This window comes from Chenopodium quinoa, unplaced genomic scaffold, assembly GCF_001683475.1.
Source record: "Chenopodium quinoa cultivar QQ74 unplaced genomic scaffold, ASM168347v1, whole genome shotgun sequence".
Classification (NCBI taxonomy): domain Eukaryota; kingdom Viridiplantae; phylum Streptophyta; class Magnoliopsida; order Caryophyllales; family Amaranthaceae; genus Chenopodium; species Chenopodium quinoa.
In genome coordinates, this window is record NW_018744718.1 from 3,015 (window position 1) to 75,103 (window position 72,089).

General features: G+C 36.5%; 4 protein-coding genes, 1 long non-coding RNA gene, 2 other non-coding genes and 2 pseudogenes across 10 annotated transcripts in view; 3 read left to right on the plus strand and 6 right to left on the minus strand.

Moving 5' to 3' along the window:
- The first annotated feature begins 4,905 nt into the window (after positions 1-4,905).
- Positions 4,906-7,864, plus strand: LOC110703176 (annotated as a pseudogene).
- A 728-nt stretch (positions 7,865-8,592) lies between these two features.
- Positions 8,593-11,965, minus strand: LOC110703177 (annotated as a pseudogene).
- On the plus strand, positions 10,880-10,952 carry TRNAE-CUC. Its single transcript has one exon. It is a non-coding gene; the product is annotated as a tRNA-Glu (tRNA).
- Positions 11,966-13,401: 1,436 nt separating the features above from the next.
- Positions 13,402-13,474, plus strand: TRNAE-CUC. The gene has a single exon. It is a non-coding gene; the product is annotated as a tRNA-Glu (tRNA).
- Positions 13,475-19,560: 6,086 nt separating this feature from the next.
- On the minus strand, positions 19,561-30,787 carry LOC110703178 (kinesin-like protein KIN-14E). 2 transcript variants are annotated; one of them, XM_021880917.1, is made up of 24 exons: positions 30,367-30,787; positions 29,266-29,476; positions 28,297-28,369; positions 28,042-28,173; positions 27,731-27,969; positions 27,296-27,623; positions 25,872-25,971; positions 25,605-25,786; positions 25,399-25,514; positions 25,149-25,251; positions 24,455-24,607; positions 24,213-24,359; positions 23,922-24,134; positions 23,363-23,527; positions 23,161-23,265; positions 22,943-23,083; positions 22,593-22,787; positions 22,322-22,448; positions 22,029-22,231; positions 21,629-21,811; positions 21,404-21,499; positions 21,036-21,233; positions 20,593-20,864; positions 19,561-20,325 (listed from the first exon to the last, which is right to left on the minus strand). In XM_021880917.1, exons 2-24 carry the CDS (start codon positions 29,409-29,411, stop codon positions 20,130-20,132), a joined length of 3,813 nt encoding a protein of 1,270 aa, XP_021736609.1. In that variant the 5' UTR covers positions 29,412-29,476; positions 30,367-30,787; the 3' UTR covers positions 19,561-20,129. The 2 variants fall into 2 exon arrangements, with proteins under 2 accessions (XP_021736609.1, XP_021736610.1); XM_021880918.1 differs by having other exon boundaries at positions 30,360-30,787.
- Positions 30,788-40,350: 9,563 nt separating this feature from the next.
- On the minus strand, positions 40,351-41,232 carry LOC110703050. The gene has a single exon (XM_021880809.1). The coding sequence runs from the start codon at positions 41,230-41,232 to the stop codon at positions 40,351-40,353; it is 882 nt and encodes a 293-aa protein (XP_021736501.1).
- A 374-nt stretch (positions 41,233-41,606) lies between these two features.
- On the minus strand, positions 41,607-47,409 carry LOC110703180 (N-acylphosphatidylethanolamine synthase-like). The gene is made up of 5 exons (XM_021880919.1): positions 47,061-47,409; positions 43,893-44,020; positions 42,916-43,001; positions 42,162-42,299; positions 41,607-42,070 (listed from the first exon to the last, which is right to left on the minus strand). The coding sequence occupies exons 1-5, from the start codon at positions 47,273-47,275 to the stop codon at positions 41,777-41,779; spliced, it is 861 nt and encodes a 286-aa protein (XP_021736611.1). The 5' UTR covers positions 47,276-47,409; the 3' UTR covers positions 41,607-41,776.
- A 9,462-nt stretch (positions 47,410-56,871) lies between these two features.
- On the minus strand, positions 56,872-58,220 carry LOC110703145. Its single transcript, XR_002507650.1, has 2 exons — positions 58,108-58,220; positions 56,872-57,365 (listed from the first exon to the last, which is right to left on the minus strand). It is a non-coding gene; the product is annotated as an uncharacterized LOC110703145 (long non-coding RNA).
- A 12,380-nt stretch (positions 58,221-70,600) lies between these two features.
- Positions 70,601-72,089, minus strand: part of LOC110703181 (putative uncharacterized protein DDB_G0286751) — a 2,403-nt gene continuing 914 nt past the window's right edge. Inside the window, exons 2-3 of one of the 3 annotated variants that reach the window (XM_021880922.1) lie at positions 71,356-71,776; positions 70,601-70,896 (exon numbers count right to left, since the gene is read on the minus strand). In XM_021880922.1, coding sequence (XP_021736614.1) covers positions 70,825-70,896; positions 71,356-71,757 — 474 coding nt within the window. In that variant the 5' untranslated portion in view covers positions 71,758-71,776 and the 3' untranslated portion in view covers positions 70,601-70,824. Of the gene's footprint in view, positions 70,897-71,355; positions 71,783-72,089 lie in introns of all 3 variants that reach the window. The other 2 variants (XM_021880923.1, XM_021880920.1) reach the window with 2 other exon arrangements.

Consider the following 72,089-nt stretch of genomic DNA (forward strand, 5'->3'; position numbering starts at 1 on the left):
TTCTCTTCCTCTCTCCTCTTCTCTTTCCCCTTTCTCTTCTCTTTCTGGATCTTACTCACATCCTTATTCTCTCCTTTTCTTTGCCCTCTTTCTTTCCCACACTACTTACAACCACCAAGGCACCACCACAATCGCAACAACCACCACAATCGCAACAACCACCCATCAACGGTCGCTCAACATCAACAACCAGCCGCCAATTCCTCGCACCACCTCAGCCGCCGCGTCACCTCCAGCCACGCGTCACCTTCAACCACAACACCTTAGATCTGGTTTTTATTTGGTCAATTTTTTTGTGTATAACTTATTTTTTGACATGATTGTATATTGAAGGTTTAATATTTGAGTTAATTGTACAATATAATTTTTTTTGTTATATTTCCAATTTGGTGTTATTTTAGATATGTTCATTAATTTAAAATTACTTTTTTTTTTAATATATGTTTTGATTTTTTTTGTGGTGAGGGGATACGTTTTTTTTGTTTAGATATGTTTATTTTTATTTTTTTTGTTTTTGTTTTTTTTTTCTTTTGTGGTGGTGGTGGTGATACGGGTTAGGGGCTAGTGTTTTGGTGATAAGGTTGGGGTTAAGGTGAGGTTTTGGTGGTTAGGTGGGTATGTGGGTTAGGGTTACGATGGTGGGTTAGGGTTAGATGGGTTAGGGTTAGGTGGTTTAAGGTGTGGGTGTGTGGGTTAAGGGGTGGTGGGTGGGTTAGGGGTTAAGATTGTGGGTCTGTTGGGTTAAGGGTTAGGTGGTGGGTTACGGTGTGGGTCTGGCGGGTTTGGGTTAGGTTAGGGGGTGGCTGGTGGATGTAGGCTGGTGGGTGTGGGTGTGGGTGCGGTCTGGGCAGGTGGGTGGGGGGTTGTTTTTTTTTTTTTATTGACTTTTCCGACGGAATTTTCCGTCGGAATATTCTTCTTCCGACGGAAAATTTCGTTGGAATATACATCTTCCGACGGTAAATTCCGTCGGAATACAATCCACCTCCGACGGAAATTTCCGTCGGAAAGTTGCGACGGACTTTCAATTAAAGTCAAAAACGGCGCCGACGGAATTAGATTCGTCGGAAATTCTGTCGGAATCACCTCTTCCGACGGAACTTCTGCCAGAAAAGGTCGAATTTCCGACAAGGGGTGCTGCGACAGAACTATTCCGACGGATTTTGCTATGTTTCCGACGGAAAAATTCCGTCGGAATCCAGCTGTTTTCTTGTAGTGCATCTAAGCATCGCCTGGGCACAAAACTAGATAAAAAGTTTAATTTGAAATTCAATTAATAAATCGGGCATCATCAACAAAAATTAAAATTCCAAATAGGCAATCGTCTTTATAAAAATAAAAAATAAAAAAAATAAAAAAATAAAAAAACCCTAAAAGTCTAGGAGCCGAAAAATTACTTTCGAACCAAGGTTTTGAATAAAGTCTAGGAATACTCAAATTATTAAATGTCAATGGAACCGTAAAATTAAATTACTCATCCGATTATGAACATCTAAAGCAATTAATGTTTCAAACATGCATAGATTTAGACATTAGTGATAACCTTTGAGAAAATAATTATTCCTTATAAGTAATTACTTCCTCCATTTCTATTTAGTTGACGCGTTTAATTTAGACACACATATTAAAAGAGGAAGAGAATGAGAGAGAATAATAAAGCAAGTATACTAATAAATGAAAATAAAATTTACCTAAAAAGGAAACGTGTCAACTAAAAATAAACTTCCTAAAAAGGAATACGTGTCAAAAAAAAAATGAAGTAAGAATTTTATAATTAGCCAATTAATGTAAGGATTTTTAAATCATAAGGATATATATTATGAAGGGAATCCGAGACATCGCCCGAAATAGGTACTAGTTATAATCCTATAAAGCAAAACAATTATACAAGGTCAAGATTATTCACTAATCACTTACTTATTGTCGCACAGCTTTTGAATTATACAAATATTGTCGCACAGCTACACACATAAAGAATAGATAAAGAAAGGATCTATACGTGTAGAGCTTTTACCAATTAGGCAATTACCATAATTGATTTGGATTATAGTCATTATAAGTTGAATTCAGCCACAATTTGTGTCTGTTTCCTCCGATTTTAATTTACAAACCACCACATACCCTAACTCGTGGGATGATTGAGCTACTATAGAAAAATGTATTCGTAGTCAATTTTATTATAGTGGCTTGTTAATAACATACTTTCCGTACAATGTAACAAGTCTAACACCGACCTGCCCACTGACTTAATCAAAGAAAGTAGTACCCTTTCAAAAAACAAAAAATCAAACAAAGTAGTACGAGTAGTTAGAAAAAATCATTTTCAAGCATCTTGTCTCTATATATATCTTTTACTACTACGTATTAGAAATGTGGTCTTGCGGATAAAATAGTTTGAATATGAAGCATGTATGTAAGTACATACAACACCTTTTGTGTGCGCACAGTTGGTTATATCATGTGATTGCTCGTAAAAAAATAAATAAACCCCTATAACACTAATTGAGTAATAATCCATATAACACTGACCGAGTAACCTCTATAACACAGACCGAATATTCCTTGTAACACTAATGAAACCCTCATGACAAGCTGGTCACACGACATATAAGAATTTGTGATGTAAGTTTGTTTACATAAATTAAGGGCTCGTTTCAGTGGCGGATCCAGAAAAAATATTTAACGGGGTCAAAATACTTTTAGTGGGGCCATTTGATAAAAATACAAGTAATTTTTATAGTAAAAAAATAATTTTATAAGAAAAAATTCTTTTTTTTTATGCTCAAGTAGGGTCAAGGGACCCCACTCAAATGGCTTTGCATCCGCCACTAGTTCGTTTGGTTAAATGGAGGAATTGCAACTTCCTTGAATATTTAATTTTCCATGTAATTGATTTTCTAAGAAATTCTAAAAATTATTTGGTTAATCGAAAGAATCGAAGTGGAAATTCCCTTGGGAAGCTCCACTTAATTAAATTCTTTCATTTTGTATTGAAGTAAAAATTCCTAAAATTTTCTACTTTTCACTTCCCATAATTGAATTCGTCAACCAAACACAAAAAGAATTTCAATTCTAGCTCAAACATATTTACTTTCCATGTTTTTTCCGTCAACCAAACGATCAACATCTATATTTAAATAATTTATTGAAATACACTACTTACTCTAATAACTTGATTAGAATTTATATCTACCCACAAGGTAGTAGATTTTATTTTATTTATTTTATTTATTTTTTATTTTTAATTTTTTTTTGTGAAAGACCACAAGGTAGTAGATTACGCATTAGGAACCTCTGGTATAAATTAATGGTATTACTACACCAAATTTTTAATGTTTATTTGTAGTGCGTTATCTATCTTGTAAGTGCTTTTAGCAATGTCTCGAACTTCCTGTTGCAACTTACAACATAGCAGCTGCTTGCCTGCTTCCATGGATCTTTGTTATTTTCTGCCTTTTAATTTTATTTTTTTCATACATCGTTTATTGTTTATTTTATTAAAAATGGATTTATCCTGATAACTTATGAAGTTAGCTTCCACGAAGTTAAGCTGTTAAAAAAGTCCATATTAGCACATCACACCCGAATAACAGCATTTCATCTCGTAACATTCAAACATACGACCAATCCAATCAAATACCAAACTCCCTATTTATTTCTCGTTATTATATTCTCCAATCATCCTCTCCACAAAATTCAATTCAATCGTACCATCACGCATATTTTTTAATTTTTTTTTATATAGATGATGAAGTACCATTACGCATATGTTTTGCCCCTTTATCCCTTTATTTCATCCTCCTATGTTATTATAATTATTTTGTGATTTGTTATTTTATGGTTTCCAATACATATATATATTATGTAGGAAGGACAATTTAAATTCGACTAAACGTGAATTACATGATCAAATAAAAGGTAAAAAAGGAAATATGAGAGTTTGACAAACAAATATAATATACAAAGTGCAAGTATGTTTACACTTACCCTATCAAAGTAATAGAAATCTTCAAATTTCAATTTCATAAAATTAAGTTTAATTTGAATAAGTTTTAAGTCCTATAGAGTTAATAAGGGAGAGGGTCACAATAAATTTCTTACTCCGTATTAATAATCCTGTATTTATTAATTAATGGAAGAAGCTATGTTTATGTTTAATACGAGTGCGTTTAACATAGGCTTGTAACTCCGCTTCTTATTATTAAATCTTTGATAATAAGAAGTACGAGTACAAATTACTCCAAATTAATGTATGTGAAAGTGATACAAAAAAAAAAAAAAAAAAAAAAAAAAAAAAAAAAAAAAAACCACGAAAGTTCAATAGAAGAACCTGCACTTAAAATAATAAGTTATAAAATATTTTCTAAGAACTCAAAATAATCTCATTTCAAATATTTTGGTTCACGTAAATTTGGTCAATGATGATAAGAGGTAGCTTAGAGGCTTAGACCAATTGTAATTTGTAAGAGGAATAATATATTATTTGAAAAACAAAGTCCATTACGACTATTGATTAGAATACAATTTCCTCAACCCTGAAATTTATATAACTTATGTACCAAATTTGTTATTCACCCACCCATAGTACCTCTTGGCCAATTATGTTTGATATAGTTGATGTGTAAGATGTAACACTTAAAGCCGAGTCTTGTTACTGATATCCGGGTAGTGGTCCTCGTTATTAGTCGAAAAGAAAAGGAAAAGGATAACATAGAAAAGGAGAAGAAGATGCTTCTTACACTGCTGGCTGCTGCAAATCAACTTGCTGGAAAATCAAACTCTTTAAACCCCTAAAAAACATAATTTAAACACAAATTCATCACCCTTTTGTCCTCTTTATCCCTCCATTTGCATTAATCTATTTATACCATCACATTCAAATCACCCCATTTCCCCTTATTTTACTATAAACCCACCATCTCAACCCTCTAATCTCCCCCCTTTAGCAACTCCATCCCTCCTCCTAAACCAACCCAACCGAAATGTTTTCACCGGTTGCGCAACCTCCAACCACCATCATCACTTTCTCTGCCCTCGCCTTCCTCCTCCTCCTCCTCTTCTCTCCTGACTCTAGCGCCGCCATCATTTCCTCGCACACGTTCGGGTTTCCCTTTGACCACACCTACTACGACACCTTCCAAGTCCAATCCCCAGCCACTATCAGCAACGGTGCACTCCAAGTCACAACCCGACTCCGCGGGTAACTTCACACTAACTAACCGTGCTGGCCGCATTCTATTCAAACAACCTTTCGTTTTATGGGAGTCGCACGGGTATAACCGTACCCGTGTCGCCTCATTCAACACTTCCTTTCTCATCAATATATTTCGCATCAACAATACCGACGGCACCCCCGTCACTCCTGGCGAGGGTGTCGCCTTTATCATCGCACCTGACCTCGCTGTCCCTCCTGGTAGCTCCGACGAGTTCCTCGGGTTTGACCAACTCCTCCTCCGACGGTAACCCCAACAACAAACTCCTCGCTGTCGAGTTCGATACCGTTATGAACGGGCCTTACGACCCGGATGATAACCATATCGGGGTCGATATCAACTCTATTAGATCTAACCACACGGTTTCTCTATCTGATTTTAATATCACTCTCGCGCCTAATGGGACGGTATTTCATAAGGTCTGGATGTTCTACGATGGCGGTGAGAGTAAATCTCTCACCGTCTATATGGTAGACCTCTACGACCAACAAGCGGAGGCGGTTATGCCGGATACACCGGTAATGAATGTGACCGGCATCGATCTGAGCAAGATTGTTAGCCCGGTTTCGTATTTCGGTTTTCCGCGTCAACCGGAGACGTCATCGCGGAGCTCCATTGTGTTCTAAGCTGGAACATAACAGTGGAAACAATTAAAGAACCTGGTGCTGGAAAAGTTACAATTGTTCTCGCAGTCGTTATTCCTGTGGCGGTAATATTATTAATAAGTATTGGAATAGGATGGTACTTTTGGAATAAGAAAACCCGGGGATCGATGTCAGACCCGAACATACTCGGAGCTTTGAAGAGTTTACCGGGTATGCCGAGGGAGTATGATTTTAAGGAGCTTAAAAAGGCGACAAATAATTTCGACGAGAAAAATAAATTGGGACAAGGAGGTTATGGTACGGTATATAAAGGGTTGTTACCGGTTGAAGCTTTTGAAGAAGTTGCGGTAAAAAAAGTTTTCGAGGGATGAGATAAAAAGTAAGGATGATTTTTTGGCTGAACTTACGATTATTAATAGGTTGCGTCACCGAAATCTCGTCAAATTACTAGGTATGTTTTTGATTGATTTGTTGATTATATTCCTTGGTGTATTAATTGTGTGTGTTGGTTTGTTGTGGTATTTCCTATATTTGTGGGGCTCATTAATTGCTTTACTATTTGTTCTATTCTATTTTTGGGTATGTATGAATTGGATAAACTTATAGATTTTCGATTTTTTTTGATCTGTAAGGAGAATCTGTCATGTAACTTGAGTCGTGATATCGTGGGTTAGTACATGGATTTAGTTTTGCAGATGTGTTGTTTTCGACTAAAAGATTGAAACTTTTGATCTACTTGGGTGAAAAAGACTAATGGAGGCTCTTTTTTTACAAGTACTTTTACTACTAAAATCTTGTGTATTTTGCCAAATTTCAAAACATCAATGTTATTCTTACATTGCGTCCTAAGATGACAGCGGTGAATCTAGTCTAATTTTTAGGTAGTGTGTTTCTATGTACATGTGAGTACTGAATAGGTTGCCATTTTTGTGTTGTCTTGCTCAATGAATTTTATCTGTTGTATCAGGGTGGTGCCATCAAAATGGGACACTGCTACTAGTCTATGAGTACATGCCCAACGGCAGCCTAGACAAGCACATATTCTGTGGGAGGACAAGGTGCCCTTAAGCTGGGAGCTCCGTTTCAAGGCCCTGAAGGGGGTAGCCTCCGCTCTTCACTACCTGCATAATGAGTTTGATGAGAAGGTGATTCACCGGGACTTGAAGGCAAGCAATGTCATGCTCGATACCAACTTCAATGCTCGTCTTGGTGATTTTGGCTTAGCTCGTGCATTAGACCATGAAAAAACCTCATATGCCGAGCTGGAGGAGGGTGTGCACGGCACAATGGGGTACATTGCTCCTGAGTGCTTCCACACAGGCAGGGCTACTAGAGAGTCTGACATTTTCGGCCTTGGAGCAGTCCTTCTTGAGGTGGCTTGTGGGCTTCGACCTTGGACAAAGAAGGGTGGCTATCAATGTACAGTTGACTGGGTGTGGTCAATGCACAGAGATGGAAACATCTTAGGGGCAATCGACGAGAGGCTAGGAAACGAGTATGTGGCCGAGGAGGCAGAACGAGTTTTGCTCCTAGGTTTGGCCTGCTCTCACCCTACAGCAACAGAGAGGCCTAAGACACAAGCAATCAAACAGATACTGTCAGGGTCAGTTCCTATGCCTCATGTACCGCCTTTCAAGCCATCTTTTGTATGGCCAGCAATGGGTCCTATGAACGGCGCCACCTCAGAAATGACAGCCGAGACCACCATCGCATCATCACAGTATGATAACTCTCTTTGGACTCCCCGTTCTGATGTCAGCCCACATAGTGGTAGTGTATACTCCATGGCATGATAGGAACAATATATCATCAGATAACAACATAACAGCAGCAACAATTATGGCATTCCTGCTGTATTTTTTCCCTTTTTCTGGTAACTTTTCTGTCATTTATATGAAAAGTTCTGCTTAATTCATAGTTCAGGGCATAAGCAATTAAGCACTTGAATTTGTGTCCCAATTTTTTTCCCACTTTATTTGTACATGGGGAAGAGGGTGGATTGTCAATGTAAATTATAATTTGATTATTTCATTAGTTGTGGTTGTACTCCTGTGCGTTGGTAAAACCTGCAATGTATAAGCAGTTACTACCATGCTGATAAACCTGCAATGTTTCCGAAGGAAGACAGTGATTATTTCATAGTTCAGTGAGCTTGATCAGTTTTCGATATCTTCTTAGCTTCAGTACTTCTGTATCTTCATTTTATGATGTTCTTCTTATTCAAGAGGATAAACATCAGTGCAAATAAATGACAGATGATAAGTATTTGATACTGAACTTTGACAGGGACAACAAATATATTAATCAAACAGCGCAATAATTTCATTAGACCGGTCAAGTCTTTGTATAATCTTTACTTTATTAAAGGTAGAGTTGTTAATGATCAATGTCAATAATTAGCATCTACGCTAACCATAATCCGATTAATTAAAAGGATCTTATGTATGATTGACTAGTAAATTAGAGTTCTGCGCTAATCATCAATTCTGTTAATTAGATTAATCACATGCATGTTTGACTAATTTTATTAGAATTCTGTGCTGATGAAGACAAATTGATTGCTCAAGCAATCATGTTTAATTGTTATAATTTTTTGTCATAATCATATCTTCCAATTGCTTATATTCCTTCTAAATAAAACCATGCATGAGGCATGGTGTGGAACAAGAGCAAGGAAGCAGAACCCTCAACCCTTGGATCACAACCGTGATTTTAGGAGTCACTATTATAAAATAAAGAATGCCTGATAAGCAACTATGTCCATCATTTTCATGTTTCCATAATAAAATAATTTTCAAATTGATTTCTTCAATAAGTAGATAATCAGTGAAATATCATCTTCAAGTGATATCAGACCCTGTAACAAGACTAACAACTATCACTTGAAAAATACACTCAGAATTAAAAAGCAATGTCCTGTTTTTATTTATCCTATTTTTTGGTGGCAGGAAGATCCTTCTGCTATCCTGGCCAACTTAGCATATTCTGTACGGCCTACTTACCTAGTCGAATTAGGTCTAGGACTTCTCCGGCATGCAGCTTCTTTGAATTGCGAAGCCTCCTTAAACTCTTCATAAGTTATGGGAGCATAGAGGCGAGGGTGTTCAGCATCAACAAACTCTGCAGGAGCTTCAATTATTTTATCTGGTGGTGGTGAAAGAAATGTTGCAATTGACATACGTATCCCTGCACCCTTGCATTGAACCCGATGCTGCACATTGCGAAGAATTCCATTGCTCCATGGCTTTCATAGTTTCAACAATCACTAGTCAGGAATGTCAGTAAAGAAAAAATAAAAGATTCAGGTTACATCTGAGGGATGTTTAGGTTATTGTTATTAGACCAACTTAATTAAGTTATTATCTAAATTTAATCAAATAAACAGTATTATGATGATCAAATGAGAAATTATGAATTGAGGTTGAAGAAATTACTAAAATAGGGGCGAAATTAACTTACCACAGCAACGTCTCCAAGATTGACAACCAGTGTTCCTGGCAAGGGATCAGCAGCAACAAATTCACCTGACTCATTCATTACTTCAAGACCGCCAAGATTTTCATCATCCTGAAGTATAGTAAGAAATCCAGAGTCTGTATGGATCTGTACACCTGAGGAACCTATTACCTCAGGGGTGAAGCTGTATTTGTTTATTCTGAACTGAAGAGGCCAACCTTCGAAACTGTAATCTGTCAAACCCAAGCTCATCGACATCTTGCTTGCAATATCTATTGCAGCCTTGTATGTTGCTCGTGCATAGCTCTCAATTATCTCCCTGTTAAAATTATAGCCTTTGAGTAAATAACCTGATTAATTTCTGAAATCATTTGTAACTTAACACAGACAGAGGCAATTCTCCATATTTTCTAATATGCTTATAAATTTGCACATTCATTTAGCTTCATATTCAGCATACAGCCCATATCCAAAAGAAATTAAGTTTCATAGTTTTCTTTGTACTCTATACAACACATTCATCTCTTCATCAAAAGCATATATTATATAAACATGTTCAAGTTAGTATCATTCCTTAATCTGTTTCAGGCCTCATTATGATCGATGTATAGCATACTTCAAATTTTTCCACATTAAGATAGTAACAGATGATTCAGAAATTAAGTCTTACAAGTCTTTTACCTATCAAGGTGTTCAATATTCTCTTCATGATTGTGTTTACCTATATCATCAAGGTGCGAGAGATACAGATATAGGTAAACTTGTACAGATGTGGGAGTCAAAAACAGGAGCGAAGAGAGGGAAAGTTATATGGTTTTTCCGCCCAATAGATGTATGCAATTTCCTAAGAGAGTATGAGCCATCTTGGAATGAGCTATTTAATTTTGGCTTCTGGTGAGGGCAAAGGTGTTTCCAACATTAGTCCTCTGGTGATTTCTCCTACCTTCTTGTTCACTTTTCTAATGATTTCTAATGCCTTGCAAGCTGATAAATTGCATTTTGGGAATCATTGTGAACGCTTCCCTTATCAAATACTAGTACGAAGTATATGCACTTTATGTGACCAATAAATATATATTGATTGAACAAAATTAGGTAATTTTGTTCTATGTTGCAGTTATTCGTAAGTGAAATTTTCTTTCCCTTGGAAGAGTTTCTGTAGATGTTTTAATAAGGGCACATATGCAAACGAATCAGTAGGCACTATAGCCATACTGGTACTCAGAACTGTTATGGTTGGATGAAGCTATCAATTGTTGTAAGATGTGTATTAATGTATTACGGAGTATTAATCAGCCTTTATGTTTACCGACACTTTGTTAAGAGTAATGTTTATACTGTATTTTCTTTTGTCAAACTGGGTGTAATTTTGTGATGGGTAAAACATACTTCACAGAAAGAGTTAATATGAGATTGAAATATAAGACTATTTTTCCACAATTCTAAGATTTTTACAATATTGGCATTTATCAAACTTAGCTAAGTTTAAGTCTATTTTACTCAAACTTGACTTGGTGTTCTTGTTTAATTTGTTTATATAATTATATTACCTCATATTTTTTACTAGTCCATTATAGCTAACATGCAATTTAATTTTATCAATAATCCGTTGTAGTCTAGTTGGTTAGGATACTCGGCTCTCACCCGAGAGACCCGGGTTCAAGTCCCGGCAACGGAAGTTTTTTTATTTTTTATTTTTTTAATCCCAATCTTAAAAGTAGCTACATATACAAAGATGCGTTATTAATACTTTCTCCGTTTTTTTTTTAATTGCGAAACTTTTTTAAAAAGGCAAGTGGTGCAATATTAAAAAAAATGGAGGAAGTATATTCAATGTCAAAAATCTACTACAGATTTACAGAATTTCTTTTCGTTTGAATAGATAGGACAATTAGCTCACAAGATTCCTATATGGCTATATTATAATGCAATGCCAAAATATTTTACTACTTATTGCTCTTTTAATATTACATGGGAAAACTTATGCTGTCCAAAACATTATTTTAAAACTTAACCATCTCTCTAGTAATTACATAAAAATAGTTTATTATAAATTATAATTAAAACATTGTAATATTTAAAGAACGGATAATACATTCATATTAATTGCAACGATTTGACATAAGATGTGAGTAGAAAATGATGTTGCAAATAATATGAACTGAATGTAATATATAAATGCCGATCATGTCATCCATGACGCAGCAATAAGAAATTAAAACAAGAAAACTTCCTTAAAAAAATGAGTAAAGGGTACCTTTGGTGGGGAGAAGCTTGAAGCTGAGAACAAAAGTTAGAAACAGAAAGAGAAGAAAGCAACATCAAAAAGTCCCAAAGCTTCATAAAGTGGATTCTTTTCGCTTGGTGCCATATACCCACTTCCTGGAATCACATCTACGTTACGCCGTTTGATCTCAATTGGAAGATCAAGCAATTCCTTTGAAACTGATTTCATTTCTGCCATTAATTTTAAGGGTACCCCATGATTTATTACTCTGAAACATCCCCATTTTTCAATGATTTCTCTTAATTTTATGGACTTTTCTTCAATTTGGTGTGCATCTATTACTGGGATTTTTCCTTCCATTTTCTCTCTCCTCTTTTTCTTTGTGTTTTTTTGTGCTTGCTGAGTGTAATAAATTAATACTCACTTGTAATAAGGTTAGTTTGTGACACTTTGATGCTGATGTATTTAAGGTTAATTAGAAGAGTAACACTAGTAGATGCTTTTATTAGCTGTCATTCGGTAAAGCGTTTATTAGTACCTCCGCCTTACAAAGATTGCTTCTTATAACAAAAACGTCACTCATACATTTCATTAAGGATCAATGTTATAAAAAAGTAAGAGCTCAAACAATTAGTTGTAAATGTTATAATTTACTTCGTATTTTTAGCATTCACAATGATTGCATATAAGGGCATGTTTGTAATTTCTAAATAATTAGAGCTACATACTAATCATTGTAGATCTACATATCTCCAAAGTCATTAGCTCAACGACTAATGGAGGAAGTATATTTTACTATCAAGTCCGCACATTAGCGGTACTTTTTTTTTTGGTTTTTCTAAGCTATACCCCTAAGCTAGTCGAGTTTTTAAGGTGTATCCATGTTTTTTCAAGTTTTTAAGCCGTGCCCTTCAAAAACTTATCAATACTAAAATGTACCTTTATTAGTTGTTTAAAAGTTAATTAAGAGTGTGATTTCGTAGCTTCAGTTTTCGTTATTAGGGTTGCGGTGGCTAAGATTTCTTTCTCCTATCATTTCCTTACCTTTTATCATATTTTTATTAAATTTATAGTTAACTTTAGGTGACGTGGAAGTCCCAAGGAGGGTACCATTCATTAATGGTAATGAGTTGAGGGTCACAACTTAGAAATTTGAAAAAGGATGGGTACACCTTACAAACACGACCACCTTAGGGCATAGCTTAGAAAAACCCTTTTTTTTAATAGGACATTTGTGGTACTTTGTCCGCTTTAAGCTTGCACTTTTTTTTTTTTTTTTTTTTTTACCATCTTTCCACTATGCCGAATGAGCTTAAGAAATATTTAATTTATAATAACATTTCCATTCAAAAAAAAAATATAATAATATTTTTTCTTCCTACTTTACCAGTATATAATTCCATATATTTATATTAAAAATACTCCCTTCGCGTTTTAATAAGTGTTACATTTACCAAATACGGTCGTGTTTTAATAAGTGTTACGCTTTCTTTTTTGGCAAAAAAACTACATTCATTATTTTTCAATAAATTATTAACTTCACTATCTTTCTTTAACAATTTTTTAATACTCCAACTACCCTACTTACCTCTTATCTTATCTAAGTCAGTTAAATTGCCCAAAACTATATGCCGGTCAAAGTGTAACACTTATGAAAAACACGAACGGAGTAATAATAATTTCAACGTAATGATATCTTTTTCTCCCAAAATCAATGTATGAAGTAATTATTTTGCAACTACATAAAAAAAAATGAAGTAGATTGTAGATATTCTTCATAAAATTTGATAAAATCGTATATTGCACAGGATTTAAAGTTTAAACTAGTACTTGATACACCAAATTAGGGGAAAAAAATCTTCATAAAATTAATATGCAGTAGTTCCATTTTTATCATTCTTCCGTTGTATTCTAGTTGGTCAGGATACTCGGCTCTCACCCGAGAGACCCGGATTCAAGTCCCGGCAATGGAATTTTTTATTTTTATTTCTACAAATGGCTCTGGTCCTGTGGACTGTAGCCAAGATAAATTGTACAATAACATCTCCAAAGCAACTTCAACTAAACACATTTCATAATTACCTGATATTAAAAACAAATTGTCTCCCTCCTTGCATAAGTCACGCTATTAAATACAGTATAGTTTAAACTATTTCACCATTGAATATAGTTTAAACCATTAACGTAGTTACGTAGTGAATGTGTATCAGTGCATGTCATATAATAGTGGCGTCCATGTAAATTTTTTTTACTGTCCAAATGAGTCACAAAAACAATACAAATTACCAATGACCACGTACCTTTGTGCAAGGAATCAGCCTAAAACCAATATTCGTTTCACTTATGCAAGAAGGCCCAAGAAGAATTAGCTAGAAGAATGCTGAGTTGGAAGGTAGTTAGTATCAGTTTTGGGGTAGAGGGTAAAATAGTAATCTATAGAAAAGTTTGTTATGAGTTTGTTATTCTGGCTGCCATGTGTTTAAGTTTGTTTTATGGGTTAATTTTGGGGTATTCATAGGTGATTGGTTGAGGGGGAAGGCATCAAGAAATTAATTAAGGAGTTTGTATTGGGAGAGCTCCTTCCTCACGAAAGAAGGCATGTATTGTTAAACACTTTGTTTGATAATACTACTATCATTCCCTGGGTTTCCATTGTTCTAGCTCGCTTACTTTCTGCTTTCATATTAATCTCTAGCAAATTTGGTATCAGAGCAGTGACGATCCAAGCCGGGAAAAGAGATGGCTCGCCTGAATCACGGTCAGCGTTTAGATTTGTTGGAGCAGGAGATAGCTGGGCTTCCGTCACGAGTGGCTCAGGAGATCACCACTGTGATGACAGCTTTCAAAATAGACCTCAATTCCCATATCGTTGTTGGCCAGGAGAAAATCCGATCAGAATTTCACTCTTCCCTGGTGAATGGACCACAAAACCAGTGGGATAATCCATTCTCTTCACGATCTCACTTGGATTATGGAGACAGTGGCTATCATGGTGGGCAATCGAACTGGAAATTGAGGAAACTCGATTTACCTCTGTTTGATGGAACAAACCCAGATGATTGGATCCTTAGAGTTGAACGATTCTTCCATTTTTACCTGTTAAGTGAAGAGGATCAGCTCGAGGCGGCCATTGTCGCGCCTGACGGAGACGCCTTGATTTGGTATCAATAGGAGCATCGGCACCATCCATTGTTATCGTGGAAAGCGCTGAAGAAGTTGCTTCTCTGGCGTTTCAGAACCACCGCCACTGGCACGCTACACGATCAGTGGCTCGCTCACCAGCAAACCGGCACAGTGGCTGATTATCGGCGACGCTTCATCGAACTTCTCGCTCCGATTGATGGTGTACCAGAGGAGATCGCAAAGGGTCAGTATATTAATGGGTTAAAGGAGGAAATTCGGGTTGAGGTCCGGATCTTAGACCCGATAACCTTAGATCACGCCATGGATCTGTCCATGCAAATTGAGGAAAAATTGAGGATCGGCCCACGGCCCAAACTTGCTGGAAACACGCCCACTTGGCGTACCCCCTTCCCAAACCCTCGATCCAACCCAAACACACCAAACCCAAACACCACAACCCTAAACACAAACCCGAACCACCAGACTTCCACCTACCAACCTTTTCCGAACCGAAACACCTTCAACAACCACAAAAACACCGGCAAAATAAGGCGGTAAACCGAAAAGGAACTTCAACAAAAGCAGGAGCAGGGTTTGTGCTTCCGTTGTGATGAAAAGTGGACGATGAACCACCGCTGTCAACGCAGCGACTTGAGCGTGTTGCTCATGGTGGATGATGATGACGAGGATGACTTAGAGAAGGCAGTGGAAGCAGATCAGACATTCCTACAGCCTTCATACCACTGGTACAGGAATTTCAGCATGTATTTCACATGCCTAATGGGTTACCCCCACAGAGACAGATTGAGCATGCCATTGTGTTGCGTAGTGGTGCTAATCCAATTAGAGTCAGACCATATAGATATCCGCAAACTCGGAAGGATGAAATTGAGAGGCTGGTTTCGGATATGCTCAGTGCAGAGATAATTCAGACTTCGACAAGTGCTTGCTCTAGTCCGGTTTTGTTGGTGAAGAAAAAAGACGGGTCATGGCGTTTTTTGCGTTGATTACAGGGCCCTAAACAAGGAAACAGTCACTGATAAATTCCCAATCCTTATCATTGATGAATTACTTAACGAATTGGGTGGCTCGGCGATTTTCACAAAACTTGACTTATAATCTGGTTACCACCAGATTCAGGTAAAGCCCGAGGACGTTCATAAGATAGCTTTTCGAACCCATGAGGGTCATTACGAGTTCCTCGTAATGCCCTTTGGGCTAACCAATGCCCCTGCCACGTTTCAGTCACTTATGAACGACGTTTTCAGGCCCTTCCTGCGTAAGTTCGTCTTGGTGTTCTTCGACGACATATTGTTGTATAGTCCTTGTATTGAAACTCATAAGGAACACTTGCAGCAAGTTTTGCAGTTTCTAGCCGACCACCAGTTGTTTGCCAATTTTAAGAAGCGTGAAGTCGGGAAGGAAAGGGTGGCTTATCTAGGTCACGTCATCTCAGCAACCGGGGTGGAAGTTGACTCTTCCGAGGTCCAGGCCATGTTAGATTGGCCTCCCCCTACGAACTTGAAGCAGCTCAGGGGGTTCCTTGGCCTTACAGGTTACTATCGCAAGTTTATTAAAGGTTATGCACAAATTACTCTTCCCTTGACTGATCAATTGCGCAAGGAGAATTTTGGGTGGACTGAGGCTGCCACTTCAGCCTTCAATACACTAAAGGCTACCATGGTGAATGCTCCTATCTTGGCAGCACCTGATTTCTCTCTGCCTTTTGTGGTTGAAACGGATGCTTCAGGGCATGGCTTAGGGGTTGTCCTGCTACAGGCAGAGCACCCAATTGCGTATTATAGCAAAATCTTGGGCATTAGAAATAGGGGTAAACCCATCTACGAGAAGGAGTTGATGGCAATTGTGTTTACGCTAGAGAAATGGAGGCATTATTTGCTGGGCCGTCATTTCATTGTTCGAACCAATCAAAGAAGCCTTAAGTATCTCTTGGAAGAAAGGGAGGTGGGACAAGCATACCAAAAGTGGATTAGCAAGCTGATTGGGTACACTTTTGATATTCATTACAAGCCGGGTCCTACCAATAAAGTGGCAGACGCGTTATCCCGCCAACATAGCCCTGAGTTTGAATGTGGTACTATGGTGACTTCATGTGGTCTTCGTTGGGATTATGTACAAGCTTTTATAGATAAGGATGCAGCTCTACAACGTTTGATTTTGCAACTACAAAAAGGGGAAGCAGCACCAAAGTGGTTTACATTGGAAAATGGTGTTTTGAAATACAGGGGGAGGATAGTGGTCCCGAAGTAATGTGAGCTGACCTCCAAGCTGCTCAAAGAGTATCATGACTCTTTGGTGGGTGGGCACGATGGTGACCTCAAGACTTACCACCGTTTTTTGGCAGGGGAATGGTTCTGGTTTGGGATGAGAAAGGATGTGGCAAAATATGTCCAGCACAGTCACGTTTGTCAGCAGAACAAGCCTTCAACCTTGAACAAGCCTTTAACCTTGTCTCCCTTGGGTCTTCTCTAACCTTTACCAATTCCAGAAAGGGTTTGGGAGGACATATCTATGGATTTTGTAGAAGGATTGTCAAAGTCCTTAGGCTGGGATACCATATTCGTGCTAGTGGATAGATTAACCAAGTATGGGCATTTCATCCCGCTCAAACACCCTTTTACTGCTCAGAGTGTGGCGCAAAGTTTCATGTCTGAGGTAGTGAAGTTACATGGAATACCAAGCTCCATTGTGTCAGATCGAGACAAGGTCTTCCTTAGCATTTTTTGGATGGAATTGTTCAAGCTTCAAGGTACTCAGCTCATGCGCAGCACGGCATACCACCCCCAAACAGACGGCCAAACTGAGGTTGTCAACAAGGGAGTGGAATCTTATTTGAGATGTGTTGTGAACGGCAAACCACATACTTGGGCTCATTGGTTACCGTAGGCAGAATATTGGTACAATACCTCTTTCCACACCGCCACCAACTACACTCCTTTCAAGGCTCTTTATGGTAGGGACCCCCCTCATTTGATCAGGTTCTTCGCTGGCAGCACAGATGTGTCTTCCGTAGAAGCACAATTGCAGGAATGCGATGCTATACTTGATGACTTGAAGTTCCATTTAGTGCAGGCTCAGGTATACATGCAACACTATGAAAAACAAGGGAAGGCGTGAGGGAGTTTTTCAGGTGGGTGATTTGGTTTACCTGAAATTACAGCCATATAGGCAAAGGTCCTTGGTGAGACAATCCAATGATAAGCTATCTCCTCGCTTTTATGACCCTTACCAGGTGACTCAACAAATTGGCAAAGTTTCCTATAAGTTGCAACTTCCCCCAGGGTCGAAAATTCACCCAGTTTTTCACATATCTCAGTTGAAGAAGGCCTTAGGGGCAGGGCATCGACCAACCAGCCTTCCTGCACAATTGCCTGCTGATTTGGTGTTGGAGGTTGAGCCGTGGGCAATGCTTGGTGTGAGAAATTCTCAAGCTACTATGGAAGTTTTGATACATTGGAAGGGTTTGCAGGACTTTGAAGCTACTTGGGAATACTTTGAAGAAGTTAATCTCAGGTTCCCTAGTTTCCACCTTGAGGACAAGGTGAAACTTTGGATGCGGGGTATTACAAGGAATCAGCCTAAAACTGATATCCGTTTCACTTATGTTAGAAGGCCCAAGAAGAATTAGCTAGAAGAATGCTGAGTTGGAAGGTTGTTAGTATCAGTTTTGGGGTAGAGGGTAAAATAGTAATCTATAGTTGTTATGAGTTTGTTATTATGGCTGTCATGCTTTAGCTGTGTTTAAGTTTGTTTTATGGGTTAGTTTTGGGGTATTAATAGGTGATTGGTTGAGGGGGAAGGCATCAAGAAATTAATCAAGGAGTTTGTATTGGGAGAGCTCATTCCTCTCGAAAGAAGGTCTGTATTGTTAAACACTCTGTTTGATAATACTACTATCATTCCCTGGGCTGCCATTGTTCTTCCTCTTCTAGCTTGCTTACTTGCTACTTTCATATTAATCTCTAGCACTTTGTTGGGGAGAAACTTGGAGCTGAGATCAAAAAGAAGAGACAGAGGCCTGATGAAGCAACGTCGAAAAGTCCCCAGGATTCATATAGGTATAACGTCCACATTCCGTTGTTTGATTTCAAGTGGAAGATCAAGCAATTGTCCTAAAACTGATTTCATATCTATCATTAATTTAAGGGGTTCCTCATGATTTACCACTCTTAAACAACCCCATTTTTCCTAGCTTCCCTTTTTTTTTTGGCTTCCTTTCAATTTCGAGTACATCTACTACTGGAATTGAACCTTCTATTTTAGGCACGTTGTAAATAACTTCGTAATAGATTGTGAGATTTTTTTTAAGATATAAAGACTCAAGTTTAATGTACAATAACAATTTTGTGAGGCTAGAATTGGATATTCCAATACATTTTTTTTCTTTTTTTCTTTTTTTTTGTATCTTCTGCCTTCTCTATACACACGTGAGCTAATACACATTTAGGTCATTCTGTGGCTTGTTAGAGTCATTGGCGTGTCGGTAACTTGTTAGGATGGCCTGGTCACTTCGACCCCCTTTGTGAGGGGGCACCCCTTCTCCCGAAGTTACGGGGCTATTTTGCCGAGTTCCTTAGAGAGAGTTGTCTCGCGCCCCTAGGTATTCTCTACCTACCTACTAGTGTCGGTTTCGGGTACAGGTACCCTTTTGTTGAAGGTCGTTCGACCTTTTCCTGGGAGTATGATACATTTGGGTGCATAGTAAACATTTTGCTTGCTAATAGTTCAATACTCCATACATAATTCGTCATTGTAATTTAAAGGCCATGTATGGCACCCTCTATACCAAAATCAATTTTCCTAACACTTGTCATGAGTCGTGACTTAATCAAACTACAGCAATCAACTATCAGATTAACATAAAAATAAAGTACAAATCTTTCATAAATATTGAAAACGAAAGCAAAGATGAAAATGATACTGGCCAAGTATATGTACAAAACATTCATACATCTTGATTGAACATTCAACGCAAATGTCATATCATTCATCAGTACACGATTATCCCTTAATAAAGGGAAATGAAAATTCCCCAAGATCTAAAAATAGACAAACAAGGACAACCTTGGTTTGCCAGGAAATATAGGTATAAACTACCTCCTAATCTTCCTAACTGTAAAATTTCCGAATAAAATCAAGACCGAAAACAAAGGCTTCCCTACTGTTACAAAGACCTAACCATTACAATAAAGGTGAGAATAAAAAAAAAAAAATGTTAATGTAAGAAGAGTAACAAAAAATATACACAAATTTCATATTTCTGCCTATACAGTTTGATGATCATCACATAACCACCAAAGCCCTGAGTGGAAGAGACTGACATACATGAAACCTAGAGCAAGATGGTTCAATGGCATCATGGATCTACAACTACTCTGTCAGACCGCCACAATAGAGGAACCCAAGGCACTCCTAAAGCACAATGAAGGTATCCCCACCTCAGGAAAATTGACTCGTCATCTTCAAGGTAACAAGATATACAACTTACATGGAATGACGGCCATCAGATTTATCTCTTGGTGTAGGCCTTTCATCTTGTATCTCCTCAAGATCTTCGTCATCCCCTCTTCTACCTGCTTGCTCCTTCCAATAAGCAACGAGCTTCTTCAACCTAGCAACTTCTTTTGATGAAACATTTTTGTTCGGATCATTTACAATGGATCGAACTCTTGACGCATACCTGGAATTGAAGCACAGGGTGAAAATTAAACATATGAAAATCAAATGACACGTCAATTTAGCTATAGCATGTCAGGGACAAGTCTGAAGTCTCCTTTATCTTTAGTAGTACAGCTTCTACATAATTGGTTGATGCTGAAGTTTACACAACAATCACACCAAGGATCTCTTTTTTATTTTTTTATTTTCTATTTTTAATTATGTGATTCAGAAGACATATATGATCAGAAGGAGCAAAAACATATTATGTAAAGAAGGTGGAACATACGTTAAGGAGTTGTAGGTCTCATCTAAATTTGATTCAGCGGGAGACACATTAACAAACATCAGTGTCTTCGCATTGCCACCAAGAGAATCACTCATCAACATTGTTAATTTGTGATTTCTGTATGGTATATGCTGCCCGCCGGTGGATAATGCGCTAATAACATCGCCAAGAGCCGAAAGTGACTTGTTGATGCTTTGAGCTTCTTTCAATTGACTACCTGCAGACCCTGACTTCTTCACTCGTTCAGATCCAGCAAGATCAACAAAACTTAACTGCAAGGGTCGAGCTAAACATTAACAAATTATATACGAAATATATAACTAGAAACATCAATACAGTCGAAGTTAGCTGGAGAAAAATCCCCTGCAATTTCCACCACTAATACGCTATAAAACTCACACATGTAAAATAAATACTTGTATGTTCTTAGGTGATGTCATTACCTTTCCTCTAGATACAGATTGCGTTTGAAGATTAGTACTTTCAATGATAATTGAAAGTATAAGATGAGATCTTGAACTTTGCTCATTCATATGGGTTCCTGATATATGCCTTTGCTCGGATCCTTTCTGAATAACACTTCTCAAATCCTCATACGTAGAGACATGTACAACTGTCACATTTTCAACATTGACCATCCCCTACACCAATGTAAAAACTATCAGTACAAAAACAGTTTTAATGCATTAAGTTACAAAAACTTTAAAGTCAAGGAACAATAGAACCATACATGACATACAACAATAGTAACAAGAAGAAATAAGCAAAACAAGGGAATGTGCGCTAGTGCAGTATTATCTAAACATAATACCTTCGAATCTTTCTTGATGTCTAGTTTCAATCGCTTTGCATTTTTTGGTACTAGAAGATCCATTAATGTATCTTGATACAGCTCCAACATATAAGCCTACACAATATTTATTATTAACCTTAATATTGGCTGAAAAAATTTCAAATAGATTGAAGATATTTTCAGACAACATTAACTAATACTTTTAAAATAGTAATGACAAATATAGCATAGCAAGATGGCTACCTTCAATGAAAATGAAAACTTCTTGTTGTCTCTTTTCAAGATTTTGAAAAGTTCCGACGTGGCACGTGGGGTAAGTCCAGGTTCACTTTCTGTTCCATATATGGTATATGTCTTTCCAGAACCAGTTTGACCATAGGCAAATATGCAAACATTAAATCCATCCACAGCAGATTGCACTAGATACTGCATAAAATTAGAAATTCATTTAGTCAACACTTGATAGCATATTGTGTTACTTTAAGACACTGCTAAATCACCAGAAGACTAAAGAAATATGATATTACATAAACTCACTCTTTCTTAAATCAAATGAAAACATGTAACCAAGGAAAACAATATACACCATAAAAAAATGAAAAGACACTTAACATGGAAGCTACATTTACTAATCACTACTTACCCTGGTATCCTCAAAAACATCGTCTTGGGTTGCACTTCCATCAAAAACATGATCATAAATATGTTGCTTAGCCTTTTCATCTTTCCATGGATGTTCAATTGTAAATTCATCTGAACTTATGACAATGCTCTTTTCATTATCAGTTTTTTCTTTACCACTTAGTGGCCTTACACGACAATAGACTCTAATCTTGCCTTTCATGTCTGTACAAAGTAAAATGACAAGTCAATACATATCAATATTAAATCTTGTCAACAAAGTGTAATTGGTGTCAATTAACATTAAATAACAACCTTCAATCATGTTAAAATATCTCTTCCTCGCTGCTTGTTCTTCCTTATACAGCACTTCCAACTCGGACAATTGTGCAGCTTGCATTTTCAGGATAGCCGCAGTTTGCTCATTTTTCCTATCAATATCCTACAAGAAAGCAATAACATACAACTTCAAGTCGTCATTACGCATCTCACAACTGAACAAAATTATGCAACGAGGAAGGAGACCTTAGAAGTTAGAACATGTAGAGGTAACTTATTAATATTTCAACAGATTAAGATACATTACCGCTTTCATTTCCCTGAGTTCCTCTAGTTCTCTCAGATTATTTTGTAAGACAGACAGATCTGACTCTTTGGCTTCAAGTTTTGATTCGGCAATCTCTAAATCATTTTTCATCCCCTCCAACCTCTTCTCAAGTTCAGAGATTTGAAGCTTCAAGGTTTGACGTTCTTTCTCAAAATCTTTCCCAACATTCTCATTCTGAAATCAAGCAGCAATATGACTTAATATCTAATATCCAACAAGAACAAATGAAGAACCAAAACCAGAGGTATAGTGTTACTTCCTCTGTATTACTAAATATCTAATGTCCAACAGCAAGAAAAGAAGAACCAAACCCAAAGGAATAGTGTTACCTCCTCTGTATGTTTCCTTTCAAGCCTTCGAATATTTTGTTCCATTGATAACTTCTCCTCTACAAGTCTTTTCACTGTTTGTTCAGCACGATGCAATTCTTCACTTCGCACTCTCAACTCATCATGTATTTTACTCAAATCCTGCTTAAACATGATCGTTATTGATATGCACGACAGCAAAAAGCTACAAATAAGTGCAATTAAAGTGTCCTATTTACCTGATTATTTGCTCCTGGCAAGTCCTGCTGCGCATTTTGCTCAGATAATGTATCATTGAGCTTTGCTAATTTCATTTCCAAGCTATTTTTTTCCATCACTGCTGACTGGACGGTACAAATTATATCATAAAAATGAGACAGGTAAAGTACATCATAGTTGCAGCCTGCAGGTAATTAGACAGAAAGGAAGCATACTGCATACCTGAAATTCAGCTTCCTTTTCATCGTATAAGGAGCTCAATCTGTCACGTTCGGCTGTTATCTTTCCCACATTTCGCCTCTCAATCTTTAAGGATTCTTTCAAGGCACTCAACTCTTCTTGCAAATTCTCCTCTACCTTATGTTTTTCTTTTAACTCTCCTAATAACTGAAATAAACAAGCACATTGATTAGTGTCAACCATATCCTTCAACTTTAAGTTAGTGATTCCTTGTCACACTTTAAAAAAAAAATATTAATAAACCATATTATCTAATGTACAGCAACATTTCTACCAAAATACATAAATTTATTTCTATATTTCAGTAACTTCAAGTTCAGAGACTTTTCTACAGCTTTTAGAGCTTAAAGCTTCCATCCTGATTTTCTAGCAAACAAAGCCTTCAAATGCATAAACGAAAGCACTTCTTCATCCTTTCACTATCCCCATATATTTTATTCACAACTACATGTAATAGATGGTACCTATTAAATCTATCAAAATATCTCAAACTTTGAAGCAGAACATATACAACAAAGAAGAAGTGGGTGGAATTTCATACTTGATCGATATGCTTTTGAGATTCTTCAATAGAGTTATACAAATCTTGAAGTTGCTTCTCATAAGCTTCAGCAGTAGGAGTAGCAGCAGGAGGCTTAGAACTGTTGGGAGCTTCTCCATTTGTTGCATTGTTGGCAACAGTTCTTGCTTTAGAATAGCGTCGCAACATTACATCATTTATGTGCGTCTGAAGAGCAACACATATTTCTTCACCCTGAATTACGTGTAAATCTTAGAGCACAGTAAACATGCAAATCAACTATCAACCACCAAATAAGACAAGATGTGTAACCTGCTTAGTCTCAAACTGGAAGATGTGGAGAACACCAGCAACCCTCATTTTGAAGAACACAGCAGTATTGCTGCTACCAAACTGCATAATATCTCTTAGCTCGGCTGAATGCAAATACTCTTTAGGAACTGGCCGGAAAAAATGAACCTGTAGGAGTAACATGAATTGATATGTTGGTTGTTAGGACATCAAAAAATGGCCAAGACCATATAAAGTTAATTCTTTTAGAACATACGACATACCCCACGCTTGTTGATTCCTAGGATAACCTTCCCGGGTAAAAGGCCAATGGGATCGTCAATCTTGCGGACACTAAAAAATACAGAATTGCCATAGGGAAGCAGTCTCAAGATCCTTAAAAACTGTTGCCTGGCATCTTCCTTGGACAATTTATCCTGTAAAAAACACAGCACTTGAATTTTAATTGCATCTAACATGGAATTTACTCTTGCGATCCTTTATCAAAAAATCAATTGCACCCTACAGTAGAATCAAATCATGTTTTCAAACAACATCAAAAGAATGTAAGTGTGCAGCACCAAATAACAAATAACATTGACATTCTAAGTTTTATGTAATATGAAAGATAACTAAATTCTACCATAGTGAACAAAGACTTGCAAACTTTCAACATTAAATAAGTATAAATATTCTTCTTCGGTGCAACCATTAATAAATGTGTATGTGTATGTGTATGTGTATGAATGTGTGGTTGTCTTTGAGTATGTGAGTTAAGAGAAACAGAGTCCAAACCAAACGTAAGAGGATTTTAGCTTTTAAAGTCAATGATATTTTGAAATCACAGCGGCTAAAACTACAGTATTATTTTCCCCTTTTTGGAACCATGAAAATAGGGTTTATTTCTTGAAAAAAATATTAAAAAAAAAATTAAAAAAAAAAAAAGAAAAAGTGTGATTTCAAAGTCTTGACTCTTACCATCAAGTGATATCGAGAAATAATATCCACCTCCCAGTCCTGCTTTGCACGGGTTATTGCAATTTGTCTTGGTAAAAATCTCTCTAAAAGTGAAGTCCAATCACTGCATATACACCCACCAAACTGTCAATGCTTTGCTAAATACATATAACATTCTCATCCTAAGAGAAAGAATTAATAAGCACTTCAAGTGTATCTGGGAATTAGGGCTGGGTAGCAAGTTCACAACCATCAAACATGATTTACTTACGTGCACAACTCTGGGTGACTAACAAATCCAATCTCAACCAAGATCTGCAGAGCAGACAACTGCGCAGCATCATCTCTTCCGACAGGGTAGTTACCCAGTATATAATCATGTTGCAACTGCAGCACAAAAAATCGATAGACTGCATCAGAAGCTTAATAACCATTTATCAGAAGCTTGAACATTTATGATAGAAGCAAGTCACATACTTGAACATACGACAACTGCATAAACATTGGGTCAGTCACAGCTTCATCAGACTCCCGAAACAGCTTTTTTTTTAAAACCAATTTGCAATGCAAGATTTCCCCTCTACTGCGCTCTTTTGCTGCTTTGAAATCCGCAAGGAGATCGCCAATGTATTTGTTTTCATCTAACCCAATATACTCCTCTGTGACAATGCAAAGGGAATGCAAGTTCAGCATCTAGGAAGAGAATAAATTATTTAAGGCTATCACTAGGATCAAAATATATACCAGTTCCAGTATCACTTGATTTAGAACCTGGAACAACTTTGCGAAACTCAAACAAACTGAAGCTAGAGTATGTAGACAGTTTGATGATTCCTGCAAGTTCCTGAATATGGCAAGGATAATGTTAGTGGCAGCAACATTTATAAGAACTAAAAATTTGGAATCCACAAATTCTAATGAATAGAATTTAGAATTAAGCAATTCTTCATTCTTCACCAAGAATAATGGAACGTGCAAAAGAACTAATTCCGACAATGAAACAGACTTAACGAATGTAATCAAATTGTGAATATGGTAAGGATAATGTTAGTCGCAGCAACATTCATAAGAACTAAAAATTTGGACTCTGCATATTCTAAAAAATAAAAATTAGAATTAAGCAATTCCTCAGTCTTCGCCAAGAACAACAAAACACGCGAGCAAACTAGACCCGAAAATGGAGCAGACTTAACAAATATCATCAAAGTTTTTTACTGGAGGGGGGATTGGACTCTGTCAGGTCAGGAAAAGGTTTCATTACATATCTTTCCAGTGATTACATGTGCAATACAGAAAAAATACCCATGATCACTAGTACTCGATACTGCCTGAAGAGCATGAGCAGTATGCCGAACACAAACTCTACAAGCAAGTAAGCAATGTATGGAATGGAAAGATTTGCTACAACCTTCATTGCTGCTAAATTTCTGATCTCAAACTAAGCAGCCTTGCATTCATAATGTGCTATGAAAATAAGTCATACAAACGAATAAAGTCATGGAGGTAGGTCAATTTTTTTTAGCCACCTTTTTGTCTTGACGAAAAAAAAGGAGCAAATAAGCAAACGATTTTATACTGTATAATTGAAAAACAAATATAAGGTGAAGTTGGGAAAACAAAGCACGAGGAAGATGGCCAGGTGAAGAAATTGCCGGATAATTTCATTCAGGGAACAAAGCAATATGAAGCATTTGCAAATGACCTTAAGGGTGTTTACAAAAATTGCATTCTAAATCCATCCTGTATCATTACTCTTTCTGAATCCTAAGAAATTTAAAATAACTTATAAATAACAAGTCCAACAATCAAACTGAGATTCCATCGAAAAAAAAAAGTAAGAGGGAAGAGGGTGGGGGGGGGGGCAAGTAACCCTAAAACTTGTGAACAGGACAGAACGACCTCAGGTTTTACCACCATACTAGCAAAGAACCAATTAACAAATTCTTAGCAATCCGTAGCAACCAGCATTGAAGTATTTTATATAGGCAGCTTGTGAACAAGACAGAAGCAGTCTAGAGCCCAGGGAACATTGCTAATACCCTACGAGATACAAGAATGCACAGCGTTCATGAAGGCTGGTGTAGATTTCCTCCCAAATATGTAATTTCACATTATTGCATGGATAAATTTAAATACATTAACACAATGCAATGGCTATTAAGGTGTACCTCAACTGCATCTGCTACAGTTGTTGACATGTCATAGGTGATTTCTTCAAAGGTTTCATCCAAGAAGAACACAATTGTTGTAAGCTTTTTACCAGTTAAAAGAGCTTCTATCTCTTCTCGTCCAGGAATTATTTGCCTAGGTCCAGCCTTAATAGAACGTTTTAAAGCATTCAAAGTGTTTTGAGCAAGCAACTGAATGTCAGGGTCTACATTTGCACCATATGCAACATTGTGGAAGTATTCGGAGAGATATGCACCAATTTCCTTGCTTGGAGGCATCGACGATGCACATAAGTACATGAGCTCCCATGCTTTGATCAAAAACTGCCTGTCATCAAAGAAAAATTCAAGACAAGAAAAGAACAGCAAAAAAATACCATAAATAATTAAATATAGTGTCCATGAGAAGTAGCATTTTGTAGGAAATTTTAGCACCTGTCTGGATTGTTCCTGGTTTGCTTTGAGATTTGTACAAAAAGCTCATCCCGAAGCTCTGAACGCTTCAAGGTATGCTTAAACAGTTTTCCAACCAGTTCAATTCTTTCATCTAAACTTGTTGGAGTAACTCTATCTGAAGAATCAACTCCCATGTACTTCAAAATTGTTTGAAACAGCTTTGTAGCACGAGTCACCAAATCACTACTGATTTTAAGCAAGGAAGTTGGAATCGGATCCTGTCAAATATTGTTTGAACTGAGTACAGAAGTAACAGGGAGAGTAAAAATATAGTAAGGCTGATAAATTACCTTCTGGAAGCAAAGCATATCCTCAAAAGAGAACTTCTCCCTGTTCTGAGGACCAGAGGATTTCTTGGAGAAAAAGCCACGTCTTCCAGAGGACTGAATCTGTTTCTGCATTGCTCTTAAAAAACCCTCCACCTAAAAAAACCATGCTTCACGATATGAAGGTACAAGAAATATAAACAGAACTAGATTTAATTTCATGTATAATTATTGTGAAGTATGAATACGTTGCACTTCACTTTGAAGATAATTTCTCACCTGAAATTTATTGATTAAGGGAATTGCCCCTGCAAGTTCAGCTGGAATGGACATCGACAGTGTCATTGGTGTACTGTCAATATATTCAAAACCAAAACCCAGGAGTCACTGATAATTCACTCATAAAGATTTACAGAAACTCTCAAGAGTCCACATGAATATAGAACACTTATAAGGAATGTTACTCCGACGAGAAATATCAAAGCATTGATGGAGAGAAAACCTATCATTCTAAAGATTTTATTGACTTCCAAATTATTTGTTTGCATTCAAATAGTGTCACAGACAACTACACTAATACTTGTAAGTTCTCTATCAGAAAAAGTTGCAATTATGTTTCATCAATATTAACATACAAAATCAAGATTTCATGAACATGAAGCAAATAAGCCCAAAAAGTGATTCATTAGGACTCTATGCAATGTTAGATATCATGCTCCTCATGTTAACACAATCAGGGTATAAAAAATTGATTTAGAGAGCAAATAATTAGAGAGGGACAAACAGCGAGGCCCTAGGGAGAGTAATTTCTTAAAAATGAGTCTGGAGAAGATTAACAGGGATGATTGAAGCTCAATCAATTAGGCAAATAGTAAAACCACAATCATAATTTAGATTGATACCTATACCTTCACTGAAGCATACAATTAACGTATGGTAACAGAGAGTGGCTTAGCATGAAAAATGGTGCCAACTTCCACGGGATCTAGTCTGAAACTTAGTTAAAAGAGATATAACATTTCAATTCTTTACTTTGATGCAAGGAAGTGTGCAGTCTCCCCAAATGTGAGTTGAGCACACAAGCTCAAACAGCGTAATCCTACATGATTGACTTTTCACATTCAAGACTTCAGCTAATAAAGACTATCCACTAACCAGTGTAAAGCCCAATATAATGCAAAACTATGTCATTATAATATACAATATACATTACAATTATAAAAAGTCGCAAAGTAAATAGAAACTTACGGCGGAGCAAAGTTCGTTGTACCATCACTGTCATAGTCATCTCCATTGGAAAAGGCACTCGAGTGGGAAGGAGATCCATTCCCATTAGCACTAATGGAAGAGAATCTCGAACTGTGAGACGTATTGGGTGTTCGATCCATTGTCATTTCACTATCAAATTCCAAACATTCGAGGGCTCCACAAGCCTCACTTCACCCAAACCCTTGCCAGACTGCAATTTACACACACCCCGAATTCATTAACACCAACATCTCAAAATGACAGAAAAACTAATGCAAGCTGAGCAAAATCAATATTGATTAACATTCATATTAATGGGGCACACTCTCATTAAAAGGATCACAATCACAGAGAATATCATAATTCTGGGGCGCACAAAGTCAACTCTATCAGTAAGAAATACAATTACACCCTACAACAAGTTGGACCCAAATAAACCTCACAGAATTGGACCTTCCATATAAAAGGGCTATGTGGAATGATACATTCTGTACATCATATCATATGTTAAGGCATAAAATCAAACTCACATAAACAAATAAGCAATTAGTTCAAGTTCAATTGTCCATTGCATGGACCACAAAACCCCAATTAACATGTACAATAGCCCAGAATAAGACATGATAAATTGACAAAAGAACCTTCATGAATCAACAACAATCAACGTGGAAAAATTATTAAAAATTAACGGTAGCAAAGACAACATAATAGCTGGGTTTAATTGCCGAACAAGAAATTCAGCTGGGTTTAAAATCAAACCCATTAATCAGAAGGAGGAAAAAACCCAACAAAAAATTAAAATTTATTTATCTTTGGGGAAAAAAGAAAAAAAAAAAAAAAAAAAAAGTAAAACAAACCCAGAAAATGTGGCAATAGATTATGCAGAAATCTTCAACCAGAACCCAGAAAAATACAGCAAATCTCAAACAAAAATGGGCGAAAGAACAGATCTTTTTGCAAAAAAAATAAAATAAATGATAGATATATGAAAACTATGTAAAATTTTATTTTATTTTTTGAATGGAAGAAAACTATGTAATTGAATTAAGCAAATGTACATAAAAATAAAAAATGGAAGATCAAATTAAAAGTACCAATTACCCAAAAAGGATTGCAGAAGCTAGAAATTGAAGAAAAGCGTCGACCTTTGATGAAATGAGAGAGAAAATGAGGGATCTTTGAACGCCGGAGGAGAGAGAAAATGAAAATAAATTAAAGGGGAAAAAATGAAGGTAAAGAAAGGAGGGAAAAGAAGTGAGAGTCACGAGAGTTAAATTATGTGAATAAATTTAGTAAGGAAATAAGGAAGGATATGTTTGCTGGGCACAGAAGTTCGTCTACTACTACTACAGCTTGTTGGGAGCAGACGGCAGAGGAGAGAGAAAAGGGTGTTTTGGGGGACACCAACTATGTATGGAATCTGCAGGATTTTTGTTCAAATTTTTAAATTTGAGGTAGTAACACTTGACGTCGTTTTCCCATGACTTTTAATTTCACCCTTTTTTTTTCCATGTATAACCGGGTTATATCACAGAGTCCACGATATATACTCTGTAATTCTGTAAATCATACAATATCCGTATTAAGTACTATGTATAAAGTATTTTGTTACTTTGTTTGTCATGATTATTCAAAATAAGTAAATGAATCGCAAAATCGTATTCAACACTTGCAATATTATTGGTTGTACCACAAATATGTACAATTAAATTTCACATTTTCACCTATCAACTTTTAATTTGACCTAATTTTTGCTTGTTAAGAAGAAAGTAGGAGTAAACGATGAATGTGATGGTTTTTAAATATAGATAATGCTATGGAAAAAACTAATTTCATATGATTTTTTCAACATGTTTACAATGTACCATGAGTATACCCACCCACCCCTCATCCGATCTAACGTGTCTCTCATAAATCTACGTTTTTTTGGGTTGGTAAGGAGAAGAGCCCTATCAGGCCGAAACCTCTTACAGGTCCTCCCCGCCAAGTAAGCAGGCTAAGTACTTTGAGAGTGGGGGGAAGAGTAAGGGAATCCCCACTCCAAAGTGCCTCTAGTGGGGTTTGATCCCACAACCTCATAGTTGTGAGATACAAATTTTAGCACTAGACCAGCTATGTTTGGTACCATTGAGTGATTAGATGGTATCATGGTATATTAAATGATTTTGTAAGTAGTAGTTAGTCCATCAAAAGTACTGAAGCTTCAAAGAGTGCCCAATTCATCACTTCTGATAAAAATCATGTCTAACATAAGTCTCTAGTCTACCACCGTTGGTACCACCCGCCGCTAACCATTACTTCACCATGTATTGTTGACGCTACACCGCTCTTGTGAGTTTTGTCGACTGTCAACTATTCTCAACACACATACGTACACTCTGACTTTTGCATTAATCATGTACAAGTACATTAAGTTTGACTATGTTTTTATATATGGTGTATAAAATCATATGTTACTCCTATAATGTAAAATATTGGTGAATTATACTCAATATACATTTTTAAACTAGCAATTTTTATACAACTTCCATCAATTAATGATTATTAAAAAAAATGTATTAATTTATAGTCAAAGTTGTATGATCAACTTAAAAAAAAAAATCTTTATACTCCATATAAGGGATGGAAGCTTGAGGTTATGTGACACTTAAACCTCAATCAACCATGCATTAACCAAATTAATTACTTTCCTTAATATGACCAAAATAGCAATATGACTTTTTTCCTTTCTATATGTGATTGATTGGATTCTCCTGTTTGCATTATTTGTATCTCAGTGCAATTATGATTGTTATTAATCATAATTTACTCGTGCCAGAAATTGACTCTGTTGTACATGCCATAAATTGAAATTGAAAGGAAATAAATTAACTGAGAAACAAAAATAAATACATTTGAAAGTATGTTTGGGCTGTTAGGTTGAATTCAAGAACATTAGCTGGGTAAATGGCCCTATAAATGTCACTATTAAGCATTAGCAGTTCATCCCACATCTACATTTATATTAAGGTGATAATGAAACTAAATAGTGACATATATCATCCCTCACGTGCCACTGTTATGTCACACTTATTTGGCAATTGACGAGGCATCGTATCATTAGTATCATACAATTATTGCTTACTACTTGTCGCAGTTGACATTACCCATAATCTTGTGTTCGTTGGATTGGAAATAAAGTGATTTTTTATGCATTCTTAAATTAACACTAATTTTAAAAAGTCAACACCAAAAAAATATAAAATGAAAATGAACCAAACACTAATTCAATATAGTTATATGGTGAGTTCTCTACCGTATCCACAAACGAGCTTTAACTAATAACTATGATCTCTTTAACTGGCAATCTTGTCAAAGTACACAATACAGTAAAATATACCCTGTATTTTCTTCTTATACTCATATTTTTTTAATAGAGTTATAAGAAGAGAAATGATAATAAGATGATCATAAAACTAAACTTTTTAGATCAGATCTTCTGTACAACATAGAGTAGTACATTTGCACATTCCCAATAAAACAACAATAATAATTTTTAAAAAAAAACAATTGCTAAACGACCAAATGATTATAATCGGGGCCCTATTAGAGATGCAATAATATTCATTCATTTATAAAACTTTGGAAATTTTTGAAAGGAATTGGCAATTTGGCATATGGCCCTTTTGTCCTCCATTACCGCCCCGGTGTTCGGAATTTCGAATGGGATTTTATTAACCTGTAAAAAATATACTACATACAAATGATACAATAAAACAACTACATACAAGTATATGTTACAAAAAAAAAAAAAAAAAAAAAAAAAAAAAAAAAAAAAGTTTTTGATTTATATATAATAGTATTAGATTCTTTTATCCAATTAGTACCTTAAATTTAAAAGTTTATTAAAAACAATAGCTATCAATTTTTCGGCTATACAGTCAAAACTCCGAGAGTTGACTCCAATTCCACTTTTTTTTTTTCCTTTTCCTGGTTGTAATAGACAAATGTAAGTCACGTTCATGAAAAACAAAATTTTTAAAGTTTTTGTTTTAAAAGAAAACTTCATAACTAAAGAGCAAATTACAACCTAAGCTAATAATAATTGAAAGAAACTAAAATACAAGACACACACAAACTAAAATTTTCAATGTTAATTGCTCAATTTTTCTAATATATTTGATCTTTTCATCTCCCCAATATATCATGTACTTCTCATGTACAAGTAGTACTGATTTTCAATTAAGTAGATGCTAACAATTAAAAATTACGACGGCATAGTGGATTTTCATAGTTCCTTTCTTTTGTAACCGCTAAATAATTAAGCAGAATATTACACCTAAAACTAGAAAAAGAATCTATTACCAGTACATTCTAGCAATTAGGCAAAACATCCCAAAATTTGTTGAATATGAACTTCTGTTTGGGTTACTGACTATCTATATCTTAGTTGGTCTATCCTTAGGAGTCCACACTTGCATTGGAAGCATATGGTAAGGGCTTAATAATTATTTCAATAAAACGAGCATCGTCGCTAATCCATAATTCCATATGACTAAGGGTTTGTTCCGATTTAATGAAAATAACTAAACTGAACTAAACTGATTGAAACTAAACTGATTGGAGCTGAACTGAACTGAACTAAAATATATGACTATGAATTAATGATTTTTAACAATGGATTAGTAATGATATTAATCCACTAATAATTATGAAAAATAAAATGAAGTTCAAAATTAATCCACTAATATTTTTTTTTTGTTTAAATTTTTTATTTTCACGTTAATTAATGCCTGTGAAATTAATCTACTGTAATAGTTTGGTTGTTAAAAAATGAAACAAAAACAAACCAAAAAAAATGTGTTCAAAAATTATAACCATTTGAACAATGAATATTATTATTATTATTATTATTATTTTATTATTTTTTTTTTTTTATTATTATTATTATTATTATTAAATAAAAAAAACCTACAAAGTCAAAAGATTTACAAGAAATTAGTGGGAAGCCGAGATACAATCTGGGCCCCCACCCCTCTAGCTATAGCGAACCCAATCATGTTAAAGATGTGAGCAGCCGCACGAGCTCCAATATCCTGAGTCCTAGCGAACGCCTGAACCCGCTTCAGCAACGCAACGACATCCTTCTCTAATTCCCCCAATGAAGAAAAGGAGAAAGGAAGAAAACCATAGCCAATAGCCCTGCAACGCGCCCCATACTTGTCTCGCTTCCGCTGAGCCGCAGCCAACATAACACGACCAGGAACGAAGTCAGACAACCCAGATTGAGTCAATGGAGAAGACCCCGTCAAGTCAACACATACATCTAGGCCTCTATCCCAGGAGTTAAGCAACACATCTGCTGGCCGAAGAGCCCCGTCGTTCCCTCCAGTTAACCCAACGTTGACCTCCTTCCTTGCAGAAATCCCAGAGCGGAAACAAATATCAACAAGGGTATCACGAACAACGTTATGCCGATGTTTAATACCCACCATCCCAGCACAAGACACTGCATGATCCCCATCAAAAACTCTTGAGCAAGCAGAACAAGGTGCCGATACGGAGAACAAGGGAACACCCAACCGGTAGCAAAGAACACAACGGTAAGTCTTACCATTCATAGTCTGACCCAGACCTGATATCGGGACCGCTCGCAACCAGGCAGAAGAGTAATCCCCCTGTTGGGACTTCCATAAGGCAACCTGACGCGGAGACAAGGAGAAAGTGGATTCTGCAGATGCAGTGACCTTCGTGAAATATATATCTGCCAATTTCTTCATGAGTTTGGGGGCAGCGATCTCACCAGGGTAACGCAAAAGGTCAGTCTCCACAGTCCTATTAAAAAGACTAAGAGCGTCGTCGAAGGCCGGACCTGGACCAACAATACCAGAATTGCGAAGAAGCGAAGCCTGTAGACCAGAAGACTGCAAACGCGACACAATTATTATTATTATTATTATCTCAAAAACAGACAAAGTCATACAACCTACAATAAATTAGTGGGAAGCCGAGAAACAATCTGGGCCCCTACTCCTCTAGCTATAGCAAAGCCTACCCTAGTGAAGATATGAGCTGCAGCACGAGCCACAATGTCTTGTGTCGTTGAGAACCTCTGAACTCGCTTCAGCAACGCAACAACCTCCTTTTCTAATTCCCCAAGTGAAGAAAAGGAGAAGGGAATGAAACCATATCCAATCAGCCGACAACTAGCTTCATATTTCACCCGCTTCCGACGAGCTGCATCAGCCACAACCCGTCCAGGAACAAAGTCAAATAGCCCTGTTTGTGTCAGAGGAGAATTATTATTATTATTATTATTATTATTATTATTATTATTATTATTATTATTATTATTATTGTCGTCGTTGTTGTAATATATACTAAAAAGTATGAAATTTGGCTTTAATTATCATTAGCAACATCATTAGACATAAGAGATGAACTTAAAAAGATCGGCCCAAAGGCATGCCTAAACTAAATTGTCATTAACAATATCATTAGCTAAATCATATGAAACAAATAAATTAGCAAAAGAACTGAACTGAACTGATTGGAGCTGAACTGAACTGAACTAATTGGAGCTGCACTGAACTGAACTAAAATTAAGCTCAACAGAATAGGGCCTAAATATAGGCTTGATCAAGCCCACTAGCTATGTGTTGTATCGAAATTTTAAAAGGTAGTTTATACACTTGTCAAGCCACGTGCCTATTGTCGTGCTGAAGTCAAATTTTACTTATATTAGTTTACTTTATTGTCATATTAGGCCATTATTATGTGTCGTGCCTTATTGTGTTTCTCCATAAAATGATGCATTTTGCTCGTGTTGTGCTTTTTTCATATTGGACCAAGCCATATTTATGTATGATCAATGACTGAATGTTATATTGTTCTATTGTATACAGAAAATAAAAATAAATAAAAATGATGAAGTACGTAAAATCTATCGAGTTAAGTACAAATACATTATAATTAATTTCCTTAGGAAAAATTGGCCGTAACGGCACCAACTATGACAAAGGTGCGTGCAGCAGTACAACCTTTTGATGGTGCACTTCACATCGCAAACTATGCACTTGGGTGCAAATAACAACATAAATGTCACCAACTAAACTCAAATTTCATCGAAAAGTGGACTTTTCGTTCAATATTTTTAATGCTTTTTATACATAATTTAATATTTTTATTTAATTTCATCCTACTTGATTTTCCACACTTGACTATGTAGTCTTGTCTTCCATTATTGATTGTTTTCCTTTAAACATCACTTTTCAACCTCCATCATTAAAGGGATTATTTCAAAAAGTTTTCGCCATTATTCTCCTTCGTTTGCTTCTTCGGTTACTTTTTTTAACATTTCACGTGATTGTCTTAGTTTCCTCTTCCTGTATTTTATTTTTTCCCTTTAAATTACTATCGTTCTCAACCTCCACCATTAAAGTGTTGTACATTGAAAACCAAAAAAACCAATTTGACCTATCCTAAAATCTTATTCTGAAATTGTTTTTGAAGAATTAAGTATTTTGAAGCATTTTGTGGGCTTGCATGGTATTAGAAATAGACTTTTTATCCTAAAATTTAGAGGAACGAAATGGTTTTCGGATGATTTTCTTTTATTTATCAACTTATAATTAGTATTTGACTAATGGAGGGGGAGAGGTAAATAAATCAATCACATGAGATCGATATATTAAAAAAAAAAAAAAGTAATTGATGAAGCGAACTTTAATGGTGGAGGTTAAGAAGTGTTTAAATGAAAATATTTAATAGAAGTAAACACTAACTTAGTCATGGGTAATGGAAAAACATGTAAGTTTAAAAAATATTTAAACAATAATAAAATAATGAAGATTCCATTTTTTAGTTCATTGGAATCTCAATTCATTGGTGTCATTCATGTTATTATGTGCACCCAAGTACATAGTTTGTGATGTAGACAACATCTTTTAGGCTGCATCCTTAAAAGGTTTGTGCTGCTACACGCACCTTTGTAATAGTAAGTGTTGTTGCGCCAATTTTTCCTTTTCCTTATCATAATTTTGACGAAGGAAAAGAAAAATGTGATCGAATAAATAGATGAATAGGGGTTAAATTGGCCTCAACATATATAATGGAGTTCCATTCAACGCAGCTTAATTGGCAGACGTGCAGGCAAGTAAATGATATTCATAACCTTAGACGTGGTCTTCGTCCAGATAATAACTACTGTAAGTATATTTATGCAAGAAAAGATGAATTTTTTTGGCTGTAATTGGATTCACGAGATTTTTCACTGATCATAACTTTAGATTTATGGAAATATTAATTCATTTTTTTTTTATTATTTTTTTTTTTCAACTCATAAATCATCAAAATAGTGACACAAATGCAAACAAACTTTCACAACTTTATCTCTCTTTCGACATTTATTTTTATGGTACTGTAGAATTATTGAAAAGCGTAGTAGATCATACGTACGTATAATAGGAGCACCAAAGAGGTCAAGTGTTTCCAAAAGCTAGGAGTCAAAAAGTTTTGGGCAATTAAAAAAGCATGTGAAAGCAGGCATCCCATTAATTCTATTTAATTGTTTTTGCACCATGATTGAAGATTTAAGGTTAGGATAGAGTTAATAAACCGGGTACATAGGTTGATATGTCATTTTTTTTTCCTGTTGAATTAAACGATGGTCTCTTTTATGCAGTGACGAAGCCCCGTACAACAAATTAAGGTCACTTGATCCCAAGTCGCCTTAAATAAAAAATTCAATAGTGGACTTCGATCTATTCAATATCACTTTTGAATCTGCAATCACCTGAAATACAGTAGTGGACTTTGATCTACCCAATATCATTTTTAAATCTGCGATCACCTGAAATAAAAAATACAGTTACTCAATATCATTTTTGAATCTGCCACTGCTAGTCCTATGTCACTAATTAACTTTAAGATTGAGTTGCTTCCAAAAATTACAAGAAATTCACTATCTTTTATTCTCTACCTCTTAATCTCAAGATCAACAATTTGTATAAAATCATAGCATGTGTTATTTATTCTAAATAAATTATTTTTAAAAGCAAAATACACTGTTGTGGTTTGTGTGTGATTAGTGTGGCTCTAGCTTGGAGTTAGTGTCTCTAATTTCAGAATTATTTTGCCATCTCCAAATAGAAGCTTATCATTTCTTAGTCACTTCTTAATTTTTTTTTTCCTTCTCCTCAAGAGTCAAGTGCTCAAGTCAGTCAACTAAGAGAGTTCCTTTAATCCTTTATTGATGCTCTAAACATTACCTAATTCTTTGTATTAACTTTATTGGCACTACGGACGTTTGGCATCTAGTTTCCCCCATTTCCTTTAAATTGCAAGGTCATGTTCTATAACATTAGATTTCAATTTTTGTATTTTTTTTTTTTACATTGTAAAGGTTAAATAATATTAATTATTGTATTTTGAACTTAAAATTAGTAAAATGATGACGAACAAGTCCAAACACAATTTTTGGCTCATGAATATATTAATTGTGATATAATTTGTTAATTTGATACGAGTAGTTATAGAATAAGATTTCTATAAGATACATGTTAAATTGTTGATGTCATCTTATTCCAAAAGTATAGCAAGATTAGGAATTCTATATCTCTTTGTCCATGTACAATTTGGCCATCAAAAAAAAAAAAGGGAGTACAAAAAAAAAAAGAGTACCAGTAATTTACCACCTTTGTTGTTTGTTTCGTTAAAACGAGTCTTTTACAAACTTTTACTTGCAAAAATACACTAGTCAAACTTCAACATAATTGCACCCAAAAAAATAAAAATAAAAAATAAAATAATAATCAACATAATTGGCCATTAATTTACAAAACGTTTAATGTAGGCAATCGGTAAACAACTAAACACCCTTAAATATGGCGTACTTTGTTGTCCTTTTCTTTGTCAGATCATTTATATGAGACGAGGACTTCTTACACCAGAATAATGTGATCTTTCAAATCTTTCATTTTCTTCTTCATTCAGGTAGTTAGATGTTTATTTGATTCAAAGAAAAAGAAACTGATATTGCAACTGATATTTCCCTTGACATACTCTTGACTCTTTAGTCAATAATCAATACTCTCTCCGTCCCTTTTTGTTTGTCACTTTTACTATTTTGGATGCCCCTATATATTTGTCACTTTTCATATTTTCATAATTATTAAGATATATAAAAAGACTTTTATACTCTCATTTTTTTGTCCTTATTAAGTCCTCTTTCTATTTTACCCTAAAATTTGCCATAAAAACTGCGCTAACTTTTGACTAATTTAATGTTTTTACACTTTTGAATCTCTCAATTTCTTTTTTTCATATACTTTAATTACTTTTTTAATTGAAAAATGTCTCTTTCCCATGCACTTTTATTACTTTATTGGTTGAGAATTTCACTTTCCCATATACTTTTATTACTTCACATCCTGCACCTTAATTCCCGTGATTTTCCTTTAAAAGTGACAAACAAAAGGGGACGGAGGGAGTATTGAAAAAAAATCTAATCTAGTTGATCCAATCCGAATATTTGTCTTTCCGATCAATATATATGATAATTGAATTCACTATTGACACAAACTTCGTCAATACACAACTTCAAAAAATAAGACCTTTTAGCCTTTTTATACTCCCTCCGTTTTTTTTATAAGTTAGAGATGAGATTGCTCGGAGTTTTAGGTGGTTTAATAAAATAAGATGTTAGTGAGATAGATAAGGTTATTATTTTATTGAAAAGTAAAGTGGTGTAAGAGGGAGTGAGGACCATTGGAGGATTGAGAAATGATAAAGTAAGTAAGAATGGGGACATTAGTGGGTAAAGATATATTATTAAGTTGTAAGAGATTTTTAAAAATAGAACTCTAGCTTATACAAAAACGGACGAAAATAGTAACTCTAACTTCTAAAAAAAAGAGGGAGTACATAAGATCTACTCGTGCCATTTGTAGGCCAATGATTATAACATACCACCTAACAAAATCTCTTGAGAACTAAACAAAATCCTCAAAAACATAAACTTTACAACATTTTCTTGTCCACCTAAAACCTAAAGAATACTGTATAACACAAACAAACAAACAATAAAATTACAGTACAAAACAAAAATCAAAAGAAATCAGAATTTCCCCAAATATGATCCAAAGCCTGAACAACTCCCTCAAAGCTACTAAAATTAGAACTGACAACATCAATTCTAACCCCTAACCTCTCAGCCCCAGAAGCCGTAACAGGCCCATGGGCCGCAACAACAAGCCCAGGCCACCTCTTCCTCACTCCCTCCCAGTCCAGCCCATATTCACTCAAACTCTTCAACAAACCCTCAACCTCCGCCGTACTAGTAAACACAAGCCCATCTAACTCATCCACTTCAACCAACTTCTCCACACATTTGGGCCCAGCCCATCTCGTCTCATACGCGTTAACACGAGAAGGAACCCAGCCCATTAGGCCCAAATCTCGTAAAAAATCTGGAACAACGGTGGGTTCCTCAAGGCCCAAAACGAGCGGAACGGGGCAGAGAACTTTCCGGCCCAGCCCAGGTCCGAGTGAGTCAACGAGTCCACTGGGGGTGGGGTTGGAAGGAAGGATGAGTCTGACTTTTTCTGAGTTAGGGGATAAGTAGGAGATGAAGTCAGGAGTGAGGAGTTCGGCGTCTTTTCCGAGGGCGGAGATGATGAAGTCTTTTCCGGCGGGGAGCGGAGGTGGTGGGGATTGAGAGAGAGCGGTGAAGAAGGCGGTGATGCCGGCGCGAGAGGTGAAGGCGACGGCGGAGAAGTGGTGGAGGAGGGAGATGTGGTGGCGGAGAGAGGTGGTGGTAGCGGTGGTTGGGCCGACGATGACGGTGGGGCAGGAGAGTGGGGTGAAGTTGTGGCGGTGGAGGAGGAGAGCGAGTCGGGAGGCGTAGTTGTTTTCTGGGGTGGTGAAGGCGACGGTGCGGGTGGCCGGGGTGGGTGTAAGTTGGGAGTTAATGGTACTTACTATCAGCATTGTATTTTATTTTCTGTTTATTGAAAAGAAAATAGAGATTGTTGGTTGGAAGTGGAATGAGGATATGAGGTTGAGTTTGTTGGTTAAGTTCATAGTGGTGGTATGGCCTGTGTGGCCGCATGGGCAATCATTTTGTCACTCAGGGTTTCCTACACGTCTACCACAAATTCGTGCGGGAGTAAAACGGATACCCTTTAAAGGTTGTACAATAATAGTCTAAAAAATCTACTTATTATTAGCAAGTGACTCAAACATTGTTTTTAATTACTGTAATACTCATACTTCTTATGTAATTTTATTCAAAAAGCAGAGGTTAAACAAAAATAAAAAATCTTGATGCAAAAAATAATTGTATACCATGCACTACTTTTTTGTAACTTGATCTTTGTCCCTGGTAAAACATTAGATTATAACGGCTATAAGCCAAGAATTTACCATGGAGAAATAGCCAGCAAAATTGGTTCAGTTTAATATTGGGTAAGAAAATTGTTGAAAATAATTTAAGATCTTCAATGTGTACATAACTTCCAGGGATTTCAAATTTTTAATCTCTTTGTTTTGAGATTGAATTCCCATATTGCCGCAGACTCTCCAAGACGGTTTGTATCTTCTCTGATATGTTGGAGTAGAGATATCTCTGAGCTACTTCATCTAAACCATGACGCGCAATGCGAGGCCATCCAAGCCTTGGTTCAGATTCATTATGAGATTCTAATAATGCTATCTTCCTCAATCCAGGAAGGTCAAATTCTATTGGCTCACCAACAATAATCTTAATGTGCTTGTTGATGAGTGGAAATGGTGGTCTTCTACCAAATAAGAAGTCTTCTGGCATGACCTGAATAAAAAAAGATTGGATAATGCTACATACATTAAAAGAAACCGGGAATGATCTTTTTTCAGGAGTTTGTAGGTCACCTCTCTTTTACCTGATGGAAACCATGGTGGAAAATTGGTAAAACTATTGGTGTCACTGGGGCACGGGTGATAAGACTAGCAGTTCCCCATTTTAATCTTCTTATCGGACCATCTTCTTGAGACACTTTCCCTTCAGGAAAGGTATGCAGCTAAAAAATCAAGATAATCATTACACAAAAGGCAAAATTCCATTAATTCTAAACTATGGGACTTAAAACTCTTAAGACCACTCCATGATTTTTTTTTTTTTTGACGTAACTTCTCCATGAGTTCATATCTACACAAATAGCTTGGAATACATTCCTCTATCTCAAAATTCATTCAACATTATGCACAATTTCAGTAACATATCATACTGCATGACAGCATCAAATACATGTGGATGCAACTAAACCCTGTACCAGCCATTTTTGTCATATAAGCAAGTGATCAGTACTTAATAGGAGAAGCCCAATATCACTATAAACATGTTGATTCAGAATCATGGATTCATACAAGCATTACCTCCGAAACAGAATAATACTAGAAATACTCAAGCAAAAACAGCATTGTCTTAACAATTGTAAACAAAAATCATGTAAGCCTTCATATGCACTTCCATATTGAAAAATAAATAAATAAATAAATCCTCTAGGCAACCATGTTTCAGTTAGGAAATGAAGTTCACTAAATCATAACATTATATACATGGGAAACATTCCTATATATACTGGTCAGGCAATATGTAATTCTATGCAAGAAAATTGCAAGTTAACAAGACCATACCCATTCTCCATCACTTAAACGCTCAAGTGCTTCATTCATGTGTTCCTGATAAATTCCACCAACTCTTGTTACAGGTATGCATTTTCCTGTGCAATATACTCATTCAGAAGAGAGCACAACTCAAGCGGACTTCATGCATGCAAATCTGCTAAGGCTAAAGAAAAGTTTCACAGTCAAGACCATGTACAATTGTAAGTTGTAACAATGATGTATTGCAATATGATGTAAATGGTATATCATTGCATATAAATGGAAGCAATAAATGCAACAAGTAGAGCCAAAGGAAAGTTTAGTATGTGATACTAATGTAGCATCTTCCAGAAATAAGAACAGGATTAGCCAAGAACCCAAGACAACAAAACATAATCTCACTGTGGCGTAAAGCCTAACACAAATCTTCTTTGACAACATGAGGAAGCGTGCAATTCATCAGACTGACATTAGTAGAATTATAAAGGTTCAAAGATAGGTCATTATCGCCTAAGTCTATAAGATGTTCAGACTCGTGGGTAAATAAAATAATACTTTGTAAAAGCCAAAAATGTAAAAATCAAGAATAAGATACGGAAGAACCTACTTTTGTTTCAAAAAAGGAGGATATGACTTGACCATCTACTGAGACTATGTTTCTTCATTAAGTTACAAGTCATCATTTCACAAGAAGTTCTTTGCTTCTGAAAACCTCTCCCAGATAGAAACACAGTATTCATTTATTCCTATAGAAACAATTCTTTTTATAGGCTCCTAACATCTAACATCAACAAGGTCTGTGACAATATAAGTAAATCATCATCCATTACTTTAACAACAGTGAAGTTTCATACTAAATTCACTCCATCAGGCTAACTTGAAGCAATTAGGTCAGAAGCTTGAAAAAATAATGAAATAGATGCCATACGGTTATAAAAAAAGGACAGAATATGCATTCATCAAATGCATAAATGACAAGACAGATGGGAACCATAGCCAGTTAATACCAAGTCGAAAAAAATAAGACAGCACTGTATTTTTAAAGCATATATCTTCAGCAGCAAGTACCCATCTCGCCAATTTGGGATCTGTTATAGGAAAGTCCTTGAATCCCCACATGAGTGGATCATCCAACCTGTCAGAATTTACAGTTCCATCAGTCTAAGAGAAAACAGTCTCTACTAATTTACAAGAACAAGTTGAACTCCAACTACAATTACTGGGCAGTAATAACAAAAATACTGGTTTCCCTCTATTTTTCTTGTTTAGTTATTTTCCACAGCCAAGACTTTAGTTATAGTCTTATAGACCCTGTTTTGACTAGCTGTTAGCCATAGCTATTTGCATTCGCTGTTTTGATTAGTTGATTGTAATTTGTTGTTTATATAAAAGTGTTTGGTAAATAGCCGTTAGCTATTAGCTGTATCAATGTAAAAATAACCAAAAAGCTAAAAGCTCTTTTAGAAAACTCTTCATAAGAGCTTTTTGGACCCAAAAAAGCTCTTTCAAACAGCACTTTGGCCTTGTTTGGTAAAGAGCTTTTAGCTTATTTTGCCCAATTAGATGTTTGACCAATTAAAAAAGCTAATTTGGGTGTTTGGTAAAAATATTATAAAAAGAGCTTTTTAGGCTCAAAAAGCTCTTTTAAAAAAAGCTCATTATAAGAGCTTTTTAAAATTAGCTTATTGAATAATTAGCTTTTTGGCTCTTAAATACACTAAAATTGCTAACAATTAACAACTATTTACCAAACACTTTTACACAATCAGCTAATTATAACCGGCTAGTCAACCAGCTAGTCAAATCAACTAATACAATCAGCTACCAACTAATTACCAAACGGCCTTTACCAAATACCCCAAAGAGCTTTTTGAAATAGTCAAACAACACTTTTTACTCCAAAAAGTCTTTAACCAAACACCCCCTTAAACTAAACAGATCATTTGTAGGAGGCAAATTTAATTTATGTTGGAACAATAAGAGAACAGCGGCAACTGAAGATGAAGGAGAGGAATAATGAAAATCAAGGGTTGTGTAATATAAAGAGCAAGTGAAATTTCAATTGTTGAAGCAAGGGACTTGCTTCCAATATTGACCATTGGAGTTGAAATGAGGAATCAGTTTGACAAAAATTTGAAAAAGTTGACAAATGGCCAAAGTGGGACCAATCCAAATAGCAAATTAGTTGCTAAGCATCAGGGTACAAACTACTTAGAAAGGAAAGTAGTTTGAAATTTTATGTGGCAGCCATTGGAGTTGCCCTAAGTTGCCTTCTTTGAAAAACTAAACTTTGGAACTCCCTCTAGTTTCTGCCAAATATAAATGATATGACATGGTCAGATTAGCTTGTCATATTACATAGGATTTCAATCTATTTTCTTCTCTAGAAAGTTTGTATATTAATAATAAACTAATAGCTTGCTATTTAAATGAAATCTATTTGCCAATAAGTGGATGACTTCCATTCTTCTTCCTTTTGCAAACTTTATGTAAAGCAAATTAGTAGCCAAGCTAATTTCCCATTTCAACTCCAATGGTCAAGCTACTAAAAATTTTAGGCAATTCCTAGCTACTACCATTGTAGATGCTGTTGGAGCAACTCTAATAAACTTCTAGCTTATATTGCCATAGCATTTTCTCATGCTAAAAAAGCTGGAGCCTAAACTAGAGGATAGGATCACATGTCCTATTAGGCTATAATGTCTTGTGTCCTCCTCCCTCCTAATTTTGCCAAAGTCAAACCTAAACTTGATCAACAATGTATACCTAAGTCTGTGACAAGACAATGTGAAGTTTGTTCTCTGCACCACAAAGATCCCTATAACTAAACTAAAGAGGTACCGGGGTCAATCACCCATTCACCCGGCAAATGCCGACAAGACTCTAGGTCATTATTAAATTATCTAGCATCATTCAACATTCAAGTACATAAATGCCTTCTCCAGCTCTCTAACCCCCTTCCACCTAATAAAAATCAGTCTGCTGCCGCTTCAATCGTTCACTATGCTGGTTTACAATTGTTGCACTTCTCCAGCTCTCTAACCCCCTTCCACCTAATAATAAACAGTCAGCTGCCGCTTCAATCGTTCACTATGCTGGTTTACAATTGTTGCACTTCTCCAGCTCTCTAACCCCCTTCCACCTAATAATAAACAGTCTGCTGCCGCTTCAATCGTTCACTATGCTGTTTTACAATTGTTGCACTTCTCCAGCTCTCTAACCCCCTTCCACCTAATAATAAACAGTCTGCTGCCGCTTCAATCGTTCACTATGCTGGTTTACAATTGTTGCACTTCTCCAGCTCTCTAACCCCCTTCCACCTAATAATAAACAGTCAGCTGCCGCTTCAATCGTTCACTATGCTGGTTTACAATTGTTGCACTTCTCCAGCTCTCTAACCCCCTTCCACCTAATAATAAACAGTCTGCTGCCGCTTCAATCGTTCACTATGCTGGTTTACAATTGTTGCACTTCTCCAGCTCTCTAACCCCCTTCCACCTAATAATAAACAGTCAGCTGCCGCTTCAATCGTTCACTATGCTGGTTTACAATTGTTGCACTTCTCCAGCTCTCTAACCCCCTTCCACCTAATAATAAACAGTCAGCTGCCGCTTCAATCGTTCACTATGCTGGTTTACAATTGTTGCACTTCTCCAGCTCTCTAACCCCCTTCCACCTAATAATAAACAGTCAGCTGCCGCTTCAATCGTTCACTATGCTGTTTTACAATTGTTGCACTTCTCCAGCTCTCTAACCCCCTTCCACCTAATAAAAAACAGTCTACTGCCGCTTCAATCATTCGCTATGCTGGTTTACAATTGTTGCAAAAAAGGGAATTAAACCGATCAAGTTGAGACAAAACGGCTAATATAAGCAATATTAAGAGCTAAAACACCAGAAAAGCCTTAAAGCCAGTCTTCCTTAACCCCAAATTTCAACATTCTACCAGAAATTGCTAACATTTCCACATAAAAATTCCTGCACCTTTTCCCTCCAAAATCAAACAAAACTAAACAATCAAACTATTCTAAGGATCAAACTCCAGTATAAGAACCAATATACTAATCATAACAACCAGAATTAGTTATTTATTTATTTTTTTTAGCTAAGCGTTAAATTGCAAGAAATTCAACAACATCAATTGAAATTGAAAATGTAAAGAGAGAGAGACAGACGTGGACATATGGTTGCTGACAGTGAGAAGAGGAACACCAGGAGGACGAGATCGAACGAGATGAAGAAGATTATCGCCATTGTGAACAGTGGTGGTGTTGAAAAGCGTCACCACCGCCTTGGCAAAAGCGCCGACAGAAGTGATGATTAACCTCCGGGGAATTCCGTACAAGTGTGACGCACGCGCCGCCCATTCCAGCGTTCTTCCCTTTCCCATTATCTCTCTCCTCGCCAAGGAGGCGGTAGGCGGGGCTACAACGGCAGCGGAGGAGGAGGGAGTGAGTGACAGCCTACACCCGTCTAGAGTAGACGGGGACTTGGCAGTTATTATTGATTTAGGGGGTTAAGGGATGGGCCATGGGCCATTGGAGAAGACTTGAGCCATACCAAAATTATTAATGGTGCATTGAATTGACCCATACCATACTTCATACAACCATTGTATGTTGTCCCTACATACAACACTATTAGAAATTTGACACACCCATTATTCTAGCCAATAAAAACATGACAAATTAAAGTTGTATATAGGGACCACATACAACAATTGTATGTGTAGCTTTTACTCGGAGTAAGACTAATTAATAATTAAGAAAATGAGTGATATGAGTAAATGAGTAGAAAACGGATCAGATTTTATTGCATATTGGCTTTGTTTTTAGGGTAATTTATCGACAATTTATGAGTCAATTAGTGTAATAAATGTTTAACTATTATCTATTCTTTTTACTTTTAGCTTCTTATATGCAACCCTTATATCTTTTTTCTTGTTTTTAATATATGGATCTAGATTCAGACTTGTATTTATGGATTAGAAAATTTTAGATTCATTTGGGTTTTGATATCAAATTTACGGAAAAAAAAGGAATTTAATTGTAAAATAGTAAGAGTAAATTTTATTTGACTTAGCTTACGAACTTATACCGTTAACAAACTGATAGAAGTCACATGAATTTGAAATTTAATGGAACGCCTTAAGTTATAAACCTTGTGAAAAACATTAGTACACAAAGTTATTTTTTTTGTTATTAGGAGAGTCAAATTAAATATAGATATTACATTAATTTTATACTTCGTATATTTTATCCGATCTTAGCATAAATGCCATAAATTACATCATTCACAGAAACCCGCAAGTCGAATCTACATCAAATTTGGTTATCACTATCGGATCCATATTTGATTTGGTAGATTATCACTATAGGATCCATATTTGATTTGGTAGACCATGTTCGAAATTTGAAGATCCAATACACAAGCTTCGGATTTGGCTCAGGATTCACAACTATCTTCAACTACGAAAGTTTGGAAGTAGACAACTTGAAAATGAATGGACTGAAGCTGCCTGAACAAACAATATGTTTGCACTTATATTTATTTGGACACATAGATAGCGGTGGAAGTGGCAATAAAACAGGAATTGTACTAATATTTTCTCTGAAAATAAATACTTCTACTTGCATTGCTTACTTAATGACATTATATTTATTCAAATCAAGATCTATGAAGTCATATTAAAGTGATAAACTTGTATTTCCTTTCGTACATAGTAATATCGCACTGATAATTTTATTCAAACTAGTAAGAGTTGTAAAGACTTGTAACAGCATAACATGACAACAAAATATCTCGACCAAGGTAATACAAAACAAAAGTTATTAAAGAACAAGCATGATCTTTTTATCCTTAATATTGGTTGTAGCAGAGCATTATTATTGAAAGGTTTAAGGATGAGAGTTGTGAACTTGACCAATCTTCCCAGATTTGACTGCTGGTGTTGGAGGATCTATTTTCACTTCTCTTACTGTGCTCTCTGTGTACACTGAACCCTGCCAATTGAAATATGAAAGCAATGCAACTTAGCTTAAACCATGAAATTTTGGTAGGAAAAAAACAATAAAATTTTGTAATGGAGGTAATCTAGATAGCAATTTTAATACATCGAAATCAAAATATATAACACGTAACATGTTCTTCCTCGACTTGTGAACTTTACTCAAAAGGAAACAATCACCACAATGTATACCTAGCAAGCCGCAGCTAATTAGTCGCGGGGATACTATAATAGTGACTAATAAGAATCGAACCCTTAATAGTTGACTCTCAAAGGAAGCCTAAGAGAAAGAGATAAAATGTGTAAGAAATTAAACTTACAGTAGTGATGGCAAATTCCTGTTTTGTAAGTGAAAAAGAAGAGACATTATTGGAGGTGGACATATTTGTTTGAGAGTGCTCAGCCTTCTTATTATTACCACTATTCATTTTCACCTTTCTTCCTTTTTCCTTAACAATAATGGTGGATATGTGACACACTTATATATATATATATATATATATATATATATATATTACTAATCCAGTGCAGTTATAATCATATTATAAAATCCCACACCAATTGGTTGTTGGTGTAGTGGTGAGTGGGGCTACACTTGGTAGGGAGGATCGCGTGTTCGTTCCCAAACAACAACAATTGAGAGGAGACTGGAATCTAACCACCCAGAACTGATCCTCAAATTTGGATTAACCCAAAGGGTAAACCGGGTGGAACACCAAATAAAGAAAATATTATAAAATCCTATTAGATATTTTATTAAAATAGAAATGATGTAATATTTGTAAATTTTTTTTAAAAGACAAGTGGTGCAATATTAAAAGAACAGAAAAAAGTATATCGTCTTAGTGCTGAATATAAGCATTAAATACATTTTTCTTAAATCTTTTAAGATTGAAAGTCTATCATATTTCAAAGTTATGTATGGATTAGTGTTATTAATTCTGAATACAGGTTAATTCTTGATTTTTGCTTTTTAATCTTGAACGTCATTTTCCTATTAATTGGTTGCAGTTTGACCAAGTATATGATCCGTTGATTATACCAATAATTGACCTAAAAGAAATTATGTTTATAATTGCATGCATTTAATGCGTTTAATATTTTATCACAAGCACATGCTTACTAAGCATGACTTTTGTTTAAAAAAAACTTCAATGAAACAATGATTACGCAAGAAACTAATGAAGAGATAACTACAGAGTCGTACAAAAGTTTCTTGTCATGTGAAAGTATCTTCGACAATCTTAACAAAACCGTAACAAGTTAGGTCTACAATTGTTGGCAAAACAATACGTGTATTATTGATTTTTTTAATGTATAATTATAATATTAAATATGTTAATTAATGAACAAACCCAGATTTAGAGAGAGAAAGAAGAGAGAGAAAGAGAGACAAAGAAGCAATTAAGAGGAAGAAATATTTGTGGAGAATGAAAATCTGTTTCATTAATCTTAGTATGAGAGTATATATACATGTATAATACAAAAGTGGGTATGAAACCCATAACAAACTTTCTAGTAAACCGAGAAAGCACTAACAAACCACTAATCTGATGTAATAACCTTATGTGAACTTTACACTCCCCCTCAAAGTGGAACTGTCTGTGAAGAACAGGGCTGTCTTGCGCCCCAAGAATTTCTCTTTTCACAAATAAAAAGAATTTCTCTTTTCTCAAAGTTGAGTTTGATAGAAAGTCGATACCCTCCACAAAAATGACGAATTTTTTTTTACTTTTCTGCATTTTCGAGTTGCACGAGCACACTCACAACACAATCACCACATCGAGTTGATTATACACATTGAGTCAGATCACATCGAGTTGAGTCATGCACATTGGGTTGTCATCACGTCGAGTTGAGTTTGCACGCATCATAACCCATTGAGTATATTGAGTCACACAATGAGTCAAGAACACCAAGCCTTGAGTCAACCTTAAGCCAATCAACCACAATGAGTTGAGTACACCAAGCCTTGGGTCAACCTCAAGAAAGCTATAAATATGAGCAAAGTCCTATAGTCCAAAATATAGATGCAGGTACACTAAGTTCCTGACGGACGAGTAACCTTTACAAGAGATTTGAGGCGATTTGATTGAGCAAAAAGGCACAAGCAACAACAACGAAGCCGAACGGGCAGAATGAGTCTGACCTTGATTCCAGCGCAGCACGACAGAAACAACGCGGCGCGACAGCAGTCGCCGCGCGATGAAACTTGACATGGCGCGTCGGACTTGAATTCCTACAGATCGATTTGCTGGACGACAATTATCTACTTAAACCTCGTGATGAGCAATCGATTCTTTCCAAAGCAGATTATGCATTTGAGCCTCTTGATGAGCATTTGAGCCTTTTGAGCATCGTGATGAGTGATAAATGATTTGATTTGATTAGTAGTCAGCCCGATTACAACTTGATTGATGATCGGCCTGATGACGATCATCTTATTGATTGATTGAGTACGCCTAAGCATTGGCTGAATACATTTGAGTATAGATTGAGAACGCCTAAGCATTGGCAAAGCATATTTGAGAACGCCTAAGCATTGACTAAGCACATTTGAGTAACACCTAAGCATTTGTTGAGCACATTTTCAGTACACCTAAGCATTGGTTGAGTCCGCTTAAGCATTGTGGAGTACATTGATTGAGTACTGATTGAGCATAATCACAAAGAATTCCTAAGATGGAAGATTTCTACGGAAATCAATTTGAAGCTTGGTGGGACCTTGAGAGATGAGGTTTTTACGGTATATTTTCTAAAGATGGAGGAGATACCACTTCCAGGAGTGAAGGCGAGAAGATTTGAAGATGGCAAAGCATGCAATCTTCGACAACATTCCCTAAGATGTGGAGGTTGTCATTATTTGACTTGAAGATGGCTGAGCATTGCGATCTTCGACAACATTCCCTAAGATGTGGCGGTTGTCTTTCTTTGACTTGAAGATGGCTAAGCACTGCGATCTTCGACAAGATTTCCTAAGATGTGGAGGTTGTCCCCCTTTGATCTGAAGATGGCTAAGCACTGCGATCTTCAAAACATTCCCTAAGATGTGGAGGTTGTCACTTTGATTTGAAGATGGTTAAGCACTACGATCTTCGACGACATTCCCTAACATGCGGAGGTTGTCACACAATTTTTGAAGGCGGCTCGTGATGAGGTGGTCTTCGACAGCGTTCCCTAAGATTGCGGAGGTTGTCACCTGATTTTTGAAGACTACTCATGATGTGGTGGTCTTCGACAACGTTCCCTAAGATTGCGGAGGTTATCACCCGATTTTTGAAGTCGACTCGTGATGAGGTGGTCTTCGACAGCATTTCCTAAGATTGCGGAGGTTGTCGCCTGATTTTTGAAGATGACTCGAGATGAGGTGGTCTTCGATAGCATTCCCTAAGATTGAGAAGCTTGTCACCTGATTTGAGAAGACGACACGAGATGTGGCGGTTTTCGACAGCGCTCCTTAAGATTGAGTAGGTTGTCACTTGATTTGAGAAGACGACTCGAGATGAGGTGGTCTTCGACATCTTTACCTAAGATTGTGGAGGTTGTCAAACAAAAAAAATTTGATCCGACGAGATGTCACCTGGAGGCGTGTACCCGACGGTGCAAGATATGCGTTTCTTTCCCTTAACTCATTTATTTTTGGAACTAACGCCCTCTGCAGGTCGCAGAACGTTCTGAATCATTCTCCGTTCCTATCGATCTACTTTGACTTTTGTTTTCGAAACTTACGTTTCTCCAAACTCAGTTAAAGTGGAGGCTTCTGTAGACACTTGATTGTGTCTTCCCAAAAACAAAACCCAGTGATGAGTATATTTTACATCTTTGATTATCAAGTTAGTTGAAGAGTCTTGTGAATTTCTCTTTAGCCTTAACCATTTATAACCTTTCCTTAAATGCTTTAAACCCAAAATCATTCATTTTGTGTTCTCTTTATAAAAATGTCCAAACCAGTCTATTTTTGGTCCATAATCCTGATCCAATTATTTTGTAGTTAGATGGGGCTTGAAAAGAGATTTCCAACGATATATTATAAACCCAAATCCGACTTATAACGAAGAAGTTATGGCCAAAATACTAAACCGAGCCCAAATCGGATCTAGGTCCACCTTACCTACGACCCAATGATCATGTGGGGGGTCCAATACCTTAATCCCAATACTAAACCAATTAGGATTAACTAGGAGCTTTTAGAATCCTCTAGAAGGTTCTAATCTATCCTTTCCCTGAAAGATAAAGATTTAAGAATTTGATATTGAATAAAACATCTCTTTTTGATAAAACCTAATCCCGGTCAAAACTGAATTTTGTGCCTCGTAATTTTTATCAAAATCTTAGATTGTTGGATAGCCCTTAAATTTCCAATGATATATCATAATCCCAATTCTGATTAGAAACGAAAAAGATATGAATGAATTGAAATACCAAACTCTATCCAAAACTGACACTGTTCTACTATTTCGATCATATCTTTTATTCTACAAAAGATATCAATTTGATTCTAATTGGGTTAGAAAGTAGACTATGATGTCTAAAGCAACTATGATCAGGTTCAACTTTGATCTCTTAATTAAAGTTGTATAATAAGATTAGAGTTAAGGTTTGTCAATATTAGTATAAGCACCCCGTCTTAAACAAAATACATTTAACACTTTTTTTTAAAACCTGTGTATTTTATAAACATTATTGTGCTATAATTTAGGCCGAGGTATATTAATTCCATCATCACAGCCAGTCACATACTCACAACAGCTATAGCTACAAGAACCATCAAACGGCAGAAAACACACACACACACGCACACACAACCCAAAAAAAGGAAAGAAATCAAAACAAAATAACTCATTAGCTCTATTTATAAATCACTAATTACATTATCACATTCCATCCACTCTGACCACTTTCTATAAATGTCCATTCTAAAGATTTATAGCTACAAGATCAATAACCAAAAGATTTTTAGCTATATGGAATAATATTTAGTTCAATTTTATAAGTAGACAACTTAAAATAAACGCATCAATAAAAAAATGTTCACATATTAGGCTATACATTGGTGATCTGACTCTTTAGAAGACTCTTTGGGATTAAAATACTGCCATTGTTAAGGCTACTAACTTTAATCTTTATTTGACACACTCATCTATTTTTGTTGATTGACTTTCATATTCAAAATAAATCATGATTAGTTATAGTGAAACAATTTTAGTTTGAATTTCAGTCTTATAAAGGTGTGAGTAAGCTACTTTATATCTCATCTTGTTTTTTACACTAACATCAATCATTGAGATGAAAAAAAAATATTATTTCTAAAAATTTAAAGAGTCTTTAAAATCACTTTTCTTATTAAAATAGACTATGACTTATTCTTTTAAGCTTTAAAAACTTTCAGGAACTTATATTAAGTTCAGATAATTTGAAGTTGCAATCAATGATATTGTTCCCTGCACATTACTCCCCTCCATTCCCTTTCCTGCACACTATTCCTCTCCCATCCCCCTTACCTACACCACTGCACCCCCTCCATGGCCCCTTCCTTGGACAGTACAGTTTAAATTTGGAATTTCATATTACAATTACAAAGCACAACCAAGTAATCGACCAACAATCAAAGTTAAAGAGCTTCATTTCAATAGAGCATTCGAATTATATCTCAAGTCCAACAATAAGTGGAATGCGACAATAAGATGATCATCCTTAAGCACGATGTTTAGTGAGTTTGTGACGCATGTTCTTTCACAGCAAAAATCATCAGTATCAAAACTATAATTTCATATTAGAATTCCCAATTGCAATCAAATTAAACCATCACTTTATATAACAATTTCACACTGAAATTTCAGATTACAAATTCAAAAAGAGCAATCAAATTCATGAACGGAAACTATATAAAATAGGGCAATAGGGCAATCGTAATTTCACATATTTAAATCTCAAATTGTAAAACAAAAGAGTAGTCATTGGGTTTTTCTTTCACAAATTTAAACAATCGCAATTTCATAATAAAATTTCTATCAAGTTTTATTAAGAAATCGGGCAAGATATAATAACTATCAAACGATTCGCAAAGAACAATCAAATTCGTAAAAACAAACTGAATTAAAATCAACTTATCGATGATGGAGTAAAAAATTTTCAGGCGATCGACAAAAGCGTAGTTGAAAGTGTCACTTGAGATATTAGATTGTGTAGTTGCGAGAATGAATTGGGAAAAATTAGAAATTAAAATTTTGAAAAACTGACGAAGTCACGAAGAGCCATTGCTTGTTGGTAACTGTGGAGTTGAGCCGCCATGTAGGATTATAAAATGTATTTATAGCTAATTAGAGATTTGTAAATTCTTTTAGAATTAAGTAATTCAAATGCCACCTAAGCAAAATTGGCGAATGAGATTTTAAAGTTTAAATTAATTAACAATAAAATATTATCTTTTGAGATTAGAAATTTAATCTAAATATATAACGAATGAGAGAAAATTCACAATTTATTTTAAAATAAAAATATTAAATGATGATATATTGCATACAACGAATAAAATAACAAATTTTCACATATACAAAAAAATATTTGTTTTAAACAATACAAATAGACCGTACATCGCACGAGATTCATCTAGTGTGTATACTCCAATAATTAAGCATTTTTTTAATTTAATCTTTGTTTTTTTTTGTAAAAAAAAAAAAAAAATTCTAAAATAAAACCTATCCGATTTTTATCGGATCTCACGCCTAGGTTTAAGATTTTAGTCTTTCCCAATTCATTATACGGTCGTACCTCCTAAAACTTAGCGGGAAAATGGATTTAGCGGGAATTCCTTTTCGAAACTGCACTAAATTATACCTCATGAAATACTCCGTATATTTTTAAATTCAATCGGTTTGAAGAATTACCTATCTAGATAGAGACTTTGTTTTTTTTGTGATTATATTCTAATCTAATAAATTTTGGGATTCGTGAATTTTAATTTATTTATTTTGGGATTGTGCTAATATTTTGGTGTTTAATTATACCTAAACATAATTTTAATGTGGCACAAGTGTTTGAATACAACAGGGGATAAAATACCTGTGGCACAAGTGTTTGTTTGTCACAAAATAGAATTACCCGTGGCACAAGTGACAATTTGCCACAAGAACAAGTTACTCAAGGCAATGTTTATTAGCCATGGGAAAATTGTTTAGCCGTGGTACAAGTTTAAATTAGCCACATATTTTTATTTTCCGTGGCGTAATATTTTGTTGTCATTTAAGTTTATTGGTTGAATTTATTTTCCCGTGGCAAGATCAAATTATGCCACGAATTTTGAATTTCCGTGGCATATTTTGTGGCACAAGTGGTGAAATGTTGAAGTGTACATTCTTAGGCGACAATTGTATTGTCGTTATCTTTTCCAGCAATATTTTCTAAACATGTTGCCTTAGGCAAAGGAAAAGCAACATTTTAGGTGATTGTTGTCTTTAATGGTGTATAGCAACACTTTTTTAATTGTTGCACATGGATCTAGTAGTATTATTTTGGTTCATGGTAACATTTAATATTTGTTGCCTTAGGTGATCAAGGGTAATAGTTTTTTTAGTGTTGCAATTTTAGGTGTTGCCTATTCTCATTATTTTTGTAGTGATATGTATATAATTTTGAAGTAAGTTTGTAGTAGTTAACTAATAGTACAACTATAAACACAAGTACAAAACAGAGTACTTTGTACTCCCTCTGTCCCTATTTTATTGCCCCATTTGACTATACACGGTCTCCAAGACGCGTCTTAAAACGTATATATCTTTATGACCATACACGTGAAAATTATAAAAACGTGATATTAATAAAATATACAACGAGACGAATCTAACAAGACCACTCATGACTATATTATCGTTTATAGATTATCGGTAATTTATGGTCAAAGTTTTTAAAGTATGACCCTAAAAATGGCAATGGGGCAAAAATAAAGGGATGGAGGGAGTACATACGAAGTACTTTGTATGTAATAACAAGAGCTTCAATAGACAGATGATGTACTCACATATATAGATAATCACATAACACTCCCATCAAATGTAATATGTTACGTAACTATTTTACAATCACATCATATCAGTTCAAATTTATTCTCGATCTCCATCTCTCCACACTGAAATCAAGATCTATTATGGAGTACATGTTAAACGAACATATCATGCACTTAATAATTACTTGTATTAACTACTTATCAAGAATACTAATCAAAAACAAAATATAAATTGTTACATAATACGGAGTATATTACAAAGTTGATCAAAATAATATTTTTAGTTGGAATTTTCATAATATCAATGACACTTAAATTATTGCATGCAAGTATGCAACAGAAGTTTGTCAAGTTTCGTCAAGCTTGCGAGCTGTGAAGTTGGCCATTTCTTCCAGCTTTGATAGTTGGTGTTGGAGGTTTGGCTTTTAATTCTCGCGTTGTGCTCTCAGTGTATACTTCAACACGTCCTACCTATAAATTAAGACAACTAGTTAAATCAATTAAACATAAAAATTGTCTGTACTTAATATTATTACTAATGGATGTTTTTACAGCGGTATTTTGAAATATGACTATCATATTATTTTAATGATAAACAATATAATTAGTTATTTTTTCACATTATAATATAGATATTAGATACAATTAGTATTCTAACATACACAATGCAAATATAATTTTTGAAAATTTGAATCCAACGTATAATAAATATTTTTCGAGAAACTATAAATTAATAATAAAAATTACATAATATAAATAAAACTAAAACTTTGATATATATGGTTTAAAAAAAATTGATAAATAAAAAAAATGTTGATGATACTATTTTATACCATAAATAAAGTAATATAATTTATTACTTGGAGAAAATTTGTCAATTATGAACTATATAGTCATTAAAATATTATGGTAGTTATATTTCAAACGACCACTATAAAATTTTCACTAATCAAGACTTTTCTATGTATGTTAAAGTAATTATAAACGATTTTACGCGTAAAAAAAAATAAAAATTAAATTTTTGTATTAGATAAAAAAAGGTACATAGAACTACCTCTATTACCTATTATATATACAATTTTTGAATTTTTTATATCTCACAAATAATATCTCAAAGTTGCACATAATATGTAACGGATAATATTATTATTATTTTTTGACAGCAGTATTAATTTTACATACACAACATACACGTATAGTGTGGAGAACTTACGGTGGAGATGACAAGTTCATGCTTTGTAAGAGACACATTGGAGCCGGGTTTTTTTGATTGAAGGTGCTCCATTTGACTATTCATTTCTCCCCTTACTAATATTTTTTCTCCCTTATAAATCTCTTAGGATGAATGATGAGCTTTACGAATATACGATATATATATTGATAAGAAATGATCAATAATACAACACAAATATGTAATTATTACTCGCGTTTTAAAAACTAAAATGATTGTGTTAGGTTAGTTGAGTGTTTGACTAATAATGTACACGCAACGCAACTTCAATTCAGACAGGGGTTCATTAGTTTATTAACAGCAGCACATGCATGCAAATCACGATTGTTTATTTTTTTAAAAAAAGATTTAAAAAATGTAACTGATTAAGGAAGAAATTGGAAAATAATACATGTATACATCAAATTAAATTATATTTTGTCTAAGTGCTGATAATTGAATAATGGAAGACAGCAAGAAGGGCAAGAGTCGATGGAACTTGCTTGATTTAAATTGTAGACTCGATAAGAAGATTTGAACTCAACCTATAATGGACAACACCTTTGTTACAATTAACCTACTCCAGAGTTCCCGCTTAACTCAATATGCTTAATAAACAAAATTAAGATTCTACAAAGTACAAACCAAGTAAAAAGGTCTCTAATTTACCCAAAGAGCCTTTTGTTAATTACAAAGAGAATCGAATTGTTGACTTCACTCAAAGTCTTTTCTCTTGACACACTTACAGTTTGAGAGAAATAGAAATAGAAATGGAAAGAGAGAGAATGGTGAGGTGGCTGAATAACACAACGAAAGACTTTGAGTGAAGATGGCAGTCTGAAGGCAAAAGAAACAGGTATATTCCAAGTTTCCAACCGCCTGAATAATACAAAGTTTAAACCGAAAAACCACCTCACCACCCATTTCTTCACACTCAGTCTTAATTGCTAGCATTCACACATACAAATTGAAATAGGCTCTAGCTCCTCCATTGATCACAACTCGATGAAAAGATTTTTTTTAACGCAAAAAGGAAACTGAGATTATATTATAGCAAGGAAACAATAGAATCCTTGTTCATTCAAAATACAGATCATGCACAAATAAGCCAACTCGATCTTGAGGAGTTTTTGTTTACCTAGAATATCTAATAAGAGTATGTCCTTATTTCTCTACGAATCTAAATTACTTTTGGTGTTTAGAGAGTTACAAGGGTGGGGGTGAGAATCAATCCCAGGATCTCCTGGAATTGAAGAGGAAGCTCTGACTACTTGAGTTATCCCTCACTCTCTCTACAAGTCTAAATTATTCGTGTGCATTTAGAATTAGAATAATTTATACTTGTATTTTGTATTGAAACCCACATTACTCCGCTAGTCCGCTGCTACTTGCAGACATGACATGCTTGGTTAGATTATATTACTTCGTATTAGAAGTCAGCGGCCATAAAGAAGTCAATAGAAAATTCAAAGCCAACAAAGTTTCTTGTTATATCTGATCTTTTGTATTTCTTGCAAAACAATGTCTCAACTTTATTTGTCTATATTATTCTTACATTAACATAGTCCTAATTATGATACTGTACATAATCAGGTATATGTATCATATATCCGGGGTTCAGTTTGAAACCCTTCAACAACCCTCCGAACACAGATACACATATTATTAACGTCTGGGTGGCCAAATCAAAAAGGACAATAAAGATGTTGTCTAATCAAAATCTTGAGCCAAAAAACTAGGAGTAGCTGTTATGTACAAATGTAAATCATAGTGATTATACAGTGTCTAATTAATTATGCGAGCCAGGTTTCCCCGGGTTAGTTTTTGGCTTTGGTGGTTTCCTTATATTGAGCTTCCGCGTTGTTTCCTTCTTATATGCCTGAACCTACAGAATCACACAAATAATAAAACCCGTTAAGATACACTCGTTGTATATATATATATATAATACTGTTATTATTATACGAAGTACTTCTAACACTTTATCTACTATGATACAATATCGGACTTTCTAACAAGTGCTCAAGAGCATACAAACCCACGCGTATGGAAGAAGAAAGAGATAGACCGATAGAAAGACTTACATTGTGAGTAGTCGAATACGAATAAGAGTCGGGGGAGGAGCTGATGATGAGCTTGTTGGGAGTTCTAGGAGAAAAACTTGTATACATTTCAGGTTGGGAATAATTCCGCTTGAATTTTCCATCTGCATTTACGCTTAAACTCTTCATTTCATTGGGTTTCCTCATTATTATTTTTTTCCCAAATCCTACTTGTTGGAGATGTTTGATATCTCCTTTTGGAGTTAGAATATTAAATGAATATGGTTTGGAACGTTTATATAATGGATTAATTGGGGAGTTCAGTTTGGTCAGTGAATCTGCGCGTTGAAAGTTTCTCAATGTTAAAGTTTGACTAATCTTGTCGTACTAAAAAATGTCAAAGGTTGTCTACATATACTAGTGGCTACTTGCTCGACTTTGGTATGTGAAGTGGCCCGGAGGTTTTTTTTACTTTTCAAGTCTACCAACTCTTTAGATGACTCATGACTTGAATTTTATATAAAGTCAAATGATTTTTTTCATTTTAATTGTTTTATACAGTAAATCAATTTGATTTCTGATTCACATTGGTTTGTGCTTATTAAAATCGATATTTAATATACATAGTCTTGGGTTATTAGAGTCTAACATTTTAAATTATGAAATTTTGTAAAAAAATCCACCTTTTATAAATTTTTTTTTTTCAAGAAACCTCCTTATAATTTTATTTTTTTTGCAAAGACATACCTTAATCAAATTTTTTTTTGCAAAAACATACTTTTATGCCGGAAAATGGGTTCAAACCTCATTTTCTAGCGTTGACTACCCAACCCCACCCACGAAACTGCCCCCTCCCTAGCCCCATTCACAAAATCACCCCCTCCTTAGCTCCACCCACGAAACCACCTCCCCTCCTCATCCCCACCAACGAAATCGAACTCCCTTCTTTCCACCACCCCGCGAAATCTTGGTTTAGGGTAGTTCAAGTGTAAATTTAGGGTTTGGGGAATACGGATAGGGGTGTCAGCGCTGACAGTGGAGGGGAGAAGGGTGGCTAGGGCTATAGAGGAGGATTTAGGGTGGTCAACGTCGTTAAAGGGGTGGGTTTAGGATGGATAACGTCGTTAAAGGGTGGTTTTGTGAGTGAGGTTGGAGAGGGAGGTGGTTTCGTGGGTGATTTGGGTAGTCAACGTCGGAAAAAGGGGTCAAACCCCATTTTTCGGCATAAAGGTATGTTTTCGCAAAAAAAAAAAATTATAAGGTATGTCATTGCTAAAAAAAATTTATAAGGTAGTTTTTTGCAAAAAATTTTTTTATAAAAGGTGGTTTTTTGCAAAATTTCCTTTAAATTATGAGTCTAAAGCAACTATAATCAGGTTCAACTTTGATCTCTTAATTAAAAATGTATAATAGAGTTAAGGTTTGTCAATATTAGTATAAGCAGCCCGTCTTAAACAAAATACATTTAACACTTTTTTTTAAAACCTGTGTATTTTATAAACATTATTGTGCTATAATTTAGGCCGAGGTATATATACATATATATATACATATATATATACATATATATATATATATATATATACATATATATATATACACAATTTTTTGTAGGCGGCCTGCTGTATCGTGTGGCAAGGGTTACTCGCGTTACTCGGTCAGGGGTTACTCGATTTTATCAGTTAGGGGTTACTCGAGTTGCCGGGGTTACTCAAGTTACTCGGTCAGGGGTTACTTGAGTTACTCCTGACCGAGTAACCCCTCAAGTAACCCTTGACCGACTAACCCCTCGAGTAATCCTTGATCGAACCCCTCGAGTAACCCCTGACAGAGTAATCCCTCAAATAACCCCTGACTGAGTAAGCCCTCAAGTAACCCCTGACCGAACTCCTTAAGTAACCCCTAACCGAGTAACTCGAGTAACCCGTGACCGAGTAACCCATGACCGAGTAACTCGAGTAACCTTTGACCGAGTAACTCGAGTAACCCCTGACCGAGTAACCCTTCAAATAACCCTTGACCGAGTGAACCCCTCGAGTAACCCCTGCCCGAACCCCTCAAGTAACCCCTGACCGAGTAACTCAAGCAACCCCTGATTGAATAACTCGAATAACCCCTAACAAAATAACTCGTATAACCCCTGCAACACGGTATGGCCTGCTGCACCAAAAAGTTGCTGATATATATGGGCTTGACAAATTAAAAAGGGATTTGTTAAACATCGCCCACAAATTACTACATAAAGCCCACAAAATTCACTTGGTTTCCCAAAATTGCCCTTGACCTTAAAAAAAAAACACTCACACTCTCATCACTCACACTCTCATCACTCACACTCTCATTGCTCATCTTCTTTCAACCTCTCTAAAAAAAAAAAAAATTCAAAATAACGGCAATATCGAGGCGGCAAGGCAAGGAAGTGGCGGCGGCGGCGGAGGGAAGGATGTCCCAAGGTGGAAAGGTATATTTTGTTTAAAAAAAAAAAAAAAAGGGAAAAACCGCCGTGAACGCGGTGGGGCGCCCTGGCTGGACGCCCAGCCGGCGGTGGTGGCGCTAGATGCAGACGCCGCCACCAGTTGGCTGGCGCCTGGGCTGGACGCCACCGCCACGGTTGTGGCGTTTAGTCTAAGCGCCGCAGCCGTGGCTGTGGCGTCCAGCCCAAACGCCAGCCAACTGGTGGCGGCGTCTGCATCTGGCGCCACCACCGCCGGCTGGGCGTCCAGCCAAGGCGCCCCCCCCCCCATTTTTTTTTTATTTTTTTTTTAATTTTTTTAAAAAATTGTTTTTAAATTTTTTTTTTTTTTTGTAATATAATTTTGAATTGTTTTTATATTTTGTTGTTTATTTTTATAAATTTTTTCAATTTCGTTGTATTTTTTCTACGTTTATATTTTGTTTACTATTATTTGTTTGTTTTTAGTGTATTTGATTTGCGATGATGATTATTTATCGTATAAATTTTTGTATGTTTATATATTTTAAAATTTTGTGTAGGGTCGTCATGGTGGGGGGAAGAATATAGAGCTTCTTAGTAGAAGTTATTCAGTGGAGAGGTCGGGGCATAGACATGTCAGATCCCGTGGTATTTCGGCCTCAGTTCGTAGAGAACGGATCCACCGTCGGGATGAGGATGACGATGACGATGATGATGCTGAGGAGGGTGACCAGGAGGAGGAGCAGGAGGAGGGCGCAGATGAGGATGAGGATGTGGACGATGGCAGTGGACCGTATGATGATTACGGTCCATTCAGTCAGAGGGTTGATGACATGTACGAGACGCATATGGTGGAGGTGCGTAAGGGTAGGGGTGGTAGGTTTGTTAGTAGATCTGGCACATCATCTGCGTCCACTGTCTCTGGGGCAAGCAGGAAACGGTCGAGGGCGGGTAATGATTCTTGGGTTGTTAGGAGTGAGGTGCCCGGTGGGCCTGTTGACGGGAGTGTGATTCCTAGCTTTCTAGGACACATAGCTGCCCGTATTTGGGAGGACCAGGAGAGGCCTTCAGTTACGGGGTTGTTGAAATGTCATACCCGGGAAAAGACTTGTAGTTTTTTGCGTACATGGGCTGAGGCCTGGCCGGCGGAGAGCGAGATGTTCGAGCGACTGGAGGGCACTGGGGTGAAGCACGTTCCTGCCACCATGCACGATAAGATTGATAGTACGCTGATCACGGCTTTCATTGAGCGATGGCAGCCGGATACAAACTCTTTTCACCTTCCGTTCGGTGAGATGACGATCATGTTACATGACGTCGAGGCCATTCTGGGGATTCGTGTTGAGGGTAAACGACTTTGTGCTGTGGCTGATGCGGATCAGGCAGATTCGCTGGCGGAGTTGTTGGCGGTGGACAGGGCTGCACTGTACACCGAGGCGCTAGGTGTTTGGGAACACGGAGGTGTGAAGATCGCATCTGTGTTGCAACGGTGTTTGTACCCGAGTGCACGTAGGACGCCCGACGCACAGCTGAGTGCTTATGTTTTTCTACTCCTCGGATGTACCTTGTTTCCGGATAAGAGCGGCGGAAACAAGCTCAGGCCACGCGACATCGTAGAGGCGTGTGACCCCGACAGTGTAGGCCAGTTTTCCTGGGGATCGGCTACGTTGGCGTATTTGTATCGCCAACTAGGATTTGCGAGTCGGGCTGACGCGACAGGTATCACTGGGTGTCTGACTCTATTGCAGACTTGGATATATGAGTACTTTCCTGCATTGCGACCACATCGTGACCCAGTTCCTATTGATGAGGGGATGCCGCGTGCTTGTGCGTGGAGTCCGCGCTCGGAGAAGAAGTCCGTTGACCGCCTCCGATCGATACGGTTATTGCTGGACAGGTTGTCCCCCTTAGAGGTAACGTTTATTTATAGAGTCTACATTTTATTATTTGCACATATTATATTCATGTTATTATATTTTATATGTTGTAATTGTACAGGTGAACTGGATGCCTTTCGGCCCGAACCCTAGTGTTGTTATTGTATTTCATCTTCTGTTTTTTGTTGTATGCAGTGGATGGGAAAGATAATGCAAGACGTTCAGAAACTCTCTCTTGAGAAGGACAGCATGAGTGCAACAGGGAGAGCTGTTGTTGATAGTCTGGAACAGACCCTTGCGCAGTGGGAGTCGTCGTCGAGGAGGGATTACTGATGGTTATTGTATTTTATTTATAGAGCATTATGTTGGACATTATGTTGTAAAATTGTAACATTTTAGATTGTTCTTTTAGCTTCCAACTTAAACATATTATCAGTGCTGTTTTTAAATTTTGATATAACCGTTCGTGGATCCGCGCAACTTACCCATGCAACATATAGAATGCAGTAAGCAATACAATATAAAATATTAATGTTCTCATTAAAAGAGCAACGTACAAATAAGATTACAAATAAAGAATGTAAACAAGAAAAACTAAAATGCAGCTAGGGTGTTCCATTCGTGGATCCGGTCATTATATAGCGCATCCCAACCCTCTACGCTCGCTGTGCGAATGTTGTACCACCGAGGTATAATCGGTGGCACCGGAAAATCGGTTGACATGTCTAGTCGGATGAAATGTCTGTATGACGACCCAAGAAACGCAATAGCTAGCTCTCTGACCGGTGTGGTGACAGTCTCACGCGACCGCCAAGGGAGAACCGTGGTACAAGGATAATAAGCTTGACTATGCACTCCCAGGCCGAAATGCATGACTGCGCATTTGTAAATGTTTGCAACGGCAAACAGATCTAGGGGCGCGTCAAAATAATGATTTTCGCCGCAAGGTCCACCTCCCCACCGGATACGCCGGAGAGCGCCATCCAAGTCATCCTGGTACACATGACGATAAACATTTCGGTTAGAGGCAATTTCGCTGTACATCAACTCACGCACCAAACCGTAGTTGTCTTCGCCCATTTGAAAAACATCAGCCACGACCCGGAATCCGCAGTTACCATCTCCGATTACATCATTCCACCCTTCCACGTACGACATGATGATCGCAGGTATCCTTTCCTTGTACGGAAACTGATCAACATCGTTTCTTCCTATTCACCAAATAATTAATTATAGACAGTTAAGAAGACAGGAGTAACACTTTAAAACTATGTGCAATAAAAACAACCAAAACGTACCAGTTCTCAGGGGCATATTCACAGACGATGAAGATTGACTACGACTAGATGACGATGTCCGACCACGAGAACGACCACGACCAAGACCACGGATATACTCAAACGCACTCCTGTTCCGCCGCTGTCGACCTCGAGGACGGTCAACTCCTTCGGGTTCCTCATAATCTAAGTTAGACGGGTGGAACATGTCATGAAGCACATGAGTAGCGTCACGAATAATAGAAGGATGGCTGGAGGACACTCGGTCGTACATCGAACGGAACTGCTCCAACTCTTCCTGTTCACGGTCGGCCGTTTGATTGTCTGCATGCTCACCAATAACAAGCGTCCTCCAGAATGAATGGACCTGATCAACATGTAACGACGCCCTTTCTTCTGTAATAACGCGATGAATGGTGCATGCGCAAGGTAATCCATGAGTTACTGAAATAGTACACCCACACCGAGTATACACTTCGTCAGCCAAGTCCCTCACCCTGTTCAGCTCAGTGAGAATCAACCCCAAGCAGTAGTGCGACACACGACCATGGAGAATCTTAAATATAAAATGGCTATACATCGTACCATGTCGTCGTCTGGAGTCCCCTAGAGAGTTCCTGATGTCGTTCTTCTGAGTTTCAATTGACTTGTTCAGTCTAGCGAACAGTGTATCCAAAGCAGCGGTCGATGAATCAATCCAGTCCTTGGTAGCTCTATGAGCGCTCTCAACTCTACATGTTGTAGTGTTCCCAAAATGAAGTACCTGGTTTGTCCAATATTTGACAAACTTTTCCCTATGAGGGACCCATTGATGCATCACATAGTCCACCAGTGCCGGACACCACTGGTACGAATCCCTGAAGTTAGCCAATGCTCGCTCATACGCTTCCTCTGTGGTAGCCTGTAGGATCTTCCGCCACTTACCATTCACCAATCTCTCTGCCATTTCCAAATTCTTCTTGAAAAGGTTGTAGGCTTTCACTTTCACGCAGTTGTTGATGTGCCATGTGCACAATAAGTGGTTCGATTCGGGAAACAACTCTGCTATGGGGGCAAAGAGACCTCCCTCACAGTCGCTGACGATGGCTGCTGGATGAACATTAGGCCCGATGTAGTTTCTCAGCTTCTCCAAAACCCAATAATAACTTGGAGCCGTCTCATCCCTGATGATTGCATGACCAATCAGAAAGTTCTGGTTCGTTGGAGCCATCCCAACCATCTCAACCAGAGGGAACTTGTACTTGTTTGTCTTGTACGTTGAGTCGATCAAAATCACAAATGGCCAAGACTTGATCATATCAGCACAATCAGGATGCACAAGGAAAAGATGAGTCACCTCCGCTGTATCTTCATCAGAATCAAACCAGAACAGGTAACCACGTGATTGTGCCTGGTGTAGCAGCTGCTGTATAGGGTTCCTTCCCTCTGACCGTTCAAACCTGAGTTGCTGTCTGACGTTGTAGATGTGTCTTCGGTTTGGATGGTCTTCTGGAAATTTCTCTAACACAGATGCTAATATTTTAGCAGGCTTCACTTGAGCATCACTCATTTCTTTCACAACTAGTTTCGCAGCAGGACTTAAGCCGCTCAGTTGTCGATGACCCTCTTCATATACTATCATCTCATGGTTGTGATACCCCCATTTAGAGTAACCTATCACTTCCCAACCGTCACGACTCCGTAGTTGTCGAACCTTTACTCTGAACTCACACCCACAACCTTTCCGCTTTGTGTCAAACCGAGTGGCTGTACGAAAATCTCTTTCTTCTCTTTTGCGATAACGGTCACATCTCAAAATGCGATCCATTCTACCATCCCGTTGAGATTTATGAGTTGCTACTACCAAGCAAAAATCCAGCTGCAATTGCAACCTGTTTTGCCCAATCAATCGCCTGTTGAGCTTCTTCGAATGGACCATCATGTCCAAATATCTCACTGTAATCATTTCCGTCTCCACCATATTCCTGCATCAATTATATATTACAATAAATACATTTAACGGATAATACATTTAATTTCTATATTTCCACATAATTAACACAAAAAAAAAACATAATTATATATAATCAAACTTAATTTTTATAAAAACCCAATTCGAATTTTCAAACTAAATTTAAAAATATACCATTTCGAATTTTCAAATTTAATTTTAAAAAAACCTATTTCGAATTTTCAAATTTAATTTACAAAAAACCCATTTCGAATTTTTTTAAAAAAATCATTTTCGATTTTTTATTTTCACAAAAAAATTAAATAAAAAACAACAACAAAATCAAAAAGTAAAAAATAAAAATTAATTATTAAAGGTGGCGTCTGCCAGGGCTGCCACACCCACTGGACTGGCGCCTGGCAGGGCCGCCTCACCCAGTGGAGTGGCGTCTGCCCAGGACGCCAGTCTGGTGGTCTGGGCGTCTGGGCTGGACGCCACTCTGGTGGTCTGGGCGTCTAGCTTGGACGCCACTCTGGTGGTTCTGGCGTCCGGCTTGGACGTCCAGGCTACGGTTTGGGCGTCCATCCTAGGCGCCGTAGCCACTACGACGGTAAACCGTGAATTTTAGCGGTCACTTACCTCGTTTTCCGTCGACGACGACGTACCTCCGGCGTCCCCCGCATCTCCGGCCTGCCATCCGGTCTCCCCCGACGAGCCAATACGGCTCCACATTTTTTACACCGAGATTATCTCAATTTTAGCAAAAGGGCATAATGGTCAAATCATAACATATTTGTGGGCTTTATATGGTAAATTGCGGGCGATGTTTAGCGTTTCACATTAAAATGCCCACAAAACATGTAACAAACACTACCCCAAACGCATTAGAGTTCGGAATTCCAATTACGGAGTAGCTCATAACCAGCTAATTAACAGTTCAATATAAAAATACATACAAGTACTACTTCTTAAGGGATCGGAGTAAATCCACTATGCTACACTAGTCTTAACAAACTTGCATTGAGAGAGTCCAACGTTCTTAGCTAGCTTACATTAACGCGATGTCTAGTAAGGTAGCATTTAAAATTTATATTTCGAATTTTACTATTCAGTCTGTTCACAAAAGCAATTTTGTAGTGATTAGGGTAGCATACGCGCGAGTGACTTGCCGTTATATCTAATTTAATTAAATATATTTAAATTATGAGTTGAAACCTAATTATTAATAGAAAATAGTTATTTATCCATTAAGCAACTAATAATTGACAATATATATTTATAAATAACTATATAGACATATTCTAAACTTGTAAGGATTTTGCTAGTTAATTAAGAGAAATATGTAAAATCGGGTAGAACCGTAAATCGAATCATATGATAAATGAATCGTAAAATCGTAAGATTCTTAGATTTAAATCGGAATTTTAATAACAATGATCTTAAATATTTACTCATTTGCACAAATTTTTGCTCATTTGGTTTAGTTTATTTTTGTAAAAGAAACGGAAAATAAGCAAACAATAACTATATACAGTATGTTGAATGGGAATAAACCAATCTGAAATTCTGAATCATTATGTAGGATAATTAGGGTTGTATATATGAGCTTGGGCCGCACCCGCAACAAATTTAAGAGAGAGTCAATTTCACCAGTCCAAAGAAGTTCCATCGCAAAACAACATGACAATATGTAGAATACTGATATGTACGTGTTGTTTTGAAAGGCTATGCCTCAAGTCCTCAACAACACAACATGCAACATAATTGCACCAATCGAATAAGAAAATCCGAAATTCCAAATAGTTTACAACAAACAAATTAAGGGGCCGTTTGGTTCGCACAAGGTAAACGGAATGGAATCAACAAAGGGAAAGGAGGAGAAAGGAAAGCTAATCCCTCATTTTTGTATTGTTGTTTGTTTTACATAAACAGAGGGAATCACATTTGCAACCACCACTACTCTCCTCCTTCTACAACCAGTCAACCACCACTACCCTTTAAATCTACCATTCACCTACCACCACCCCTGAATGCCGGCGACCACCTACCAGTACCTATCCTACTGCCGACCAAGCCCTTTCCCTTCCCCTCACCGCAATCGCCGCGACGCCACCGCCAAACTCCAATTCCAACCTTCTACCTCCACTTTCTCTCTCCTCATCCCTTTTTCTTCCTCCCTCAATCTCCCTTAATCCACTTCTCAGATCATTAATGGTGATTGGTGCACAATTCGAAGATTGAAGACGAAGTTCGAAATTGATGTAATTTCAAATTGATGATTGTTGGTGGTCGAATTGGTGGAGCAATTAGTAGTTGTGGCGGAGAAGATGGCTGGTGGAATGGGTGGTTGTTGCGGTGGAATGGGTTGCTGGTTGGAGCTGTAGGAGAAGCGAGCATTGTTGGTGGCGAGTTGAAGTGGTGCAGGAGAAGATGGCGACGGTGGGAGAGGGAGGGGCGGGTTTTGCTTTTAAAGAAGGTGGGGATCCCGGAGATGGCGGAAAGCAGGGAAAGGGAGGGGGGTGGGTTGACGCCGGAAGGGGAGGGAGGTGGGTTGGCTGGGGAACAGATTCGGTCGCCGACGGTGGGTGGAGAAGGCTGGTTGGTGGTTGTCGGCGTCGGTGGTGGGCTGGGATTATGGTTCTAGTGGTGGTTGGGCGGTGGTGTCGGTGGGCAGTTGGTGTTTCGAGGGTGGTCAAGGTAGTTAAAAGGTTGGTCAAGGTAGTTGGGTGAAGGGGAGTTTGGGGTTAGAGTGAATCCCTTGGGGGGGTGAGGAATGAAAATAGAGGAAAATGGAGTAATGGGAGGGGTAAAGGGAATGATTGAATTTGCCTATCAAACATCAACAAAGGGAATCATGACAGTTGATTCCCTTTCCCTTTGTTGAATACCCCCAACCAAATGGCCCATAACAGTTTAACATGATAAATGTAGCTTAATTAATGGATGAATCGATCTCAACATTGTACACCAATATTAAACCTTAAGAGTCCAACTATCATGCTTAGCTAGCTTACTATCAACATGATGACTAGTAAGGTAGCATCTGAAATTAATTAATTTACGGAGTTTAATTTCACAACATGCTCATCACAAACGTAACTCTGTAATGAGAGATGGTTACAAATTACTCCATTTATATAAAGTAATATAACGTATCTAATCAAATGGAGTTAAGAAAATAGTTCACAAAATCTTGTTGGCCATCTTGGCTTAGATTGAAATTTGGCTCCTTCTGCAAATCGAGTGAAAAATAATATGTTATCAATACAATTTGCGATGTATATTATATAAATATATATCAATAACCTTTGAAGGCTTAGCATATGGGTTAGAGATAAATTAAAGTAACATTTCTATTTAAACCATAGTAGGTCTTACATACAACATATACATGTATATAGGATATTACCACTAATGAAAATTGCAAATATTGGCATTGTGTTTTTTCAATTATTGATTCCAATTAGCATGATGTGTATATAAAATTTCTTGTATATAAGAGTAATAAAATCATAATATTGAAGTATTAATTGGAATTGGCTTGTTCAATGCATATAAGTATTCAAGCAAAAAAAAAAAAAAAAAAAAAAAAAAAGGGTTGTATTATTAGCTACAATAGTTATATTACGCATTTATATTTACTAAATGTTATAATACGCATTTATATTTATTTCTAGGAAGATAAACGTACCTGAGCCACAATAGTTACGTTAAAAGTTGAACCACCATTGAGTGGAATAGCATTGTAGTTGGTGATACTAAGGTTACGATTCTCTATCTCTTGGATGATATTGGCCATTACACCATTTTTTATCTCTTGGTTGAAAAAATTGAATAAGACGCTCCCTTTTACAAATCTAACTGTAATATCTCGGATTTGTTCATCATGAGATATAGGATAGGGATCGTCGTTGCAAGAAGATGAGAGGGTGTCATCGTCGTTACAAGAAGATGAGATGTCTTCATCATTGTTGCAAGAAGATGAGATGTCATCGTTGTTGCAAGAAGATGAGATGTTGTCATTGTTGTTGTTGCAAGAAGATGAGATGTTGTCATCATTGTTGCAAGAAGATGAGATGCCATTTGCGTCCATATTGTTGATGTTTGTTTATCTGCTACTTCACATGCATATCAAATTACCAAGTTTAAAAATTTTGACTTCAAATGACCAAAAAGTAAATTGATTATGTTTTTTTGTTGAATTTTTGTTTGTAGATGGCATGTAGAAAAAAATAAAAAAGTTCACGTCAAGATTGACTAGCGGGCAAAAACATGTAAGACAACTCACAATAATGTATACGAAGTACTGTACATTGAAAACTCGCTTCATAAATTTAATTGAAGACAGTATAGAGAAACATTTTAGATAACTTAAACTTTGAAAGTATATTCGTATATTCTTATGGTGAGATGTCTCATTCTAAC

Bases quoted from the DNA above. Each gene is read 5' to 3' on its own strand.
- LOC110703178 (XM_021880917.1), bottom strand. From the start codon at position 29,411: ATGACAATGGATCGAACACCCAATACGTCTCACAGTTCGAGATTCTCT. The intron at 24,135-24,212 runs GTTACACATCTT...CACGTAATTCAG, and splicing joins TCCAGTTTGAGACTAAGCAG to GGTGAAGAAATATGTGTTGC. The intron at 20,326-20,592 runs GTATGTTCCACC...CTTCAATTCCAG, and splicing joins GAGACCTACAACTCCTTAAC to GTATGCGTCAAGAGTTCGAT.
- LOC110703050 (XM_021880809.1), bottom strand. From the start codon at position 41,232: ATGCTGATAGTAAGTACCATTAACTCCCAACTTACACCCACCCCGGCC.
- LOC110703180 (XM_021880919.1), bottom strand. From the start codon at position 47,275: ATGGGAAAGGGAAGAACGCTGGAATGGGCGGCGCGTGCGTCACACTTG. The intron at 44,021-47,060 runs GTCTGTCTCTCT...AAATTCTGACAG, and splicing joins GTCAGCAACCATATGTCCAC to GTTGGATGATCCACTCATGT. The intron at 42,300-42,915 runs GTATGGTCTTGT...TTGATTTTTTAG, and splicing joins GTTTAAGTGATGGAGAATGG to CTGCATACCTTTCCTGAAGG.